Below are 72,089 nucleotides of genomic sequence, written 5' to 3' on the forward strand. Positions count from 1 at the left end.
AGCTGGGTCGTTGTTGCTCCTAGACGTTTCCACTTCACAATAACAGCACTTACAGTTGACCGGGGTAGCTCTAGCAGAGCAGAAATTTGACTTGTTGGGAAGGTGGTATCCTATGACAGTTTCACGTTGAAAGTCTGAGCTCTTCAGTAAGGCCATTCTACTGTCAATGTTTGTCTATGGAAATTGCATGGTTGTATTCTCAATTTTATAAACGCCAGCAACAGGTGTGTCTGAAATAGCTGAATCCACTCATTTGAAGGGGTGTCCACATACTTTTGTATACATATATCTTATCTGACTTGCCATAACTGAAGTTCCTTCTGGAAAAAAAAGTAACTCTATTCTATGCACACAATTCAACCAGATTCAAGCATCAAGCGAGTGGAGAGGTAATTATTGTAGAATCGAGGCTTGTCATGGATATGCACATTTACATCTAACAAGAGTTCAACTGTCCTTGACCTCTCTCTTGTCACAGGATGAACCATGTGTAATGTATTGATGTTTAATTCTGCTTTCAGGAATTCAAGCAGTGCCATCTACATACTGGCCGCATCACCGATACAACCCCTTGTTTTGCATGACCCGGAAGATGTATAGTATCTTTGAATCTTTATTACCTTTCCTGTTACAATGTTAATGGATAAATGTGATATGATGACATGATTACTTTTAGAGTAGTATGTGTATGAATCCTATTTTTCAGTTGTAATGGTATCTCCCTCTAAAGTGTATGTACATTTATATTAAGAGGTATTGTGAGCATATGGACACAAGGCGAGACCCAAATGCAGGCACAGGAAGCAGATGGTTGAGCTCCAGTATTTATTAATCCAAAACAGTCCAAAACAGTACCAGGCGAAGGACAGTCTTGAGGTCAGGTCAGACAGGGGGTTCAGTAACCAGATTGGAGTCCAAACAGTATAAGGGGATAGGCAGGCTTAAAGACAGAACAGGCAGAGTGGTCAGGCAGGCAGGTTCAGAGTCCAAACAGGCAAGGGTCAAAACCAGGAGGACTAGAACCAAAAGAGACTGGGAAAAAATAGGAGCAAGAAAAACCGCTGGTTGACTTGGCAAACAAGGCAAGCTGGCACAGAGAGACAGGAAACACAGATATATACACCGGGGATAATAAGCAACACCTGGAGGGGGTGGAGACGATCACAAAGACAAGTGAAACAGAACAGGGTGTGACAGTGAGAGAATGAATCTGATTGAAGGGTTATCGCGAGATCACCTTGGAATTAGAATACTAGAATGGACATGAACTTTCTTATGGTAGAGTAAAAGGTCAGCCATTTTGGTAAAGGACTTGCTCAACCACAATGGTCAGCGAGTGCTGTGAGAAGATGTTATTTAAAACAATGAATTTAAAACAATGACTTTGAAAATTATATGCACAGTAATGTTTATTAGCTAGCTAGTCTGCCAGTTTTAGTAGAATGATTCCATCATTTTTTTTCGAAATGACTGCCAATATGTCCGACATTCCAAACAAACAATGTAGTCAATACACAGGCTGAAATCAGTTGGTGATATGACTTAGACAAAATGTAAATGCAACAAGTAACTGATATTGTATTATATTATAAGATTCACAACTTTCCAAGAAAACAAACATTGAAAACATTTTTGAGGCAATTTATACAGAACATTTCTAGAAAACCTGTATTTACAGGTCAAAAGTTTGGACACCTACTCATTCCAGGATTGTTATTTAATGTTACTATTTTCTAACACATGGAATAATGTAGTAACCAACAAAGCGTTAAACAAATTAAAATATGTTTTACATTTTAGATTATTCAAAGTAGCCACCCTTTGCCTTGATGACAGCTTTGCACACTCTTGGCATTCTCTCAACCAGCTTTATGAGGTAGTCATCTGGAATACATTTCAATTAACAGGTGTACCTTGTTAAAAGTTAATACGTGGAATTTCTTTCCTTAATGCTTTTGAGACAATCGGTTGTGTTGTGACAAGGTAGTGGTGGTATAGACAAAATACCAAGTCCATATTATGGCAAGAACAGCTCAAATAAGCAAAGAGAAACGACAGTCCATCATTACTTTAAGAAATTAAGGTCAGTCAATCCGGAAAATTTCAAAAACGTTGAAAGTTTCTTCGAAGTGCAGTTGCAAAAACCGTCAAGCGCTTTGATGAAACTGGCTCTCATGAGGACCCCCACAGGAAAGGAAGACCCAGAGTTACCTCTGCTGCAGAGATTAAGTTCATTAGAGTTACCAACCTCAGAAATTGCAGCCCAAATAAATTATTCACGGAGTTCAAGTAACAGACACATCTCAACATCATCTGTTCAGAGGAGACTGTGTGAATCAGGCCTTCATGGTCAAATTGCTGCAAAGTAACCACCACTAAAGAACACCAATAATAAGAAGAGACTTGCTTGGGCCAAGAAACACGAGCAATGGATATTAGACCGGTGGAAATCTGTCATTTGGTGTGATCACCAATAATAAGAAGAGACTTGCTTGGGCCAAGAAACACGAGCAATGGATATTAGACCGGTGGAAATCTGTCCTTTGGTCTGATGAGTCCAAATTTGAGATTTTTGGTTCATTGTAAGACGCAGAGTAGGTGAATGGATGGTCTTTGCATGTGTGGTTCCCACCATAAAGCATGGAGGAGGACTGTGATGGTGTGGGGGTGCTTTGCTGGTGACAGTGATGTATGTAGAATTCAAGGCACACTAGACCAGCATGGCTACCACAGCATTCTGCAGCAATATGCCATCCCATCTGGTTTGCGCTTGGTGGGACTTTCATTTGTTTTTCAACAGGACAATGACCCAACACACCTAAAGGTTGTGTAGGGGTTATTTGACCAAGAAGGAAATTGATGGAGTGCTGCATAAGATGACCTGGTCTCCATAATCACCAGACCTCAAACCAATTGAGGTTGTTTGGGATGAGTTCGACCACAGAGTGAAGGAAAAGCAGCCAACAAGTGCCCAGGTGAAGCTGGGTAAGAGAATGCCAAGGGTGTGCAAAGCTGTCATCAATGCAAAAGGTGGCTACTTTGAAGAATATCAAATATATTTTGATTTGATTAACACTTTTTGGGTTACTACATGATAACATATGTGTTATTTCCTAGTTTATGTCTTCACTATTATTCTACAATGTAGAAAATAGTACAAATAAAGAAAAACCCTTGAATGAGTAGATGTGTCAACTTTTGACTGGTACTTTTTAATTATGATCATATTTAGGTTGACAATAATTCTATTACACAATTTCTGATATATCACCTGCCTTACTTTTATTTTCCTGCATAAGTAAAAGCAGGAAATGCATCACCTATGCCTCTACTGCCATTCATTCCAATTTTATTTTACTATAATGACTGCCATTATCATCCCATTCTTGAACTTTGAGGGTTTATTACATACCCGCTCAAGAAATGTCATAGGACCTCTATGTATTAATAAATCCATCCACTCCACCTGTTGTATGTCTTCTAGATAATGCACAATCATCACGAAATGTACTAAACTTCAAAAGGTATTTATAATAGAATGTGATTGATTGTGATAGACTGTCTACAATGTACAGTGTTGTGATGATAAATCAAAAAATAAACCTCATTGAAGTGAAGATTGATCTTACCAGTTTTTATATTGAACTTTGAATTGTCTCACAAGAACTCACAAGAACGCGCAAACATTTAAAGCTAACTGCATCAGCAAAAGACCCATTCATTTAAGTATAACCTTTCCTGCGAACAGTACATGCAAATCTCACCAAATTCATAATAGATGTTGATAACTTCTCAAACCCCAACTTTACTTACATAGCCTTTCTCCTATACAGTTGGCACAAGTAATGTAGTGGAGGTTAAACACATGTAAATGCCTATCAATTGGAGTAAAATGCAAAATATTGGGAGCGTTACGTTACTCACTACAAACGACAATCACCGTTTACCCCCTCAAATATTTGTTTTGCCACTACTGCAGCTGGTACACACAGTCAGTATTGGGGTACTGAGGTGGGTTGAGCTGGTACTCAGGAAACGTCCCTAGATACTGGTGGCGTCCATGGATGTATGTTGCTGACTTCTCAGGGTGATTAGCATACCTGGCTGGAGTCCGTCTGTACTACCCTGCTCCACGTCCCAACCTGAAGAGGACATGTACAGTATATCCGGAAAGTATTTACACCCCTTGATTTTTCCACATTTTGTTACGTTACAGCCTTGGTTTAAAATGGATTATATTGTTTTTTTTTCTCTTCAATCTACACACAATACCCCATGATGACAAAGCGAAAATAGGTTTAGAAAATTAGGCACGTTTATTGAAAATAAAAAACAAATATCACATTTACCTTTGGCAGTGATTACAGCCTCGTGTCCTCTTGGCACACCTGTATTTGGGGAGTTTCTCCCATTCTCTGCAGATCCTCTCAAGCTCTGTCAGGTTGGATGGGGGAGCGTCGCTGCACAGCTATTTTCAGAACTCTCCAGAGATGTTCGATCGGGTTCAAGTCTGTGCTCTGGCTGGGCCACTCAAGGACATTCAGAGACTTGTCCCGAAACCACACCTGCGTTATGGTTGTGTGCTTAGGGTCATTGTCCTGTTGGAAGGAGAACCTTCTCCGCTCTGGAGCAGGTTTTCATCAAGGATCTCTGTACTTTGCTCCGTTCATCTTTCCCTTGATTCTGACTAGTCTCCCAGTCCCTGAAAAACATCCCCACAGCATGATGCTGCCACCACCATGCTTCACCGTAGGGATGGTGCCAGGTTTCCTCCAGATGTGACGCTTGGCATTTAGGCCAAAGAGTTCAATCTTGGTTTAATCAGATCAGAGAATCTTGTTTCTCAGTGTCTGAGAGTCTTTATGTGCCTTTCGGCAAACTCCAAGCGGACTGTCATGTGCCTTTCACTGAGGAGTTGTTTCCATATGGCCACTCTACCATAAAGGCCTGATTGGTGGAGTCCTGCAGAGATGGTTGTCCTTGTGGATGGTGTTCCCATCTCCACAGAGGAACCAGAGTGACCCATCAGGATCTTGGTCACCTCCCTGACCAAGGCCCTTCCCCAGATCTGTGCTTCGACACAATCCTGTCTCGGCACTCTTTGGACAATTCCTTTTACCTCATGGCTTGGTCAGGGAGGGGCCCACCTATGTGAGGGGATGTCGATTCTAGCATTTAAATTGAACCTTTATTTAACTAGGCAAGTCAGTTAAGAACACATTTTTATTTGCAATGACGAACTCCCGGGGAACTGTGGGTTAACTACGTTGTTCAGGGGCAGAACGACAGATTTTTACCTTGTCAGCTCAGGGATTCAATCCAGTAACTGGCCCAATGCTCTAACCACGAGGCTACCTGCCGCCCCTATGGGTACAGTGGTCTTCTTCAGCAGGTCCAGGATGGAGCCAAAAGGCACAAGAAAGAGGACTTTGACACTTACCATCTCAGATGGTTATTAAATTGTTTCTGTAGCTTGAAACAGATAAGATTAGCCTCCCTGCAACATTATTTTGTTGAAATATAATTCGGTTTGGACTCAACTTTTTTCTAACAATGAGTTAGACATGAGGAATCCAAAGAAATGTTGAAATGCCATCCACGGATCCCCCACCCCAACAACATGTATATAGTATCAGTTCTCTGTGGGCCGGGTTGGGTGTGATGGCTGTGAAGAGTAAAGGGGTGGGTGTGTGCATGTTTGGTTGGTGGGGTAGCCTACTGCTAGATACCATAATGATCATAGGAACATACCCTATAAATCTAGACCAGTGACAAGTGAATGTACAAAAAGAATAAAACAAAAATGTGGTTGAAAAGTTAATTTATTATGTACTGCCTATCAAGGTGTCAGTACTATATGGCATACTGTACAGTATATAAGCATATGATATGACCATATGATATGACCATAAGCGTAATGCAGACCATGTGTTGTAATCATATGGATTACACCACTGGTAGCCTAAATAAGGACATCTACAGTGGCCTTCTTTGATACCATTGATGTGCCTGGGACTGCAGTATAGACATTCAGCCAGTGGAGGCCGCTGATTGGCTGAATACCCAGGGCGCGAGGTGGTTGGAGTTGTCAACAAAGCAGCATGACAGAAATATGATGCCAAGTTTTCAAACTACCGGTAGTTTCTTAGAGAAGATATAAAAAGCGATCTGCATTTGAACAACAATACTTACAATACTTTTGTATGTCAAAACTGAATGACCACTGCTAAACTGTTTTGAACAGATTAGATTATACTATTTAGAATGAGCAGATAGCTCACGAAAGAACGAGGGCACCACGGAGAAAGAATGCAAAAAGCATGCAGATGCAATAAGTGAAAGCACATTATCTAACTGGCGATAGCTAGCTAGCTAACATCAGTGGTGTAAAGCACTTACGTAAAAATACTTTAAAGTACTAAGTACTTAAGTCGTTTTTGGGGGTATCTGTACTTTATTAATTATATTTTTGACAACTTTGACTTTTACTTCACTACATTCTTCAAGAAAATGATACAATAATATATTTTTTTTACCCATTTTTTCTCCCCAATTGGTAGTAGTTACAGTCTTGTCTCATCGCTGCAACTCCTGTACAGACTCAGGAGAGGCGAAGGTCGAGAGCCATGTATCTTCCGAAATGCCACCCAACCAAGCCGCACTGCTTCTTGACACAATGCACATCGAACCCGGAAGCCAGCCGCACCAATGTGTTGGAGGAAACACCGTACACCTGGCGACCTGGTCAGCGTGCACTGCGCCTGGGCCACCACAGGCGTCGCTAGTGCGCAATGAGACAAGGATATCCCTGTCGGACAAACCCTCCCTAACCCGGACGACACTGGACCAATTGTGTGCCGCCCCATGGGCCTCCCGATCGCGACCGGCTGCGACAGAGCCTGGGCTGGAACCCAGAATCTCTGGTGGCACAGCTAGAACTACGATGCAGTGCCTTAGACCACTGCGCCACCCGGAAGGTCCTTTGTGCTGCTATTTTTATTGACTTGGCCAAAGCTGTTTATACGGTAGACCATTCCATTCTTGTGGGCCGGCTAAGGAGTATTGGTGTCTCTGCGGGGTCTTTGGCCTGATTTTCTAACAACCTCTCTCAAAGAGTGCAGTGTATAAAGTCGGAACATCTACTGTCTCAGCCACTGCCTGTCACCAAGGGTGTACCCCAAGGCTTGATCCTAGGCCCCACACTCTTTTCAATTTACATTGACAACATAGCTCAGGCAGTAGGTAGCTCTCTCATCGATTTATATGCAGATGATACAGTCTTATATTCAGCTGGCCCCTCCCCGGATTTTGTGTTAAAGCTTTCTAAGTGTCCAACAAGCTTTCTCTGACCTTAACCTTGTTCTGAACTCCTCCAAAACAAAGGTCATGATTTCCACCTGTCTAATGTCCATTGCTTGTGTTTCTTGGCCCAAGCAAGTCTCTTCTAATTTGTGTCCTTTAGTAGTGTTTTTTTGTAGCAATTCAACCATGAAGGCCTGATTCACAGTTTCCTCTGAACAGTTGAAGCATTTATTTGGGCTGCAATCTGAGGTGCAGTTAACTCTAATAAACTTTTCCTCTGCAACAGAGGTAACTGGGTCTTTCTTTCCTGTGGCGATCCTCATGAGAGCCAGTTTCATCATAGCGCTTAATGCTTTTTACGACTGCTCTTGAAGAAACGTTCAATGTTCTTGAATTTTTCCGGATTGACTGACCTTCATGTCTTAAAGTAATGATTGACTGTCGTTTCCCTTTGCTTATTTGAGCTGTTCTGACGTAATATGGACTTGGTCTTTTACCAAATAGGACGATCTTCTGTATACCCCCCTACCTTGTCACAACACAACGGATTAGCTCGATTGCATTAAGAAGGAAATAAATTCTACAAATGAACTTTTAACAAGGCACACCTGTTAATTGAAATGCATTCTAGGTGACTAACCCATGAAGCTGGTTGAGAGAATGCCAAGAGTGTGCTGTCATCAGGGAAAAGGGTGGCTACTTTGAAGAATCTCAAATAGAAAATATATTTTTGATTTGTTTAACACTTTTTTGGTTATTTCATAGTTTGATGTCTTCACTATTATTTTACAATGTAGAACATAGTAAAATAAAGAAAAGCACTTGAATGAGTAGGTCTGTCCAAACTTTTGACTGGTACTGCATATACACAAAGATCTTTAAAAGGGATTACAAAATAAAGTTGTGGATTTATTTCCATTGTGGGCCTTATTTTTTATTTTCTCTGGTAAATTACAGTTTTTGGGGGCATCTGTACTTTACCATTTATATTTTTTGGCTACTTTTACTTTTACTTCACTACATTCCTAAATAAAATAATGTACTTTTTACTCCATACATTTTCCCCAACAGCCAAAAGTACTCGGTAAATTGTTGAATGCTTAGCAGGACAGGAAAATGGTTCAATTCACGCACTTATAAATGGAACATCCCTGGTCATCTGTACTGCCTCTGATCTGGTGGACTCACTAAACACACATGCTTAGTTTGTAAATTATCTCTGAGTGTTGGTGAGCCCCTGGCTATCCTTAAATAAATACAAAATATTAATAAAATGGTGCCGTCTAGTTTTAATCATAGTATAAGGAATTTGAAATGATGTATACTTTTACATTTGATATTTTAGCAATAACATTTACTTTTGATGATTAAGTATATTTAAAACCAAATACTTTTAGACTTTAACTCAAGTAGTATTTTAATGGGGCACTTTTACTTGAGTCATTTTCTTTTAAAGTATCTTTACTTTTACTCAAGTATGACAATTGAGTCCTTTTTCCACAACTGAGAAACCGCCAGAAGCTTCTATTTGATTCTATCTGGTCTCCTCTACCTTTCCTGGCTATAATGTTTTCTCTGGTTTTGAATCTGAATTTAGAGAACAGAATTTCAAAACTGAATCTGAATCTGTATCTGAGGAAGTTGAATATATGACATTTTGATAAACTTGAAATGATAGTTTGTAAACTTGATACAAAGACTATGAATGCAATATTTACGATATTGAAACTGAATATATAAATATTGAACTTGAATATTCAATTAAATAGGAATATAATTTTAAAACAACAATGCAATATTCATTCAATTCAGTTTGAAATGATAAAACACATGTTCATTTTTTGAATTTAATGATTACATTTGTGCAATAATTCAAAATTATGGAATTCAAATACAATTTCTGTTGGTATTGAAATTGCTCCACAGTAGCACCCAGGCACACCGCTCCCAGTTTACCTCACTACTCATAATGGGGAGTTTTAGCATACCTATGTTGGGATTGTTCTTGTTGTGTGTGACTCTGTGCAGGAATAAGAACTGTTAAGCGAGATGAGACTGCCATGTGTTCTGCTATTGTTCCCTTTCCCCTGACAATTGGAAATACATTGAAAATGATTGCAACTGCTCCAGATCTCATTGGGATCTGCTACACTATATGCCAAGAGGTCTGAATCTTCATGGCACAGGTGACAGTGTGATCACCCTTAGCAGGGTTGTTGGTTCATGCCACACCATGGAGCTGTTACCAACAATATCGCTACATTGGTAGTATAATCCCTGTAGTCTCTCTCAGGGCTTTGTTGTCAGTAAACACATTTACTGCAGGTGGCAGTGTCTTTATACCTGTTCAAACAACACCCTCCAGGTGGCAATATGCACCCTTTCAGTTTGCTTGCCAACTCATAGAAGAAGCAGAAGGAGAAAATGGACTACTTCAAAATGGAGATGGCCTCAATGGCACTTCCCATGCTCTCAGAGATGCCATAATGGGATATGCAATAAAGCAATGTCTATCTAAGTATATGGGTGGAACTCAAAGCACACAGTGTGCTGGTCCCTTTACCACAAGGTCATTGCTGTAGTGGTAAAAACAATAAGTGGGTAAATGCTGATCGCTGGTTGCGGTGGAAAAAGTAATGCTCCCTATACTTTCAATGAATTTTTCTGCAAAGTGAACTGCTTATGGTAATGAAAAAAGGGACAAGAATGTAGCAGCCAACCTTTTTATAGGGATATTCTAATTGTAAAATCATGAATAAAGGTTAAGTAGTCTGCATTCTTTTAAATGAAAATCATCAAGTCACAAGTATTCTTGTCTTTTTATTATGTTCATTGTGATGATAGGCCTAAACTCCTAATAAATAGATTAATAAATAGATAATTCATCACTAAAAGTGCCACGGCTATAATGACCATGCCTCTAATGATTATCAGCCTCTGATAATGGATGGATAGTTCTAGGAATCGGGTATATTGACAATAAATAAAGAGGGGTAGATAGCTGCCCAAACCTACATTATTTTAGTTCTGCGCTACTGTAACGACATGAGTTAGCAATGGTTGGAACTTGGTACATGACGGGCAGTCGCAGACAAGCTCTACACTCCCACCCTACACCCACTTGACATGATGGAACTGTGTCGAGTTGAGTGTGCGTTACCAAACGAGAAGGACTGAGTGATTGAACAACGCTGCAAAGAATGTGCTTTAGCTGAAATCACTGGCATATGTTGAAGACTCGTTTCGCGTTTGGAGAACCTGATAAGAGGTAATTAGCTAACTGAAGCTAATAGAATTGCACACATTTTTGTTTCATGCTAACTTGGCTAGCCTAACTAGCTAGCCACTGACTACGAGTTGAGTGCACTGGGTTGAATGGACTAGATAAACAATTATTGGTCTTGCTAATGTTCACTGTTCCTGGCTATATTAGACTGACAATGCATTTGCGCACGGTTAGGGCTGCGAAGATTACGGTTGGGCCGTTCAACCCTTTCTGGTTGTAGCTAGCTAGCTAATGTAGCTAGATAATGTTAACAAGCTAGCTAGCCACACCACAGATAGAACCAAATGTTTCACCGGTTGTATAAATCTGAAGCATCCGGTTGGCGTTTCCATTCCACTCACCACCAGATGGTGATGAGAGCACGCCCAGCGGCCGACAGTGGGGGAAGATGGAGCGAAATGGTTCCCAGAACTCTGGGTCGTTTTAGGGGCCTGGCCCACCCTACCTTACCTCCTTGCCCGTCCAAATCAAATATTGAAATATTGTTCATTTGTTTGACCGAGACGCGCACCGACAGAAAGACGTATCCGGGCGAGCGAAACAGCGCCCCTCTGTCTCAATATTTGTAGACCATGTATCTGATGCTGTCTGGATCAAAAGAGTATGACATGACACTATTTCCGGCCATACAGCTTCAGATACATGGGCTACATATAGAGGGGCGTTGTTTCGCTCCCTCGGCGTCGATAATTACCAAGTCTCAAAGTGAAAGCGAAATATCGTGATCTGATGGTCCCATATATCCAGTGGAAACGTCCTAAAAAAACAGCTGTCTGTCCGGAGCTCACTGGCCCAGGAAACTGAGGGCACAGAATAGGTTAGTTGATACAATGTTGCAAGTGAAGCTGTAGCTAGCGAACTTGCAGTGAGGATTTGATAGTATGGTTACCTGCACACAAAAATGTGATGATTGTGGAGTCATATTAATTTAATATAGTTCGATAAAAATGTTTACATGCTTTGCAAGAACGATTCCCCTAAAAATCCCTTTTACATGGAAACATCTGAAATCAGGCTACCTGATGGCACTCTGATAAATGCAGAAAATTGCCAATCAAAATAAACATTCTACCACAGCAAACATGTTATTTTTGGGAAGCATGTTTGATTCTGAGTTCAGACATGTAAAGTTTGCATGTGAACACTACTTCTAATACACATTACAATCAGTTGTTTCAAATTCACGTCACTCACACTAAGAGGCGGGCTTCTCAGTGAGCAAAACCTGGTTGAAAATAATTCAATATGGCAACTTTTTATGCCTTATTCAGGTCGCAAACTGGTTGAAAAATTATGTTTTTTCAATGTTTTTTTACTGACCAGAATATGGTTTATTTTCTGACCGCCATAAGTAGCCTACTTTTAAAAATAATGTTTTACCTTTATTTAACTAGGCAAGTCAATTAAGAACGCATTCTTATTTTCAATGACTGCCTAGGAACAGTGGGTTAATTGCCTTGTTCAGGGGCAGAACGACAGATTTGTACCTTGCCAGCTCGGGGATTTGAACTTGCAACCTTTCGTTTACTAGTCCAACGCTCCCCAACGCTCTCAAGGTCATAGTTAAGACTTTGTCATAAACTGGTAATAACCCCCTGAGTACAGCTTATTACCTACACTCAACCTTTTGGTTTCCATGTTGAACCTTCTGTGGAAAGGGTCCTATATAGAACCCAAAAGAGTTCTCCTATGGGGACAGCTGAATAACCCTTTTAGGTTCTACCTTTTGTAAAAAAAGTATTGCAGAGGATAAAGTTGGATATTGCAGACATTGTTCATTACATTTCTATTTGTTTTCATAGTCCCCAATTAAAGTTAATCAGCAATATATTCTTACATTTAAAGTAGATCAAGCAATCACAATTTTCCGCACATCTGCATACAGTAATTGTTTCATAATGCATAGAAATACTGGGAGTATATAAAGACCCATTGTTTTATTTGATGAATGATCCATTAGAGTGGTGTGATGGGGTAGATCCTCATCAGGGAACTCTGACCACAGCTGGCCATCTAGAGCGCAGTGGCCCTCTTGAAGAGTCGTGTGATGGATCAGATCTGCTGCGGAGAAAATCAGCGCATTACAACTTCATCAATTAGAGATTTTATAAGCAAACTAGTAAGGAGATTCTTGAAGAAACTTTGTGGACTCAGCTGACTAAAAGTATTTCCATGGTACTAGTTGAGTTTTGTGGCAGCTTAGAAATGTCTTTAAAAAAGAGCAACTTGCTCCTATACATACTTTGCGTCCTTCTCCAACATGACTTAGGGGCACATTTCGGGAATTTCCAGAGGGCCCGCAACACATCAACCTCCTGAGTTTTTTGGCTTGTCATGACACTGTAAGCCTAAAAAATGTCAAATAAAAAGATGATTGGCATCATGTGGGCATGCAGGACATTAGACATAACGGTAACGCACAGTAAAATATCTTTAACAGTCAGAATCTACAGTACTAAGAGTGATAGCAACAGCATGTTTGCTCCCCTGTCCCTTCATATTGAAGTGGTACATTAATTCATTGGTCATCAATCTGAAACATTTTAAGAGGATATCAAAATTAGACAGTTGGATAATGGAAATGTTTTGCTTAATACATGTTGTAATTCAAACAACTTTTTATAAACACACCGCTCCATAATCCTGAGGACATTGTTCCTGTCAGAGGTTTCCCAATTGAGGACAGTTTGGCAGTCTTAAAAAAAGAAAGTTAAATGCAAAAATTCAAGTACGTACACAACCGTTCAAAGGTTTTTGGATCACTTAGAAATGTCCTTGTTTTTGAAAGAAAAGCACATTTTTTTGTCCATTAAAATAACATCAAATTGACCAGAAATATAGTGTAGACATTGTTAATGTTGTAAATGACTATTGTAGCAAGAAACGGCAGATTTTTTATGGAATATCAACATATGCGTGCAGAGGCCCGTTATCAGAAACCATCACTTCTGTGTTCCAATTGCACGTTGTATTAGCTATTTTATTTATATATTTTTTATTTAAACTTTATTTAACTAGTCAAGTCAGTTAAGAACACATTCTTATTTACAATGATGGCCTAGCAACAGTGGGTTAACTGCCTTGTTAACTGCCCAGATTTTTACCCTGACAGCTCAGGGATTTGATCTTGCAACCTTTCGGTGACTGGCCCGATGCTCTAACCATTAGGCTACCTGCCGTTCTGAGTTGATCATTTTAAAAGGCTAATTGATCATTAGAAAACCCTTTTGCAATTATGTTAGCACAGCTGAAAACTGTTCTTCTGGTTAAAGAAGGAATAAAACTGGACTTCTTTCGACTAGTTGAGTATCTGGATCATCAGCATTTGTGGGTTCCATTACAAGCTCAAAATGGCCAGAAACAAATAACTTTCTTCTGAAACTCGTCAGTCTATTCTTGTTCTGAGCAATTCCATGTGAGAAATTGAGAATTTGCCAAGAAACTGAAGATCTCGTACAACGCTGTGTACAACTCCTTTCACAGAACATCGCAAACTGACTCTAACCAGAATAGAAAGAGGAGTGGGAGGCCCCGGTGCACAACTGAGCAAGAGGACCAGTACATTAGAGTGTCTAGTTTGAGAAACAGACGCCTCACAAGTCCTCAACTGGAAGCTTCATTAAATAGTACCCGCAAAACACCAGTCTCAATGTCAACAGTGAAGAGGCGACTCCGGGATGCTGTTCCAATGTGCCATTGGAACACATGAGTGATGGTTGCTGATAATGGGCCTCTGTACGCCTATGTAGGTATTCCATTAAAATCCACCGTTTCCAGCTACAATAGTCATTTACAACATGTCTACAATGTCTACACTGTATTTCTGATCAATTTGCTGTTATTTTAATGAGCAAAAAATGTGCTTTTCTTTCAAAAACAAGGACATTTCTAAGTGACCCCAAACTTTTGAACAGTAGTGTGTAAAGAGACAATAAAATATGATATTGTTCAGAAGTTGTCCCGTCATACCATTGCTGCAACAAACAGTGCTAGAAATGGGTGTAATTGGCAAATCTCTTCCTCTTCTCTGCAACTGCACACGTGTTTGATTGAGCAACAGGGAGTATGAACAAGAGAGAATTTGAGAAACTTTACATGACTGTGGCAGAATGTGGAACGTGGCAGAATAGGACATTGGTAACTGCTGTAGAGGCATCATATCATTGACATATTTCAGGAAATGTAAAGACAGAGACTAATCATTATTAACAATTACCTAAGGTCTTCACTAAGTTAGACTTAGCCTAGCAAGTACATTGACTATGTTGCCCCTCAGCAATCTGGCAGTTAGGCAGACAGACAGAGAGAGAGAGCCCATTCTTCAAGGCAAAACTGCTCCATGCTCCTTCAAGTTGGATGGGTTCCACTGGTGTACAGCAATCTTTAATATTTGACTAGGCCATTCCAAGGCATTTAAATGTTTCCCCTTACAACACTCGAGTGTTGCTTTAGCAGTTTGTCCTGCTGGAAGTTGAACCTCCACCCCAGTCTCAAATCTCTGGAAGACTAAAACAGGTTTCCCTCAAGAATTTCCCTGTATTTAGTGCCATCATTCAATTCTGACCAGTTTCACAGTCCCTGCCGATGAAAAACATCCCCACAGCATGATGCTGCCACCACCATACTTTGCTGTGGGGATGGTATTCTCAGGGTGATGAGAGGTGTTGGGTTTGCGCCAGACAGTGTTTTCCTTGATGGCCAAAAAGCTTGATTTTAGTCTCATCTGACTAGAGTATGTTTGGGGAGTCTCCCACATGCCTTTTGGGGAACACCAAATGTGTTGGCTTATTTTTTCTTTAAGCAATGGCTTTTTTTGGCCACTCTTCCGTAAAGCCCAGCTCTGTGGGGTGTACATCTTAAAGTGGTCCTATGGACGGATACTCCAATCTCCGCTGTGGAGCTTTGTAGCTTAGCTTGACACTTAGATTGCACACAGGTGGACTTTATTTAACTAATTATGTGACTTCTGAGGGTAATTGGTTGCACAATATCTTATTTAGGGGCTTCATAGCAAAGGGGGTGAATACATATGCACGCACCAGTTTTCAGGTAATTTTGTTTTTGAATTTTTTTGAAATAAGTAGTTTTTTTTCATTTCACTTCACCAATTTGGAACATTTTGTGTATGTCCATTACATGACATCCAAATAAAAATCAATTTAAATTACAGGTTGTAATGCAACAAAATAGGAAAAACACCAAGGGTGATGAATACTTTTGCAAGGCACTGTTTGTCTACTGCCGTCACCTGCCGTCACCTTCTATGATGGCATTAAAAATATTTAATTGCTTTAGCTGGAACTGATATGCCTACCTCTTTATTTAGCTACTGAAATGAATATACAATTACTGCACACATTGTTATTTGCTTTAAACCTCTAAGGAAAAATATAATAGTCATATTTTCCGGGTCAATTTCAGGTGCAATCATTTTAGAATAATTATTGATGGAAATAAATTTGATAAAAATAGGGTTTTGTAAATCCTAGTGGATTGTATTCGGATATTGAAATAAAATACATGGGCGTACGTGTTGTTTGTTAAATAATATTTTTTCATTTCACTTCACCAATTTGGAATATTTTGTGTATGTCCATTACATGATAGAGGTCACCCCGGAGAGAGAGGTCTTGAGCAGATGAGCTCCCACATTTTTCAGCATGTTTTTAAAAATAGATAGATTTAGAGTTAGATTATCTTAGATTTTTTGGGATGGACATACACAGGATGCTACCCTAAACAACAACCTTCATTCCAAATCGAAACAGCAAACCTACAACCTGATTTTGGATGGAATTATTTGGAATGCTTCCTACACTCAATGCTCCCTACACTGTTGAAGCTTTTGAGCCCAATAAATGGCAGGCTACCCCACCCAGATCCAGAGGCTTTGAAGCCGCCTCCTGCTGTTCAAAGACCATCCACTGGCATTTTCTACAAGAAATCTGCCTTCAGAAATAAAAACTTCTCCCAAGTGGTTGATGCCTACTTGTGCATTTTGCTATTTGCCTCATGACTCTTGCATGCTTTGTTGACTAAGAGCTTTCTTAGTCACAGTTTTTCTGAGCTATTAGTCGGCGGACCAGAACATAAAATAATAGCAGCTCAATTTATAGACCTACAGTCGTGGCCAAAAGTTTTGAGAATGACACAAATATTAATTTCCACAAAGTCTGCTGCTTCAGTGTCTTTAGATATTTTTGTCAGATGTTACTATGGAATACTGAAGTATAATTACAAGCATTTCATAAGTGTCAAAGGCTTTTATTGACAATTACATGAAGTTGATGCAAAGAGTCAATATTTGCAGTGTTGACCCTTCTTTTTCAAGACCTCTGCAATCTGCCCTGGCATGCTGTCTATTAACTTCTGGGCCACATCCTGACTGATGGCAGCCCATTCTTGCATAATCAATGCTTGGAGTTTGTCAGAATTTGTGTGGTTTTGTTTGTCCACCCGCCTCTTGAGGATTGACCACAAGTTCTCAATGGGATTAAGGTCTGGGGGGTTTCCTGGCCATGGACCCAAAATATTGATGTTTTGTTCCCCGAGCCACTTAGTTATCACTTTTTCCTTATGGCAAGGTGCTCCATCATGCCGGAAAAGGCATTGTTTGTCACCAAACTGTTCCTGGATGGTTGAGAGGAGTAGTTCTCGGGGGATGTGTTGGTACCATTCTTTATTCATGGCTGTGTTTTTAGGCAAAATTGTGAGTGAGCCCACTCCCTTGGCTGAGATGCAACCCCACACATGAATGGTCTCAGGATGCTTTACTGTTGGCATGACACAGGACTGATGGTAGCGCTCACCTTGTCTTCTCCGGACAAGCTTTTTTCCGGATGCCCCAAACAATCGGAAAGGGGATTCATCAGAGAAAATGACTTTACCCCAGTCCTCAGCATCCAATCTCTGTACCTTTTGCAGAATATCAGTCTGTCCCTGATGTTTTTCCTGGAGAAGTGGCTTCTTTGCTGCCCTTCTTGACACCAGGCCATTCTCCAAAAGTCTTTGCCTCACTGTGCGTGCAGATGCACTCACATCTGCCTGCTGCCTTTCCTGAGCAAGCTCTGTACTGGTGGTGCCCTGATCCCGCAGCTGAATCAACTTTAGGAGACGGTCCTGGTCTTTCTTGGGCGCCCTGAAGCCTTCGTCACAACAGTTGAACCACTCTCCTTGAAGTTCTTGATTATCTGATAAATGGTGGATTTAGGTGCAATCTTACTGGCAGCAATATCTTTGCCTGTGAAGCCCTTTTTGTGCAAAGCAATGATGACGGCACGTGTTTCCTTGCAGGTAACCGCGGTTGACAGAGGAAGAACAATGATTCCAAACACCACCCTCCTTTTGAAGCTTCCTGTCTGTTATTCGAACTCAATCAGCATGACAGAGTGATCTCCAGCCTTGTCCTCGTCAACACTCACACCTGTGTTAAAGAGGGAATGGTCCTTTTGTGGCAGGGCTGAAATGCAGTGGAAATGTTTGGGGGGGGGTTTAGTTCATTGCATGGCAAAGAGGAACTTTGCAATTAATTGCAATTCATCTGATCACTCTTCGTAACATTCTGGAGTATATGCAAATTTCCATCATACAAACTGAGGCAGCAGACTGTGAAAATGTATATTTGTGTCATTCTCAAAACCTTTGGCCACGACTGTACTATGCCGTGCCTTGATTGTATTACTGTTGATGATATCTGGAAATGGCTCATCAACTGTTGCTCGCCCCAATTCTGACTTGTGCTCTGATATCTGCTTCACTGATTTCTGCTCCCGTAAAAGCCTGTGTTTTCTGAATGTTAACACTAGAAGCTTATTACCTAAAATGGATCAATTGAAAGTGTGGGTTTACAGCTCCAATCCAGGTGTGTTGGTCATTACTGAGACGTGGTTAAGGACGAGTGTTTTGAATACTGATGTTAACCTTTCTGGTCTTTTTGGCAAGACAGCTCTTCCAAAGGTGGGGGAGTGGCGATCTTTACCAAGGATCGCCTTCAGTGCTCGATTGTCTCCACCAAGTCTGTCCCCAAACAATTTGATTTGCCGGTTTTAAGTATTAAACTTTCAAATAGCTCTTTGGTGTCTGTTGCTGGGTACTATCGTCCTCCATCAGCACCAGCCTGTACCCTACCCTAAGCTCTCCCCTGGCCCCTTACACAAGTCTGAATTTGTCCTGCTAGGTAACCTAAACTGGGACATGCTTAAACCACCTGACCAAGTGCTAAAGCAATGGAACTCCCTAAATCTTTTTAATCTCAGATTATTACCAATCCCACAAGGTATGACTCCAAACACCCAGAAAAGGCTACTCTTCTCGATGTTATCCTCACAAATAATCCTGATATGTATCAGTCTGGTGTTTTCTGTAATGACCTTAGTGATCAATGTTTTACAGCCTGTGTTCGTAATGGCTGCTCAGGGAAATAACCTGTCCTGATTTGTCATAGACGCTTGCCAAAAAACTTTAATGAGGAAGCCTTCCTTCATGAACTGGTCTCTGAAAGATGGTATAGAATCAGCTTGATCCCCACCTTCTTTTTTGATATTTTGAGTGATATTGTCAACAAACACACCTCATAAAGAAAATGAGAATTAAAACAGGTTCTGCCCCTGGTTCGACCGTGATCTTGCAGAGTTACTCCACCTCAAGAATTGCATTTGGCGAAAGGCTCGGGCACACGCATACTCAGGCTGACTTGCTCTCGTTCAGGCAAATGAGACATAAGTGCACTCAGGCTATCCGGAAGGCCAAAGTTAGTTACTTTAAGGAGCAGTTCTCTCTCTGTGGGTCTAACCCCAAGAAGTTCTGGAAAAAGGTTAAAGACCTGGAGAATAAACCCTCCTTCTCATAGATGCCCATGTCCCTTAAAGTTGATGATGTGGTTGTTACTGACAAGAAGCACATGGCTGAGCTCTTTAATCACCACTTCATTAAGTCAGGATTCCTATTTGACTCAGCCATGCCTCATTGCCCATCCAACATTTCCTCATCTCCCACCCCTTTAATGTGATTATCCCCAATGCTTCTCCCTCTTTTTTCTCCTGCCCCGCTACAAAGTTTCTCCCTGCAGTCTGTCACTGAGTCCGAGGTCCTCGAGGAGCTCCTGAGACTTGACCCCCAAAAAACATCTGGATCAGATGGTTTAGACCCTTTCTTCTCTAAGGTTGCTGCCCCTATCATCGCCAAGCCTATCGCTGACCTTTTTAACCTGTCTCTCCTCTCTGGGGAGGTTCCCATTGCTTGGAAGGCAGCCACGGTTTGTCCTTTATTTAAAGGGGGAGATCAAGCGGATCCTATCCTAACTGTTATAGGCCTATTTTTATTTTGTCCTGTTTATCAAAAGTGTTGGGAAAAACTTGTCAATAATGAACTGACTGGCTTTCTTGATGTCTATAGTATTCTCTGTGGTATGCAATCTGGTTTCCTTTCAGGTTATGGATAAAACTGCAATCTTAAAGGTCCTCAATGATGTCACCATTGCACTTGATTCTAAGCAATGTTGCGCTGCTATTTTTACTGACTTGGCCAAAGCTTTTGATACGGTAGACCATTCCATCTTGTGGGCCCGCTAAAGAATATTGGTGTCTCTCAGGGGTCTTTGGCCGGGTTTGCTAACTACCTCTCTCAACGAGTGCAGTGTATAAAGTCAGAAAATCTGCTGTCTCAGCCACTGCCTGTCACCAAGGGAGTAACCCAAGGCTCAATCTTAGGCCCCACGCTCTTCTCAATTTACATCAACAACATAGCTCAGGCAGTAGGAAGCTCTCTCATCCATTTATATGCAGATGATACAGTCTTATACTCAGCCTGCCCCTCCCCGGATTTGTTTTAAATGCTCTACAACAAAGCTTTCTTAGTGTCCAACAAGCTTTCTCTATGCTTTACCTTGTTCTGAACACCTCCAAAACAAAGGTCATGTGGTTTGGTAAGAAGAATGCCCCTCTCCCAACAGGTGTGATTACTACCTCTGAGGGTTTAGAGCTTGAGGTAGTCACCTCATACAAGTATTTGGGAGTATGGCTAGACAGTACACTGTCCTTCTCTCAGCGCATATCAAAGCTGCAGGCTAAAGTTAAATCTAGACTTGGTTTCCTCTATCTAAATAGCTCCACTTTCACCCCAGCTGCCAAACCCTGATTCAGATGACCATCCTACCCATGCTAGATTACTGAGACATCATTTATAGATCAGCAGGTAAGGGTGCTCTTGAGCAGCTAGATGTTCTTTACCATTTGCCACCAATGGTCCTTATAGGATACATCACTGCACTCTATACTCCTCTGTGTACCTGTCGCAAGACCCACTGGTTGATGCTTATTCATAAAACCCTCTTAGGCCTCAATCCACCCTATCTGAGATATCTACTGCAGCCCTCATCCTCCACATACAACACCCGTTCTGCCAGTCACATTCTGTTAACTTCTTGGATATAGGGGGCACTCTTTTAATTTATGGATTAAAAAACGTGCCCGTTTTAAGCGCAATATTTTGTCACGAAAAGATGCTCGACTATGCATATAATTGGCAGCTTTGGAAAGAAAACACTCTAAGGTTTCCAAAACTGCAAAGATATTATCTGTGAGTGCCACAGAACTCATGCTACAGGCGAAACCAAGATGAAACTTCAACCAGGAAATGGGCAGAATTTTTGAAGCTCTGTTTTCCATTGTCTCCTTATATGGCTGTGAATGCGCCGGGAATGAGCCTGCCCTTTCTATCGTTTCTCCAAGGTGTCTGCAGCATTGTGACGTATTTGTAGGCATATCATTGGAAGATTGTCCATAAGAGACTACATTTACCAGGGGTCCGCCCGGTGTCCTTTGTCTAAATTGGTGCGTAATCTACAAACTGCACGCAGTCATCCAGTGATTGAGAGGAGAGAGGAGGCTTTCAACGAACGATATATCATGAAGAGATATGTGAAAAACACCTTGAGGATTGATTCTAAACAACGTTTACCATGTTTCAGTCGATATTATGGAGTTAATTTGGAAAAAAGTTAGGCGTTTTGAAGACTGAATTTTCGGGTTTTTTTGGTAGCCAAACGTGACGCACCAAACGGAGCAATTTCTCCTAAACAAATCATCTTTCAGGAACAACTGAGCATTTGCTATCTAACTGAGAGTCTCCTCATTGAAAACATCTGAAGTTCTTCAAAGGTAAATTATTTTATTTGAATGATTTTCTGGTTTTTGTGAAAATGTTGCCTGCTAATGCTAATGCTAAATGCTACGCTAGCTGCGCTAGCTGTTACACAAATGCTTGTTTTGCTATGGTTGAGAAGCATATTTTGAAAATCTGAGATGACAGTGTTGTTAACAAAAGGCTAAGCTTGAGAGCTAGCATATTAATTTCATTTCATTTGCGATTTTCATGAATAGTTAACGTTGCGTTATGGGAATGAGCTTGAGGCTGTATTCACGATCCCGGATCCGGGATGGCTCGACGCAAGAAATTAAAGGTTCCCAAAGCACACATCCCTGGGTCGCACGTCTTTTCAGTTCGCTGCAGCTAACAACTGGAACTTGCTGCAACAAACACTCAAACTGTACAGTTTCATCTCAATCTCTTCATTCAGACTCAATCATGGACACTTACTGGCAGTTGTGGCTGCTTTGCGTGATGTATTGTTGTCTCTAGCTTCTTGCCCTTTGTGCTGTTGTCTGTGCCCAATAATGTTTGTACCATGTATTGTGCTGCTACCATGTTGTTGTCATGTTGTGTTGCTACCATGCTGTGTTATGTGTTGCCGACTTGCTATGTTGTTGTCTTAGGTCTGTCTTTATGTAGTGTTTGTTTCTCTTGTGCCTATAAATTAGATCATCAACTAAGTAAAACATATAGGCCTAAAGCCGACAAGTAAAAACAGAAAATATCCTGAAGAAAATGTGGGTCTTAAAATTACATGAATCTCTCTACTCCACCTGTCTGCCTCCCTTTCTATCGGTTTTGACTTGAGCTATTGCTAGTGAAGTGCAACATTTAGTACGTTTACATGTACACTAATAATTCAATATTAAACGGATTATAGCAGTAAACAGATTATGCAATAGTCATGTAAACTACTTATTCTGCTTATCTTACTCAGCGTAAGGTCAAAATGGAAGGAATTAATTATACGCTGATTAAATCACCTGGTTTTCTGAGCTATCTTTCTAATTATTAGGACATGTAAACACCTTAATCGGTGTTCCAGCAGCGTTGTTCTGTGCATGTGCTAGCACCGGCCGAGCAGCACAGTTGTCATACGACGAGATAAATACGTCTTTTACTGGTTGAAATCTGGTCGGGACATCATATAACCAGATCACAACCAGATTAAGATGTCTTCTTTATAAAGTCTTTTTGGCGTCATTTAAAATACGTCTAATTTTGGTTGATATCTGGTTTTTGGTTGGAATCTGGTTAAATTACTGACCAGTTATCTAAATGCTTCTCAATTAATAGAAACCAATCTATATAAACATGTGCATAGTGTTTGTGGGCCATGCACCCATTGCATTATACAGTGGGGCAAAAAAGTATTTAGTCAGCCACCAATTGTGCAAGTTATCCCACTTAAAAAGATGAGAGAGGCCTGTAATTTTCATCGTAGGTACACTTCAACTATGACAGACAAAATAAGAAAAAAAATCCAGAAAAATCACATTGTAGGATTTTTAATTAATTTATTTGCAAATTATGGTGGAAAATAAGTATTTGGTCAATAACAAAAGTTTATCTCAATACTTTGTTATATACCCTTTGTTGGCAATGACAGATGTCAAATGTTTTCTGTGTCTTCACAAGGTTTTCATTCCTCCATGCAGATCTCCTCTAAAGCAGTGATGTTTTGGGGCTGTTGCTGGGCAACACGGACTTTCAACTCCCTCCAAAGATTTTCTATGGGGTTGAGCTCTGGAGACTGGCTAGGCCACTCCAGGACCTTGAAATGCTTCTTACGAAGCCACTCCTTCGTTGCCCGGGCGGTGTGTTTGGGATCATTGTCATGCTGAAAGACCCAGCCACGGTTCATCTCCAATGCCCTTGCTGATGGAATGAGGTTTTCACTCAAAATCTCACGATACATGGCATCATTCATTCTTTCCTTTACACGGATCAGTCGGCCTGGTCCCTTTGCAGAAAAACAGCCCCAAAGCATGATGTTTCCACCCCCATGCTTCACAGTAGGTATACTGTTCTTTGGATGCAACTCAGCATTCTTTGTCCTCCAAACATGACGAGTTAAGTTTTTACCAAAAACTTATATTTTGGTTTCATCTGACCATATGACATTCTCCCAATCTTCTTCTGGATCATCCAAACTTGGTAGTTAGCGAGCTCAGAGTGTCGCTCCCGCATGCTGTGTACCGCAGTTTTCCTAGGACTAGCTAGCTAGCACATAATGTCCTTTGCTCCCGCCAGCCGAACACCTGCCCTCGCCGTCGTTAACAAAACTGCAGGAAAACAATGCCCGACAGAAGGAGACGAAGGACACTGTCTACCGTTGTCACCCTCACCTCTTTTTCTTCTGTGGGGTTTATTGGCGGATGGCAACCAACGGGAACCTACTGTACTGGAGTGCCCCCACCTCTCGCCTGTCCTAGGTTAAAAATGGACCAATAGAAGTATAAAGAGGGGTTCCTGCAGATGCAGGAATGCCAACATGCAGGAACACCCCGAATTCCAGGCCGCAATTGCACCCTTCTCCATTGAAATTGAAATTTAAAATGGTGTTCGAACCTAATTTTCAGAGTAAATAACTCACGGACACTAAAGAAGCTTTACCAAGTTGAATTATTCCCAAAGAGTTGTTACAGCTGTAATTCAGACAAATGACATTTCACACAAGCACTGATATTTAACCCTTTCTCCTAGGTTGAGTCTCCAACTCCTCAACTGAACAGCCAATGCATCTCTGTTGCTCGACCTTAGTGATATCTGTTCTTCCTCACTTCATCTAACCTGACCTCTACCCCATAGTGCTTACTCCTCCCCAACTCAAGGCTGTCATGGTTATTGATACCAGACTGTGTGTCTTCTCCTCCCAGAGGATCCCTCCCATAAGATCCCTGAGGGTTAACAGTAACATATCCTGACATAATGTAAACGTTATACATGACCCTCTCTCCCTCAGTGACATTGTTAGTTTCTAAGATCTCCACCTGTCTCCCCTTATGAATGCCTGCCACATGTAATCGCTTCCCTGCACTCAACACATTCCAAGCTTAGTTGCACACACTTATATACCTTCCTCCTATAACCCTTCTGGTGTAGACCCTCTAAACCTTAGCATTCCATTAGTGACATGAATAAGTAGATTTCACATTCTCAAAACCCAACAAGGGTAGGGGTTCAGGTTATGGTTTAGGGACATCCCAAGGATCCACAGATAGCACTAACCGTAAATGCTAGCTAGCTAACAGGATTATATTCTTCTTTATTCTTGAGGCACAATGGATCAGGACTGCATTGTCTCTGGTGCTCCTGCTGGTCCGGTCGTCCAAGTATGCTTCCCCAGTGTGCGTGCAGCAGTTTTGGACAGCCTGAATGGACAGCGGGAGGAGGGCCGGCTCTGTGACCTCTCCATCCAGGTGCAGGGACAGGTGTTCAGGGCCCACCGCTGTGTGCTGGCTGCCTCCTCGCCATACTTTCACGATCAGGTCTGTCTGTGTTTATGAGCGTGTGTACTAGTAGTCTCTCTGTACGTTAACAGCATAGGCTAACTCCGCCTTTTCCTCTATGTGACTAGCCTATGTCTCTCTGAAGAGGACCCTCCCCTGAAATGTTTTCTTGGTACCCCTTTTGGTACCCCTTTTCGAAGGTACCAAGAGAGTCCGTTATTGATCCCAAAGATAGGCTAGTCACTGCAGTTGCCTAGGTCTGGGTTTCCGTGACTAGTGTATTAGAGAGAGACGTCTGTCTTTGCCTGTCTCTACACAATAGTAGTTTGTGTCTTTGCTCTGTCATGTGCATTGTTGTCTGGAAAAATAGCTTCGAAATCCTAGGTTTTTTTCATTACTTTCACCAGGTGTTGCTGAAGAATGTGACGACAGTGTCTCTGCCCTCTGTCATGGACCCTGTGGCCTTTGAGAGTGTCCTGAGTTCAGCCTACACCGGCCGACTGAGCATAGTGCGTGATGACATTGTCAACTATGTAACGGTAGCCAGCTTTCTCCAGATGTGGCATATTGTTGACAAATGCACAGAGATCCTGAAGAGACCCCGACCCCCAACAGAATGCAACCCTGTGGATGTTGCAGCTGCCACACGCCATGGTGCCTCCTCAAGGCAGCAGTCCCCAAGCAGCACCGAGTGCCTATACATGGAGAGAGAGGGGAAAGAGAAGGAGACGAGGACCTATGGCCAGGTGCAGAATGCTCTGCCGCCATTGGCCACGTGGAGGAGGCCCCATCAGTTCCCCAGGTGGGGCCACCCCAGGCCCTCACCCCAGCCAGCCATGTCCATGCCTGTCCAGCACCTAGCTGACTCACAGCTGGACTCCCACCCTGCTGGGGAGAGTGACTACTCCAGCTGTGAGGAGGTGTGGATGTCCAGCCACAGCAAAGCCAGCCCCCTAAGCCATCATGATGGGAGAGGACTGGACCATAACCACACCAGGCACGGGGGATTTCCTGGTGAGGCATTGAAACTGAGAGCTAGACAGAGACAGAGGGCAGCACCACCAAGTGCTGAGAAGCTGCATGGCAGGGATAGAGGAAGTGGCTATGGGGAAGATCCTCAGGAGAAGAAGGGGACTGAAAGAGTAATTGAAGCAAGTGAAGGAATGGGAAAAGAGTTGGAAGAGGAGAAGAGGGAGGGTCCTGAGCTGAGAGGACACTCTGGTAAGTAGTCCTAGAATGTGAAATGTAAACAGGACTTGGACATTGATGTGTTTATAAAGTGTTTATATTTGTATATATATATATATTTTAAAATATACAGTGTGTGTATGTGTGTGTAATATATATATATACTAGAAGTTGGAAGTTTACATACACCTTAGCCAAATACATTTAAACTCTTTTTTCACAATTCCTGACATTTAATCCCTGTACAAATTCCTTGTCTTAGGTCAGTTAGGATCACCACTTTATTTTAAGAATGTGAAATGTCAGAATAATAGTAGAGAGAATGTTTTATTTATTTCATCACATTCCCAGTGGGTCAGAAGTTTACATGCACTCAATCTTGGATTAGCTAACACAACGTGACATTGGAACACAGGAGTGATGGTTGCTGATAATGGGCCTCTGTACACCTATGTAGATATTCCATAAAAAAATCTGCCGTTTCCAGCTACAATAGTCATTTACAACATTAACCATGTCTAAACTGTAGTTCTGATCAAATTGATGTTATTTTAATGGGGAAAAAATGAGCTTTTCTTTCAAAAACAAGGACATTTCTAAGTGACCCCAAACTATTTAATGTTAGTGTATATATATATATATTCTTTATAAGTTATATTCTTCAATAATCATTGGGTAACATATCATTCTTTTATAAGTCATGCATTTATAAGACATACCCCATCAGAAGCCAAAATATAACCTTGTTTTACTGCAATGTTTGTACACAAAGTAATGTAAACAAAGACTATATAGCCTCAAAACATGGTTACAACTATATTTTTGATATCATGGATGGTCAGTCCTTGCATCCATAGCTCTGTATGTTTTTGAGAGTGGCTACATTTATCTAGCCCCATCCCTTAGCTTTTTACTGAAACCGGGGGTGGGGATTCGCATTGTTATTGTTTCTACTGCTGATTGTCTCTTTAAACATGTGTCTCATATTTACGAGAGGATAAGCACTTATCTGTGATAAGCACACCTCCCAGTGCCTTAAATACACTATCTTTATATATTTCTCTATGTCCATTGTACATCACTCTGTTTGTATTTCTCCAGTGGACTTCCACTCTAGTGTACACCAAGGTGAGGAGGGAGGACAGCCAGAGGGGAAAAAGACCTCAGGGGAGCTACAGAAGAAAGAGGAGAGACAGTTGGGGAGAAGTTCAGCCCTGACTTCTCCCCATGCGGAGGAACCAGATGAGGTGATTCCTGGACCCTCCTGCTTAGCTTCTACACCCTCTACCCAAAAGCAGTGGCAGGCGAGTCCCTGGTCTCAGCAAGTAGCTAGGCCGCAACCTGGAGAAGAAGACTACAGAAGAGAAGACGACGAGGGGGAAGTGGACTTTGACCGATTTGCAGATGATGCCTTTGGAAGGGAAACCTATGATGAGATTGAGGATGGCACCGGACAAGTTTCTCAGAGACCCTTAGTACCTACCTCTCCTGATGACAGTGACTTTATCCTGGGGGCCCCAGGGTTGAACTGGCCCAATGGGGCAAACATGACCCATGGTGGTGGTACCCCAACCTCCACCTCCAGCTGCCACCTGTCCCCATCTCCTGCTCCATTCCCCCCTTCCTCCTCACCCCCCATCCCATCTTCCTCCTCTTCCATCTCCCTTGCCGGGGCTCCTTACACAGGAAAAGTGCACTTCTGCCACTGTGGGAAGGCCTACACCCTGAAGAGTATGCGTGACCGCCACGTCAAGATGCAGCATCTCAACCTGCGGCCCTTTGCCTGCCCCGTGTGCGCCAAGAGCTTCAAGATGAAGCACCACCTGACCAAGCACCTGAAGACTCACGGCGGGCTGCGGCCCTATGAGTGTGGCCTGTGTGGGAAGAAGGTCATCTGGAGGGATAGTTTCCTGCGCCACCAGGCACGCTGTGAGAGACTGGCCGAAAGCTACGATGGAGCCGCTGCCAGTAGTAACACCACAGCGGCTGCTGACATGGACGATGGTTATGCCTATGGGTTCAAGGAGGGGGAGGTTTTTTTTTCACAGGGCGGTCAGGTGAAAGTGGAGCAGGCAGACTGTCAGGGGGAGGCGGAGTCTGGGATGAGTGCTTTGTTAACGGGTGGGGTTGGGGCTGAATTAGGCTCTCAGTCAAGGACTGTGGTTAGTCACAGCTTTAAGGAGGAAGCCAGCAACAGGTTTAGCTGAAGCTAAAAGGAAGGAGGATGGTGAAATATTGTGTAATATAGGGCCCGCAGCACTTGAAAGTGGTATTAGGTAAGGTGATAATTATGTTCATCATGGTCCATGTGTAAACCATTAACTCAGATCAATGTTGATACGCCTGTTTGAACAACTTGTATGAGGGAGATTTCTGCGTTATTTATTTAAAGGACTATCCCATCATGTCATTTGATATCTCGAGAGATAGGGAAGAAACATGTAATTTGCTCAATGTGAATCATGTGGTTTTAAAAGTTTGAAGTGTGATGTGAGCACCAGTGAGTGTGTATATTTTGCATATGATTTTGTATACGAGATCTTCAGTTTCTTGCCAATTTCTCTCATGGAATTGCCTTCATTTCTCAGAACAAGAATAGACTGACGAGTTTCAGTAGAAAGTGCTTTGTTTCTGGCCATTTTGAGCCTGTAGTCGAACCCACACATGCTGATGCTCCAGATTCTCAGTCCGAAGAAGGCCAGTTTTATTGCTTCTTTAATCAGATCAACAGTTTTCAGCTGTGCTAACATAATTGCAAAAGGGTTTTCTAATGATTAATTAGCCTTTTAAAATGATACACTTGGATTAGCTAACACAACGTGCCATTGAAACACTGGAGTGATGGTTGCTGATAATGGGCCTCTGTACGCCTATGTAGATATTCCATAAAAAATCTGCCATTTCCAGCTACAATAGTCATTTAAAACATTAACAATATCTACACTGTATTTCTGATCAATTTGATGTTGTGTTAATGGACAAAAATGTTGCTTTTCTTTCAAAAACAAGGACATTTCTAAGTGACCCCAAAGTTTTGATCGGTAGTGTATGTATACAGTACCAGGCAAGATTTTAGACAAACCTACTCAATCAAGGGTTTTTCTTTGTTTGTACTATTTTCTACATTGTAGAATAATAGTGAAGATATCACTATGAAATAACACATATGGAACCATGTAGTAACCAAAAAAGTGTTGAACTCTTCAAGAGTGTGTAAAGCTGTCATCAAGGCAAAGGGTGGCTACTTTGATTAATCTCAAATATAAAATATATTTTGATTAGTTTTTAGGTTAATATGTGATTTCTTGTGTGTTATTTCATAGTTTTGACGTCTTCACTATTCTACAATGTAGAAAATTGTAAAAAATAAATTGATACCCTTGAATGAGTAGGTGTGTCTAAAATCTTGCCTGGAACTGTATTTTATATATATATATATATATATATATATATATGTGTGTTTTTTATCTAGTTGGATAAACACTCCAAACAGCCTACCTGACCGCTTGGAGGTGTCCGCATGGTCCTAATGTTGCCTATTTTTGTATCACATTCCAATGATAAAACTGGGGGGGACAAAAATGCAATTTCCCCAATGAAAGTCCCTGATATTTTGTATATTTAAATGAGCTAAATGATCTTATCATGAGCCTTCTGTGAATGTAATTGAGACAATAAAATCTTGTTTGCACAGATATGGTTTGAACAATAAGTTATCAGGTTCATTCATGTCAAATTGGGTAACTTACGGAATGCCGCAAGTATGGTCCTTTGCTTCCCAGGAATTTTTAAGAAATGACATTGAAAGTCTATGCGGTGGTGGAAAAAGTACCCAATTGTCATACTTGAGTAAAATTATAGATATCTTAATAGAAAGTTTCTCAAGTAAAAGTGAAATTCACCCAGTAAAATAGTACTTGAGTATAAGTAAAAAAGTATTTGGTTTTAAATATACCTAAGTATCAAAATTAACTGTAATTTCTAAAATATACTATCAAAAGTAGAAGTAAAAATATAAGTCATTTAAATTTCCTTATATTAAGCAATGCAGACAGCACCATTTTATTGTTTTTAAAATGTACAGATAGCCAGGGGCACACTCCAACGCATTATTGTTTAGTGAGTCCGCCAGATCAGAGGCAGTAGAGATTACCAGGGATGTTCTCTTGATAAGTGTGTGAATTGGACCATTTTCCTGTCCTGCTAAGCATACAAAATGTAACGAGTACTTTGGGTTGTCAGGGGAAATGTATGGAGTAAAAAGTACAATATTTTCTTTAGGAATGTAGTAAAGTAAAAGTTGTCAAAAATATAAATAGTGGCACAGTGGTCTAAGGCACTGCATCGCAGTGCTAGCTGTGCCGCTAGAGATCCTGGTTCGAGTCCAGGCTCTGTCGCAGCTGACCCGTCCGGGTTAGGGGAGGGTTTGGCTCTTGACCTTCACCTCTCCATACGGGAGTTGCAGTGATGAGACAAGACTGTAACTACCAATTGGATACCTACCATGAAATTGGGGTGAAAAATAGGGGGGAAAAAAGAAGAGTCATATAAATAGCAAAGTACAAATACCCCAAAAATATTTTTATTTAAGTACTTTAGACCATTGAGTATATGCCGGCTAAATGCAGTTCTACAATAATTATGAGTAGTAGTAGAAATCAGGGAACACAGCGAGTGTCTCTTGCTAAACGCAGCAAGGGTGATGTCTTGTGATCCTCATAGTTTGCTGCTAAAATTGTTTTCATGATCAAACACACAGGCTTCATCCCAAATGTCACCCTATTCATTATATAGTGCAGGTTGTGCACCATCTGGTCAAAAGTAGTACACTATTATAGGGGAAAAGGTGCCATTTGGGATGCATGCATAGTATATACAGAGTTGATCAAAGCCTGTACAAGGACACTATGCCAAGAAAGCCTTGAGCTTAAATACTAGACATTGAGCCAGTAAGAGATGGAGATTATGGACTGATAGGGTTTTGACGTGTTCAGGTGCACAGTTTATACCAGGGGGTATAGAGATTTCCACTCCAAAGGGACATGCAATATTGGGAAAAAGAAGACCCCTACACGATCCTACAATGACTTTCTGAGTTAGTATTAGCTGATGCATATACAGCACCTTCAGAAAGCATTCACACCCCTTGACTTTTTCCACATGTTGTTGTGTTACAGCCTGAATTCAAAATGGATTCAATTGGGATGTTGTCACTGGCCTACACACAGTACCATATAATGTCAAAGTGGAATTATGTTTTTAGAATATTTTACAAATTAAGAACAAATGGAAAGCTGAAATGTCTTGAGTCAATAAATATTCAACCCCTTTGTTATGGCAAGCCTAAATAAGTTCAGGAGTAAAAATGTGCTTAACAAGTTACATAATAAGTTGCATGCACACTCTGTGTGCAATAATAGTGTTGAACATGATTTTTGAATGACTACTCCACAGATACAATTATCTGTAAGGTCCCTCAGTTGGCCAGTGAATTTCAACCACAAAGACCAGGGAGCTTTTCCAATGCCTCGAAAATAAGGGCACCTATTGGTAGATGGGTAAAAAAAAACTCACACTGTGCAATAAATCAAATCAAATTTTATTGGTCACATTTACATTTTTAGCAGATGTTATTGCAGGTGTAGCGAAATGCTTGTGTTCCTAGCTCCAACAGTGCAGTAATATCTAACAATTCACAACAACACACACACAAATCTAAAAGTAAAAGAATGGAATTTAGAAATATATAAATATTAGAAGGAGCAATGTCAGAGTGGCATTGACTAATCTACAGCAGAATAGAATACAGTATATACATACAAGATGAGTAAAGCAGAATGTAAACATTATTAAAGTGCCTAGTGTTCCATTATTAAAGTACCTAGTGTTCCATTTTTAAAGTGACCAGTGATTCCATGTCTATGTATATAGGGCAGCAGCCTCTAAGGGGCTGGATTGATTAACCGGGTGGAAGTTGGCAATTGATGGCTATTTAACAGTCTGATGGCCTTGAGATAGAAGCTGTTTTTCAGTCTCTCGGTCCCAGCTTTGATGCACCTGTACTGACCTCGCCTTCTGCATGATGGCGGAGTGAACAGGCCGTTGCTTGGGTGGTTGATGGCTTTGATGATCTTTTTGGTCTTCCTGTGTCATCGGGTGCTGTATGTGTTCTGGAGGGCAGGCAGTGTACCCCCGGTGATGCGTTGGGCAGACTGCACCACCCTCTGGAGAGCCCTGCGGATGCGGGCGGTGCACTTGCCATACCAGGCGGTGATACAGCCCGACAGGATGCTCTCAATTGTGCATCTGTAAAAGTTTGTGAGGGTCTTAGGGACCAAGCCAAATTTCTTCAGCCTCCTGAGGTTCTTCTACTTCACCACACTGTCTGTGTGGGTGGAGCATTTCATATTGTCAGTGATGTGTACGCCAAGGAACTTGAAGCTTTCCACCTTCTCCACTGTGGTCCCGTCAATGTGGATGGGGGTGCTCCCTCTGCTGTTTCCTGAAGTCCATGATCAGGTCCTTTGTTTTGTTGACGTTGAGTGAGAGGTTATTTTCCTGGCACCACTACACCAGTGCACTCACCCCCTCCCTGTAAGCTGTCTCGTCATTGTTGGTAATCAGGCCTACGACTGTTGTGTTGTCTGCAAACTTGATTATTGAATTGGAGGCGTGCGTGGCCACGCAGTCATGGGTGAACAGGGAATACAGGAGGGGAATGAACACGCACCCTTGTGGGAACCCTGTCTTGAGGATCAGCGAAGAGGAGGTGTTGTTTCCTACCTTTACCACCTGGGGACGGCCAGTCAGGAAGTCCAGGACCCAGTTGCACAGGGTGGGTTTCAGACCCAGGGCCCCGAGCTTAATGATGAGCTTGGAGGGTACTATGGTGTTGAATGCTGAGCTATAGTCAATGAACAGCATTCTTACTTATATATTCCTCTTATCCAGATGGGATAGGGCAGTGTGCAGTTGATGGCGATTGCATCATCTGTGGATCTATTGGGGCGGTAAGCAAATTGAAGTGGGTCTAAGATGTCAAGTAAGGTGATGTGATCCTTAACTAGCCTCTTAAAGCACTGATGACAGAAGTGAGTGCCTCGTGGCGATAGTAATTTAGTTCATATACCTTGCTTTCTTCAGTACAAGAGCAATGGTGGACATCTTGAAGAAAGTGGGGACTGCAGACTGGGATAGGGAGTGATTGAATATGTCCGTATACACTCCAGCCAGCCGGTCTGCTCATGCTCTGAGGACGCGGCTAGGGATGCCGTCTGGGCAGGCAGACTTGCGAGGGTTAACACGTTTAAATGTCTTACTCATGTCGGCCACGGAGAAGGAGAGCACACAGTCCTTGGGAAGGGTCACGTCGGTGGCACTGTGTTATCCTCAAAGCTGGCGAAGAAGGTGTTTAGCCTGTCCATGAGCAAGACGTTGGTCTCTGCGACGTGGCTGGTTTTCCCTTTGTAATCCGTGATTGTTTGTAGAAATAACTACACTGTTTGTATTCAACCATATTACCAGTCACCTTGCCATGGTTAAATGCGATGATTTGCGCTTTCAGTTTTGCTCGAATGCTGCCATCTATCCACGGTTTCTGGTTTGGTTAGGTTTTAATAGTCACAGTGGGAACAACATCCCCTATACACTTCCTGATTAACTCAGTTACCGTGTCCGTGTGTATATCAATGTTATTCTCAGAGGCTACCGGAACATATCCCAGTCTGCGTGATCAAAACAATCTTAAAGCATGGATTCAGATTTGTCAGACCAGAGTTGACCTTAGCACGTGTACTTTCTGTTTGAGTTTCTGCCTGTAGGAATGGAGGAGCAAAATGGAGTCGTGATAGGAATTGCCAAAGGGAGGGTGGGGGATGGCCTTGTAGGCATTTCAAAAGGGGGAGTAGTAGTGGTCGGGTGTTTTATCAGAGCGAGTACTACAGTCAATGTGTTGATAGAACTTTGGTAGCGTTTTCCTCAAATTTGCTTTGTTAAAATCCCCAGCTACAATAAATGAAGCCTCAGGATATGTAGTTTCCAGTTTGCACAAAGTCCAGGTTAGTACCTTGAGGGCCATCGTGGTATCGGCATGAGGGGGAAAATGCACAGTTGTGACTATAACTATAAGAGAATTATCTTGGGAGGTAATACAGTCGGCATTTGATTGTGAGATATTCCAGGTCAGATGAACAGAAGGACTTGAGTTTCTGTATGTAATTACAATCACACCATGAGTAGTTAATCATGAAAGATACACCACCGCCCTTCTTCTTCCCGGAGAGTTCTTTATTCCTGTCTATGTACTGCAAACCCAGCTGGCTGTATGGACAGGGACAGTATATCCCGAGAGAGACATGATTACGTGAAACAGAGTAGGCTACAGTCCCTGATGTCTCTCTGTAAGGAGATCCTCGCCCTGAGCTCGTCTACTTTATTCAGAGACTGTACTTTATTTAGCGAGTAATGTACTCGGAAGCGGTGGATGGTGTGCCTTCTGAGTCAGACTTCAAGTCCACACCGAATACCTTTTCTTCGCCGGCGGCATCTTGGAGCAGCATCTGGAATAAGTTCAATTGCCCTGGGGAGTTCGAACAAAGTTACTGCCGCTATGATATCCAAAAGTTCATTAAGGCTGTATGTAATAAAACAAAAAACGTTCTGGGCTAATAATGTAAGAAATAACACACAAAAAATATAATACTGCAAAGTTACTTAGGAGCTAGAAGCAGAGCTGTCTGTCGGCGCCCAAGTATTCAGACCACTTGACTTTTTTCACATTCTGTTACGTCAATAGTTTTTTTCCCCTCATCAATGTACATACAATACCCCATAATCACAAGGCGAAAACAGGTTTTTAGAAATGTTTTCAAATTTATACAAAATAAAAACAGAAATACTTGTAACTCAGACCCTTTGCTATGAGACTCGAAATTGAGCTCAGGTGCATCCTGTTGCCATTGATCATCCTTGAGATGTTTCTACAATTTGATTGGAGTCCACCTGGTAAATTCAATTGATTGGACATGATTTGGAAAGGCACACGCCTGTCTACATAAGGTCCCACCATTGACAGTGCAGAGCAAAAACCAAGCCATGAGGTCGAAGGAATTGTGCATAGAGCTCCGAGACAGGTTTGTGTGAAGGCACTAATCTGGAGAAGTGTACCAAAAAATGTCTGCAGCATTGACGGTCCACAAGAACACATTGGCCTCCATCATTCTTAAATGGAAGAAGTTTGGAACCACCAAGACTCTTCCTAGAGCTGGCAGCCTGGCCAAACTGAGCAATCAGAGGAGAAGAGCCTTGGTCAGGGAGGTGACCAAGAACCCGATGGTCCCTCTGACAGAGCTCCAGAGTTCCTCTGTGGAGATGGAGGAACCTTCCAGAAGGACATCCATCTCTGCAGCACTCCACCAATCAGGCCTTGTATAGTAGCGTATCCAGACTGAAACCACTCGTCAGTAAAAGGCACATGACAGCTCGCTTGGAGTTTTCCAAAAGGCACCTAAAGACTCTCAGACCATGAGAAACAAGATTTTCTGGTCTGCTGAAACCAAGTTTGGCCTGAATGTCAAGCGTCACGTCTGGAGGAAACCTGGCACCATCTTTACGGTGAAGCATGCTAGTGGCAGCATCATGCTGTGGCAATGTTTTTCAGCGGTATGAACTGCGAGACTAGTCAGGATCGAGGGAAAGATGAACGAAGCAAAATACAGAGAGATCCTTGATGAAAACCTGCTCCAGAGAGCTCAGGACCTCAGACAGGGGCGAAGGTTCACCTTCCAACAAGACAACGACCCTAAGCACACAGCCAAGACAACACAGGAGTGGCTTCGAGACAAGTCTCTGAATGTTCTTGAGTAGCCCAGCCAGAGCCCGGACTTGAACCCAGTCGAACATCTCTGGAGAGACCTGAAAATAGATGTACAGCAACACTCCCCATGCAACCTGACAGAGCTTGTTAGGATCTGCAGAGAATAATGCGTGAAACTCCCCAAATAAATGTGTGTCAAGCTTGTAGCGTCATATCCAATAAGACTCAAGGCTGGAATCACTGCCAAAGGTGCTTCAACAAAGTACTGAGTAAAGGGTCTGAATGCTTATTTCAATGTGATATTTTCGTTTTTGCTTTGTCATTATCGGGTATCGTGTGTAGGTTATTAAGGGGGAAAAAATATTTTATCCATTTTAGGATAAGGCTGTAACGTAACAAATGTGGAAAAAGCCAAGGGGTCTGACACCCTTATCTCTGTACCCCCCATATACAATGATCTGTAAGGTTCTTCAGTCGAGCAGTGAATTTCAAACACAGATTCAACCAGAAATACCAGTAAGGTTTTCAAATGCCTTGTAAAAAAGGGAACTTATTGGTATATGTGTATAAAAAGAACCCAACATTGAAAATCCCTAGGGACATGGTGAAGTTGTTATATAGTTACACTTTGGGTGGTGTATCAACACACCCAGTCGCTACAAAGACACAGGCATCCTATCTAACTCAGTCGCTGGAGAGGAAGGAAACTGTTCAGGGATTTCACCATGAGGCCAATGGTGACTTTAAAACAGTTACAGAGTTTAATGGCTGTGATAAGAGAAAACTGAGGATGGATCAACAACATTGTAGTTACTCCACAATATTAACCTAAATGACAGAGTGAAAAGAAGGAAGCCTGTACAGAATAAAAATATTCCAAAACATGGATCCTGTTTGAAATAAGGCACTAAAGTAAAGCTGAACATTTTTTGCCAAAGATATTAACTTTATGTCCTGAATTCAAAGCGTTTGGGGCAAGTCCAACACAACACATCACTAAGTACCACTTCATATTTTCAAGCATGGTGGTGGCTGCATCATGCTATGGGTATACCTCTCATCGGCAAGGAATAGGGAGTTTTTTTGTTGATTAAAATAAACAAATTAGAGCTAATCACAGGCAAAATCCTCGAGGGATACCTGGTTGTCTTCTTTCCAACAGACACTACGATACAAATGTATCTTTAAGAAGGACAATAACCTAAAACACAATGCCAAATCAACATTGGAGTTGCTTACCAAGACAACATTGAATGTTCCTTAGTGGCCCAGTTACAGTTTTGACTTAAATCGGATTTGTTTACATCCCTGTTAGTGAGCATTTCACCTTTGCCAAGATAATCCATCTTCCTGACAGGTGGATTTTGGACTTCAATTTCAGTTATTTGAATGTATGATTCTGAGAACTTGTTGGCAATTTAAAAATCTTTATTTCAAAGAGCATTTTACAAGAAACACATTATTCTGGTCTTCAATCCATTTCTCCACCTTTAGCACCAAGTCTATGTTATTGAGCACCCTCAGAAAAATGTATGATTTTATAAAGTTTTAATCATATTTTTTATTGAACACTCACAGTGAACAGACAGATATGTGCACACAAGGGATGTGACAAATTAATCAAACACATAATACAATTGTTTGAGAGAGAATTTGCAAAACTACATGCTCTCGCCCACGTTTTTACATTGGAGATTTATTAGACCTCTTAACAACTTTCCATTTCACCATCTCTTTTACTCAAAAAGCTAACTTCAAATTAACCAAAGCATTGAAACTACAAATTTAAAGATTAGTCAGAAAATATGTTAAATGCTCTTAAACAGTTTTGAAATATATATTTGCAAAGTTTAACAGTGCAGTTTGGAAGGGCGTTTGTTTTAATTAGTTGTTTTAATAGGCTTGGACACCATAACACTATACAACATTGATGATTTAAGTGCCTAAATAAAACACGACTTTTGTAATATGGCTAAACGAATCAAATGCAATTTTTATACTACATAATGTTAGTTTATAAATTTTGCAGGTTTTCCCATTACATTTTCAAATACGCAAGTACTGCATTCATAACATACTTTCACAAGACAATTTTGACAATTGCATGCATAACAAGACCCACAAACACTTTCTTAGACTAGATTTCAAATAACTGGCGACATACAAAACGAAACACAGTTGTGTGTTTGAGCTCCTAAAAGAAACAAGGGGGAATATAAAGCCTATTTCTATGCGTAGAATAGATCATCCACGTACATTATGCAGACAAATAGAAAAACACAACAACCCATTAATAGTAGACTCTAGCGTCATCAGAACAGGTTGCTAGATGAGGCGAATAGCCCATTGAGCCAGATGTTAGAGTAGAATCATTTTGTTGCATTTCCAAAACTCTAAAGGAGAACTTTCCCTTAAAACTCAGATTATGAGGCTATTGACAAACTCAACAGCTCCCACCCTCAATGACTGCACACTTTCATCCCAGCATGCTAAATATTAGGTGCCAAGATTGTGTCACTATCTACAAACAAAGGAGACATGCTGGTGTTAGTGTGTTAACGTTGTCAAGGGTTGTTGTGAGTCTGTCAAATGGAGAACTTTCTCCTCTTCATCCTTTTCCATGGTTTTCTCATCTAAGGAGAGCTCAGAAGATGGTGCTCCAGCGTTTGGGGGGAAGGCGGGACTTGGTCTCCTGTAAACAGAGGGAAGCAATATATTAGACTGATATCTGAAATATTAAATTATTATACGACCAAAAGAGGAAATATAGAGCTTTAAAATTGCTTGTCATGGTTGTACGAGTGTATATTCGATGGAAAGAAGGATTTGTATTTTCTATGAGAAGATTAGGGTTAAATTTGTTATTTGTATTTACATGATTGTCAAAAGTCACATTTACAGGGATTCAAAGTTAGTATATACTCTCAGGAAAGAGGGTTGAGGTAGGTATAAAGACATCAATAAAGACATCAATGAGTTGTGCAATAGAGATTAAACTGAAAAAGTGTTGATAACAAAAGACACCATCCACTTTACCATTAATTTCTCTAAAAACCTGTGCATTTACATGAAAATGACATAGCCAGGTACAGTGTAATTACAGTCTACTTATATACCTGTTTGCTTACAGTAATACCTGTTTATATCAATGTGTACCTACAGGAGCATACTGTATATCATAAAGTGTAGCCCAACCAGTCAAGTTAAAAGTATATAATTGTGTCCATTTAATTAATGCACATGTTAGTTTAGTATGATGTCAAATAAATCACAATGTAATTAGTTGTTTTTTTTGTGATTTATGTCTAAATGAATGAAGATTCAGGATGGATATGGCTAGGTTACATCTCTAATGTACTCACTCTGATAATATCACCACTGTTGTTTTGGGAGGTAAACACAAATAAGAAACAATGTTTATCAGGTGCACTCTTTAGACAGTGTAACTGTGTAGCGACAAGATAAACCTGGGACACAAACATCAGGATGTCTCACCAGGTTGAAGATTTTGGACAGTGTCCCTTGGTCTCTGCGGCATCTGTAAGATGACTTTGTGGCATCAGCATGTGGTGGCGAGGCCTAGAACAAGATGCTTTATAAACACATGGAACGTGGCTGGACCTGGGTATAAAATCAGTGCTCAGCTCTCATTGGATGAAGTAGGGAGAGGACACCAAAATCGTGTTGTACTAGTAGTTATATTGAGTTTGAATATATTTTGGTAAACACAATAGGTATAAATGTTACATTACTACAATGCTCTTTTGCATTAAACCCAGAAATGTAATGTTTCTATCATAATCAGTTTACTTCATTCAGTGGTCTGTTACTGTAAAAGAATGGTATGAATGAGACAGGAAGAGAAATAAATGAGGAATGACCAACATTACAGCAACCTTTAGGGGGAAAGAAGATGGAAGACAAAGGCATGCATTACTTCAGAGCACACATAACACAGAGAACTGGTGAGGAGCACATTTCAATTCTTACACCCTGGACAGCTCACTCTGTGGACACAGAGGAGTTGAATGAAGAAACACACTAATGCAGGAAGATTAGTGAGTCACCATGAACAGAGAATGGGGCAGCGATGAAAGAGTCTCACAGACTGGTATAAGGAAAGGAAAGGTGGAAAGGAAGGCGGAAACTGACGTATATAGGGGTCCCTGAGAGTGTCTTTACCGGTTGCGGTTCAGAAATAGTTGAGCAGTGTCAAAGTCATCCAGAAGCAGTGACTCTAAATTAAAATGTCAGAAAAACAAAAATCATGAGATGTAATGTCACCACAGTATAAGCTGTATTTGAGCTTTTCATCAGCCACTACGTTCCATGAATAATTCCAATGTGAGGAAAACTGTGTTCGACGTTGATTCATGCATCTGACATTTTCCATTAGAGTAAGAAGAGTAAGGTAAACAATGTTATTTAGGCTTTCTAAGAAATATATATACATTCTTTTGGATGTTAACTGTCTTGAAGAATCACACAAGGGAAGGAAGATGCGGAGTTGAGAGAGTAAAAGTTAAATAAGAGGGAAGAACACAATCAAAACACTCACAGAAGGACATTAGAGAAAGTCTTCAGACAGAGGGAAACAGTTAAGATGTCATTATCAAACACAGGGCTGTGAGGTCAACACTGTTTTGGGGGTTTAGGGTTGAGTTTGAATGACCTACCAAGCCCAAGACCTCCCTCCACTAGACATGAAAGAAAATGAGATAAATCAGGAAGATTCATGAAGGCCTACTGGAGCAGCGCCTGTTACTATAATGACAAAAAATGTAAACCTACTATACTAGCTAGCCAATTTGCACAGGCCCATGAAGTCATGCGCTGTAAAAAGCAAGGAACAGTTTAAAACTAATTACCTGACAGAGGCCTAAAGAAACAGTAACCACAGTAAAGTAAAATGTTTTTTAAAGGAGGTAATGGAACTCACCCTGGACTTGGGACGGGGAGAGGCTGTCACCTGAGGATACAGAACCCAACAAATGATAAGGTCCTATTCCATGAGTTCAAAGATGGAAACATAAGGACATTGGCTAATGGGGAAAACCCTTTGCAACAGCAGATTTAAAAAACAGTACTTTGGAAAGTTTGAAGCAGTGGTGCAGGCCTAGAGAAACTGCTAGATAACTACTCTACCCAATATCTTGTGGATATGTCTCCACTTGAGGACCAGAGCTCGGCAAAACATCTGGCCTGTCCAGATTATGAATAATGAAACCAAAGGTTGCTGGAGAACTTCAATAGGTGAAAAATAACTTTGTCCAAGTTTACATGTATCTTGATGAGAGAACATACTGCTACATTATTCTATGAGCAGTATGTTCTCTCATCAATATAAATAGGAACATGAATGGGTGAAGATGAATACTGTATGCACAACAAACCGCTTATTTACAGCTACAAGTAAATCTTGTTCCAATTGTATGGCAAGTTTGATCATGCCCTTCTTATACTGTATCAAACAATCACCATTGACCAAAGCGGATGTAACATCAGGTAATACATTTTCTCCAAGGTCTCTACAATGCTTCAGGTTAGATAAATACCATTGAGAATTAAACTAGTTTATAATTCTTCGACCACAAAACATCTTGTGTAAGAGTAAGTTCAATATATTTATTTTACAAACTTTTCAACTTTACAATTACAATTTGTTTAAATAAAACAAATATAATACAAGTTATAATATATAACATTGCACAGAGGTAGTCAATCTAAGATACTCACGCTCAAACTCCTGAAGAAATGCATTACTGCATTCTCATTAGCCCGACGTCGAGGGGCTGGCTTTGGGGAGGTGGCGTGACCCCGGAAGGACCCCTAAAGGTATAAACAGTAGTCAAAAACTCACAGAAGTCTCTTTGCTAACGTTGGACAATCAGGCTCAATTAAATGGCTATGAGTACATGAACCTCTACGGGATCGGTGTCCCTATACCTGGACGGTTGTGCTAACGTGCGCTAATGTGATTAGTATGAGGATGTAAGTAACAATAACTTTTCCCAGGACATAGACATGTCTTATATGGGCAGAAAGCTGATTAACTTCTTGTTAATCTAACGACACTGTCCAATTTACAGTAGCTAATACAGTGAAAAAATACTATGCTATTGTTTGAGGAGAGTGCACAACAACAAAAAACTTTTATCACGGCAACTGGTTTGATACATTCATCTCTGAAGGTAAATAATGTACTTACTGTCACACCCTGATCGGTTTCACCTGTCTTTGTGCTTGTCTCCACCCCTCTCCAGGTGTCGCAAATCTTCCCCATTATCCCCTGTGCATTTCAACCTGCGTTCTCTGTTTGTCTATTGCCGGTTTGTATTGTCTTTTCAGGTCTTATCAGCTTGTTTTCCCATCTTCCTGCTTTCTCACGTTTCTGTTTCCTAGTTCCCCCGGTTCTGACCATTTCTGCCTGCCCTGACCCCGAGCCTGCCTGCCGTGCTGTCCCTGCCTGACTTTGACCTGGATTACAGACCTCTGCCTTCCTTTGACCTGTCTTTTACCTGCCCCCTGTTTGGGTCAATAAACATCTTTGATTCTAGCTGTCTGCATCTGGGTCATATCCTGAGTTCTGATAGTAGGAACTGGCCATGACTGACCCTGCAGACTCAGACCAGCTCCACAATGCTGTCTCCCAGCAAGAAGCCATTGGAAGACACAAGGAGTTACTGCAATGCCTTCTGGAGGGATTCCATACCCTGGCGGAATGCCATGACCAGGCGTTCAATACATTACTGGAGCAATTCCGCATATTCCCTACAACGCAGCAAGCCACACCAGTTAGTCCCCAGACTCTCAGTAATCCCACCACCAGTGACATTTATTCCCAGCCTACACCAGTGTACCGAGAACCCTGCTTACCTCCTCCCAAGTGTTACGCTGGAGATTCTGGAACCTACCAGGCCTTTCTCTCCCAGTGCTCCCTCGTCTTCGAGCTGCAGCCTTCTTCGTTCCCCTCGGACCGCTCGAGGATAGCGTACATCATAACGCTGATATCCAGGAGGGCACTCGCCTGGGCTACGGCTGTGTCTGCCGTCTGCCTCAGTCTGGAGGAGTTTGTGGTGGAAGTACGGAAGTTCGAGTCTCCGTTGTCCGGGAGAGAGGCTGCTCGTAAATTGCTCTAGCTATGTCAAGATGCCCTCAGTGTGGCAGGCTATGTAGTGGATTTTCGCATGTTGGTGGCTGAGAATGCCTGGAACCCGGAAGCATTGTTCGACATGTTCCTTCATGGATTATCGGTGATCAAAGATGAGCTCGCAGCCCGGGAGTTGCCCATGGACCTCGACTCCCTCATAGCCTCCACCATCTGAATCGATGGACGGCTACAAGAATGTAGGAGGGAGAGGGAATCTTTCCCCTGTCGCCTCGACTCTGAGGAACCCTGGAAACCCCCGAAGGCATTTCTGAGAGACTCTGACATCACCCGAGTGCTCACAGGAATCGTAGAGAGTGGTCGACTCGCTTCCTCCAGAGAACCAAGCTACTGGGAAGGGCTCGATTGTCTCAGGATGAACGTTAATGCAGACTGAACACCAGGAGCTGTCTGTATTGCGAGACTACAGGACATTATATTTCCACCTGTCCATTTAAAAGACCAGGTTCATCAGTAGGCACAAATACACTGGTGAGCCGTACAGACATTTTCCAATCATTACTCGCACCCTCTCCATGCCACCCTGTTATGGGGTGACCAGGACATATCACTCCGGGTGCTCCATGACTCTGGGGCCCATGAAAGCTTTATTGGTGCTACCTTGGTGTCAGAGCTTGGTATCACCACTCAGCCCCTCTCCATTCCAATGGATGTCAGAGACCTGCAATATGATTCCTATCGACCTACGAGTTTCAAAGTGTATGCAGTTCCTGCTCATCAAATCTCCCCATGTACCTGTGGTTTTGGGATATTCATGGCTCCAGAAGCACAATCCCCTGATCGACTGGGCTACTGGTGCTATTGTGGGTTGGAACCCGTTCTGCCATGCTCATTGTCTCAAGTCAGCCCAGCCTGCTCCGGGATGTCTCCCTGCAGGCTTGAGAGAAGCCTCGGACCTCCCCGCCATGCCCGCGGAGTATCAGGACATCTGGGTGGTCTTCAACAAGGCCAGTGCTACTTCTCCCCCTCCGCATCGACCCTTATGTCTGCGCCATTGAAGTTCTCCCGGGCACCACACCCCCTCGGCGGCGGCTTTACTCCCTGTCAGGTCTGGAGACCAAGGCTATTGAGGAGTACATTGAGAATTCACTCGTTGCAGGGAGGTTTCGCCCATTGCCCCCCCACACCAGCGCAGGGTTCTTCTTTGAGGAGAAGAAGAACCAAACCCTGCGCCTGTGTATCGACTACACAGAAACTCTTCAGGGAGTGACCATTTTCTCCAAGTTGGACCTTCGGGAACGCTTACCATCTGGCTCGGATATGGGAAGAAGATGAGTGGAAGACTGCCTTTTACACAGCTAGCGGGCACTGTGAGTAATTAGTTATGCCATTAGGGCTGACCAACGCTCTCGCTGTGTTCCAGGTGTTTCAGGATGTGCTGAACTGGTTTGTGTTTGTGTACCTCGACGACATCCTGGTCTTTTCCTGGTCAGCTCAAGAACACGTCCTCCCCCACCAACAAGTCCTTCAGCGTCTCCTGGGGAACCAGGTTTTCATTAAAGCGGAGAAGTGTGAGTTCCATCGCTCCACTATCTCCTTCCTTGGATACGTCATATAGGACATATACAGATGGATCCAGACAAGGTGGTGGATTGGCCTAAACCAACATCCAGAGTGCAGCTGCAACATTTCCTGGGGTTTGCTAACTTCTACTGCGGCTTCATCCGTTTTTACAGCATCCTGGCTTCCCCCTTCTCAGCACTCACCTCTCCCAAGGTTCCCTTCACATGGTCGCGAGCAGGTGACCAGGCATTCTCGGGCCTCAAACTTCAATTCACTACAGCCACCATCCAGACCCGTTCTGCCAGTTTGTGGTGGAGGTCGATGCCTCGGATGTCGGAGTGGGGGCCGTCCTGTCCCAGGGTTCTGCCCAGGACCAAAAGCTGCACCCCTGTGCTTTCCTCTCCCATCGTCTTACCCCTGCTGAAAGGAACTATGATGTGGGAGAACTCCTCGCCATCAAGATGACACTGGAGGAGTGGAGGCACTGGTTGGAAGGGGCAGAACACCCATTCTTGGTGTGGACTAACCATAAGAACCAGGAATATCTCTGCACCGCCAAGCGCCTCAACTCTAGGCAGGCTCGTTGCTCCCTGTTATTCGCCTGGTTCAATTTCACTATTTTCTACCGCCCAGGGTCCAAGAACGTGAAGCCAGTCGCCCTCTCATGGTTGTATTGCCCCGCTGCTACTCCATCTGACCCCGAAATCTGGGGAATAGACAGCCTGGCCTGTAAGGCGCAGCGTTCCCAGCTGGAATCCGGGGTACCGTGGAATTGGCAGAGTGTCCCGGAGTCTGCCTGTTCCCCGGTCCTGGAATGGGAGCATTCCTCCAGACTGACCTGTCATCCAGGCTCCCATCGGATGCTTTTGGTGGCCTTCCATGGTTTCTGCATTTGTCGCTGCCTGCATGGTGTGTGCACAAAATAAGACTCCTCTGCAATCTCCAGCTGGCCTTCTACAACCACTACCTGTTCCTCCCAGCCCCTGGTCTCATATTTCCATGTACTTTGTTACTGGGCTTCCCCCGTCAGACGGCAACACTACTATCCTGACGGTGGTGGATAGGTTTTCTAAAGCCGCCAATTTTATTCCCCTTCTAAAGTTACCCTCAGCCAAGGAGACGTCTCCGCTCATGGTGCAGCACGTCTTCCGGATCCATGGACTTTCGGTCGACATGGTCTCTGATTGGGGTACCCAGTTCTTGTCCCAGTTCTGGAAGGCGTTCTGCAATCTCATTGGGTCATCGGCTAGCCTGTCGTCTGGTTTCCATCCCCAATCTAATGGCCAGTCGGAGCGAGCTAATCAGGACCTGGAGACGGCCCTTCGTTGCCTTGTCTCTGCCAACCACACCACCTGGAGCCAGCAACTCGTGTGGGTGGGATATGCCCACAACACCCTTCCCTGCTCGGCCACTGGTCTCTTGCCCTTTGAGTGTTCCTTGGGATATCAGCCCCCGCACTTCCCTGAGCAAGAGGAAGAAGTCAGCATACCATACCCCTCCAGGTGGAGTCCCGTAAACTTTCCCCCAGTTTCATTGGCCCGTTCCCCATCTCTAAAATACTTAGCCCCTCTACTGTTCGCCTTCTGTTGCCCCACACCCTCTGTATCCATCCTACGTTTCATGTGTCCAAGATAAAAACCTGTGTCTCACTGTCCTTTGTCTTCTGTTTCCAGAACAGACTGCCTGCTGTTCTGTACCTTATTGACTCTGCCCTGTATTATAGACCTCTGCCTGCCCTTGACCTGTCTTTTCCCTGCCTCCTGTTTGGGTCAATAAACATCTGTGATTCTAGCTGTCTGCATCTGGGTCTTATCCTGAGTTCTGATACTTACATTCAGTAATCTTGCTCTGATTTGTCATCCTGAGGGTCCCAGAGATAAAATGTAGCATAGTTTTGTTTGATAAAATCTATTGTTATAGTCAAATGTAGGAACTGGGTTCTACAGTTTGAACCCCTGCTGTCTCTTGCTCCACACCCACCCCACCCGGCCATCTAGATGTGTGAAAGTTAGTGTATGAGCTAATGATCCATCATGTATGACATTCCTGGTAGTGTGTAAACTTACATTTTGTATTACCATATCATTTTTGCATGTTCTCTATAGTTATGTACTTGTAAATGTATTAATTGACCAATTCGGCACATTTGGGCAGACTTGATACAAAATACTGTCCAGTATTGCAATTCTTCACCGGATCAATCTGAAACTTTGCACACACACTGCTGCTCTAAATTGTGCCTAAACTGCAATATTATATGATGGCCTTTCTCTTGCATTCAATGATGATGAAAAAAATGAATAATAGAAAATGCATGTTTTTTTGTTTGTATTATCTTTTACCGGATCTAATGTGTTATATTCTCCTACATTCATTTCATATTTCCCTAAACTTCAAAGTGTTTCTTTCAAATGGTGTCAAGAATATTTTACCTTTATTTAACTAGGCAAGTCATTTAAGAACAAATTCTTATTTTCAATGACAGCCTAGGAACAGGTGGGTTAATTGCCTGTTCAGGGGCAGAACGACAGATTTGTACCTTGTCAGCTTGGGGATTTGAACATGAAACCTTTTGGCTACTAGTCCAAAGCTCTAACCACTAGGCTACCCTGCCGCCCCAATATGCATATCCTTGCTTCAGGTCCTGAGCTACAGGCAGTCAGATTTGGGTATGACATTTTAGGTGAAAATGGGTCCATAAACTACTTTGTACAAGTATGTACTGTATGTATTTTAATAAATTTTTCAACTTGAGGTGACTTTCTGAACAGACACTCTGCTCTGTATTTCTTTGCAATGTTATGCACCCTAGTTCACAGAGTTAGTTTTTTTTACATGGGAATTTTATTTTAAATTTTATTAAATGCACACAGATGAGTTTAAAAAAAGGTTGTATAACCAAATGCTCCCTTACATGAAAGTGATTGGGAGTTGTTTTTACAAGCCGTCTGCCTGGAGGATTGCACTTCAATGGAAGATGTTCAAAATGTGTATAAATAACCTATTCTAGAAAGTAAAGTATAACTGTGCAGAAATCAATTCTGATATCCAAGAGCTTTACTACAGCAAGAAAATTCAGCCTGAATTCAAGCCTTTTCAAGGCCCCTCCCTCCAGATATAGGTTTTAATTGGATAATTATTTTGTTGCTAAGAATTTTCCTGCACTGCAGGAAATGTGGATGAGCTTCGTGATTTACACAAATTTACTGAAAATCCGCACTAAGACACGATTATATTAACAGTATTGCACTTTGTAGCCTACTTTTGTCCAGCCCATAACCACAGATCAAGCAACATTATGGGCTAAACGTTCAAATCCTGTTGCAGCAGGATTATTTTGCTATGATAAATACTGGTCAAAATAAGATCCTAGGTCTGGAACCCAACCTACAGCATTATGTTAATTTCCATGATCATAGCTGACAGTGATTAATACAAGCACTGAGTGGAGAAGACTGGATATTATTTTAGAATGTCTGCAATGGGAAAATGATGCAATGTTTCAGGTTCAAATGCATATATATTGACAAAATATATTTTTTAAATTCATAACATCAGAGATAGGCAGTTGTTAACCTGCCATCACTCAGCAATGTGCCCCCCTTCCCTAGTTTTGGTTGCAATAAACTCTAGAGAAAATACGCTGAAGACGAAGTTCAGAATCATTTGGGGGTGTTTGATCGACTTGCTTAGCTTTAGGAAAAAACATGAGACCTTCTAAGAGGAACAACTGGTGCATGATGCAGACAGATTACATTGGATATTCTGTTTGCTATCAAGTCTGTACAGCTAAATAAATGGTGGTCAAAGTTTTATGAATTCAAGCTATGCAGTAGTTGTATATTAGACACCTGATTTCAAACTGTGATCATACGAAACACACCTGTCTACTTATCACAGCAAACACCCAGTCAAACACACAGCTATCCAGGTTGGGGTCAGTAAAATAAATTCAGTGGTCAATTAAGATTCAAGCCTAAAAAGAAGTTTAGAACTAAAATGGAAATTAGATGAACCCTTTGGAATGTATTCGACTTGATTCTGACTATTGCAATAATTTGAGGAACTATATTTTAACAATATTTTAAGAGGTAAGGTATTGATTTTTCAATGTTGGTCATAAACATTAAAGACATGCCTCGGAACTTTGACAACTAGTAAATATGTAGTTCATACATGCATAATCTATGAGCAGAATGACGTTTTTAGCACAATTAGCCACAAAATTCCTAGTTTGAAAGCGACTGTTTACTGGAAGCTGTGCGGCACCATTTCCCCTCCATTTTCCCACTTGTGGGCCAGCCGCATGCAATTCAAGTTCCAGCCAATGAGCTTTAGCCCCTCGCCATTTGAGTGACAGCTAGCAGGATGCATACACAGCAGAGCAAGAGAGACATCGATGACATGGTGCACATGTCTGCCGTAGTACGCAATTTTCATGGACCACTTTTGGCTCATGAGCGCTACTTTAAGAACTACAGGCCAAAAAGTATACAAATGTACTGGAAAATCTCTAAGAGATTGTCAGCAAATAAATGGTGTATTCCTGTTAATCAACGAGAATCCCTGTTATCTTTAGCGGTTCTATAGCTATTCATTTTCCCCAAAACAAATCCTCAACATGGAGAAACAATGCCAAACAATCTGTACAGCAAGTAGTCCATTTAATATTTTGGGTAGACCTAGAATAAAAATTAAATGACAAATTATCTAAGATTATTACATCAGATATTCTACAAGTATTTTAGCTCTGCACAATAAATAAATCACATTTTTTCAAAGAATCTCTCTCGACCGCACACAAAAACTGGACAGATCTATCCTTACCATCGTCATATTAGAACTCTATAGACTGGAAGAGTATTGGTGAGGCCATTGATCATAACAGTTGGTAACCCCAGATGCTCACCTTGCCCCTTTTATTTTTGTCACCTCCAAAGAACGTGCTAATCTGATCCATCAGGCCAGGGGCCTTCTTCCTCCTGCTCAGTCCAAATGAGCTTTGCCCTGAGGTACTCGCTGTGGCCATGCTGGATAGTGGTTAGGTAGGGTTGGACGACCGCTCTGTATCTTGGATTAAGACCTTTCAAACCAACTCTGTAAACACTCTGCTGTTGCTCCTTGGATACTTTTCTATCTGTCTGACGTTGAATGGGCAGTCTTTGAAGGCGCCGTCCCTGTGCCCAAATGTATCATGGGAGATGAGGCAGGTCAGGTGGGGGTAGGCGGGCACAGTGGCGTACATGGTGCTGGCCTGACTCCAGGCGTTCTTTGGCCTCACAGTGCCTGTGGAGTCAGTCACTACCGCCCTCTGCGCGGGCCAGCCATTGTACCCCCACCCCCCACCCCACCCCACCCTCCCCCGGCCTGAACTAGGGCCCTGATGCAAAACAGTCTCCAGCACTGTGAAGCCATTGTTTAAATGGACAGCATATATCTTTTTGATTGATTATATTCAAATAAGATTTTTCCATACAGTTGACTAGAAAAGGAAACACGTAAATGCTAACTAATGTTGAAACCTACGGAAATAATTTCTCCATGAAATAAGTTGTTAATCACAACTACACAAAAGTTTTGGTCAGTTACGGAAACAGACATAGAAACCATTACCTACTTATTTATCTCATAATTCATCCGAAATTCAATGCATTTATTAAGAAATAGTTATTATAGCTGATATTTACTCATGCTGTTTTGCCAATGCAATATACACGTTTACCAATTTTTTTTTATCAAACTCGATTGTGTTGTTTTAATCCATAGAAGCCGCAGCAGCTGTGAAACAAAGCGGATTCTGTTCGAAAACACCCTAACATTAGCATATTCATATTTTGGAACAGATGCCTTTTGTTTTTTAGGTGTTTTTTTTTTTACAAAGAAAGCTATGTCAAGAAGGTAAATTTAAGAGCAAAAGAACCAACTCTTCTAAACTCTAGTTTTCCCGTGATAATTTGGGGTGAATTCCAAATATTTAATACCATTTTAAAGTTAAACAGTTCACAATGCAAAATATTGACCTAGTAGGATTAACCTGCAATAGCCTTAAAGACATTCCAAATACTACTTTCACAGATCTCACTCTGTTTTCCGATAAACTTAGAGACCTCTGCTCTGCACACCAAATGAGAGCACAGATAATAACTTCCACAAAGTCAGATTAGACTGCTGTGAAACATCAGGAGAACAGATAAGCGGCTAAAATAAAATCGTAGTGTTTAAAAGGAGCGTAAAATAGAATGTTTCTTTAGAAAATGTGAACTACACATTGTATGCCATGCAACAAAAAAAAAGCAATTATCCTTTAGGCCTATAAATTTAGTGTGTCAAACTAAATCTGCACAATGCTAATTTTTCACTGCATGCTGGTCATTAGTCAAAACTCCATGAGAACAGACTGTGGCTTGCCCAACAGTTACAGTTAATTCTATAAAGGACCAAACTCACTGACATGGAACAAACCACATAGGAACCATGAAGGAATGTGAGGAAGAGTTTGAGAATTTGAGTTATGCCATTCCATTGAGTTATGTTGTCCATGGGTAGACACATTGCTTCGTGTACTGCACATGTGCCTCCTTACTATATATAGTATGTGGCCTAGATGGTGCCTAAATAGTAGCACGGTTTTAATGGCTTTTGGCCACTCTATAAATGGAGTACACTTGGAGGGAGACATGTTTGTCCATTATGTCATGTCTACAGTAGTCCACCTGTTTTGTCAGGGAGGGTCTCTGAACAGCGCCCACTGGCCTGATAGAGAGAAGGAATGCACAGAGTGGGTCGACTGCACTGCATGTGCCCTCGTGTCTAAAAGACTCTTGGCTTTGTCCCACCAGTTTGGAGGGTCGAGAGAGACCGCAGGGAAAACAATACGGACCATGGAGGAAAACTGTGGGACACAAACACGGGAGATATCCTTGAACCACGAGAAGAATGTAGATCTAGAAACCAGGACACCCACCTAGGGTAGCAGATGAGATTCTACTACTTAACAAGGCATTGTGTTGCCAATGTGCCTTAGGAGCCCACCAGTCAGGGAGACAAATCTCCTCTGTTTCATCACATCTGGCTGGGGATAGACAATACAGGAGGTTGTTTGGTAGGCCTCTTATCACAACAGCAGTTATACTGCTTCTTGAACATACTGTATCACTACATAAACAAATAACTTCAGCAAGGCTGCGAATGGTACTGTGACATATTTGAGGGCTCGTCTATTGTAACAGGTTGGTTGTTGGAAATGATTAAGTTGTCTCTCCAAGATCATACACTGAAACAGTATAATTTGATATTCAAAGTCTTGACTGACCGTTAGGTCTGTAATGAAAACTGGGATTTCAAATGATAAACTTGATAACAGATAACTGTCCTCTGTTATCATGAGTATGCTATCGCATGTTACACATGTCAGAAGAGCTTAGGAGCTCGTTTATTCTTCTTCTATCAGCATTGTTTTTTATCAAAACATCTTGTAGCAGCAGCACAATATATGATTTGGCTTCTGGGTCGAAACAAAAGAGCATGACATTGTTGTGACAAAAAAACAAATGGCCGCATTGTGCTCGGGCCTGGGCAGTGGCCTCTGCCAAGTGTTGATGGAATCGCTGGCTTTCTAGAGTTGAGACATTTGCATTGTTTCAACCAGCCAAAAGGATCTGAGGACACTCAGTGGGAAAAGCTAAAGTCTTACAGCTGATCTGATGAGTTCAGAGGTCTTAAGAGTTCACAGCCAAACAATGGGCTTTTTCCAGAAACCAAGCCGACCCTTTACATCAAAGTCATTGATCACTCTGTACGACAGAACTATGCTTTAAAGGTACTACATAAATACTGTTCTATTTGAGTGCCATGTATCACATCCTAATGATCCAACAGACAATAACCACAGACGGACAATGTTTTATAAGACACAGGAAACAGTCAAAAGCCCCATTCCTGGCCTGTGTCAATTGAATGGTGAAAGATTATGGCCATGCCCATGTCCTCATCTACAGGCTGCCTAAAACGTGGGAAGGTCATGTAGGGCTAGGACACCAATATCACACGTATTAAGGCCTTATAGAAGAAGGTCATGGGACAAGCGTGTCATCCAGGTCATATTGAGTGGCATCAGCGAGACACCTCAATCAGCATAGATGTATAGCAGAGCCTCATAGTGATCCTTTAGTGTGTCTCATAAACAATACATATTAGTGTTGTTCACCTGTATTTATCAGGACTGACAGTAGCAATGGTTGGATTGTAACCTCAGAAACCCTCTGAAAGAGAGTATAAGCAGGAAAGCAAGCATTATCAAGCAGCTGTTGAACATATTATTTATTCAAACTCTTACACCATGGCTATTACTCAATAGCTTAATATCAGACAATCTATTTGGCTCGTTTACACAATCATTTGATATGCCTCCTCCACCAGTCATAAGATTGTACCTCCACAGGGCTGTTTTTATAACAATGCTCATTGTAATATGCTTTCCTAATATTGAGTTGCACCCCCTTGGCCCTCAGAACAGCCTCAATTCGTCACGGCATGGACCCTACAAGGAGTTAAGTGTTCCACAGGGATGCTGGCTCATGTTGTCTCCAATGCTTCCCACAGTTGTCAAATTGTCTGGATGTCCTTTGGGTGGTGGACCTTTCTTGATACACACGGGAAACTGTTGAGCATGAAAAACTCTGCAGCGGTGCAGTTCTTGACACACCTAGACCAGTGCGCCTGGCACCTACTACCATACCCTGTTCAAAGGTACTTAAATGTTTTGTCTTGCCTATTCACCCTCTGAATGGCACACATACACAATCCATGTCTCAAGGCTTAAAAATTATTCTTTACCAGTGTCCTCCCGTTCATCTACACTGATTGAAGTGGATTTAACAAGTGACATCAATAAGGGATCAAGGCTTTTACCTGGATTCACCTGGTCAGTCTACGTCATGGAAAGGGCAGGTGTTTCTAATGTTTTGTGCACTCAGAGGTATGTGTAATATATACGCTACCTAGAACCAAAAATGGTTCTTCTATGGGGACAGCCGAAGAACCCCTTTTTTTAAAACTTTTTTTTAAGAGTGTAACCACACAAAAAAAGAACAAAAAATGTACTTATTCAGTCAGAGTCGTATTCCAATGGCAAAGCAATAGCATTGTTAAAAGAGAGTGAGTAGGAAAGAGCACAGGGTGTTACTTAAATGTCATAGGTGGTCCTAACCTACTATATTATGCATACAAAAATGAAATATTAGTCATAAACATAATTATATTTGGAACTGGAGAGTCCTTACCACCATGGTAAATTAGTAGTCATATATAGGATCCTGAGTTTTTCTGGGCCCAGAATTTCATTTAGTCATGACTCATTAGTTGGCTTAGCTGTCAGGCGAAAGTGCAGAATTTTTTGCCCTCTTCAGAAAACTTTAGTGGTTCAGCTGAATATGTAAATGTACACGTTGAAAGATATGGTTGACCATATTAGCTGTAAAACTTGTTTCAGCATTTCTATTGCTTATTCTAACATTTTATATGACATAAAAATGTATGAAAGTCAGGCCCAATTCAAAACCGTAAATAACCACAAAAGTAATGTTATTTTGCCTCTGAAGCAAATCATATGGTCATTCAGTCCTACGCCACTGAGTATCACTGATATGATTCCAAGAGAAATGTAAGTAGCTAGATTTCCATCCAACTTGTGACATATTTTCATGCAAGCGGCAGGTAGCCTAGCAGAGTGTTGGGCCAGTAACCGAAAGGTGCAGTTTCGAATCCCCAAGCAGACTAGGTAAAACAATGTATCCGTCTGTGCCATTGACCTAACCCTAATTGCTCCTGTAAATCCCTCTGGATAAGAGCATTTGCTAAATGGATGAAATGTCTATGCAAATGTTATAAAATATGTATATTTTCACACTAGGTTTGTTCCCATCAAAACGGACTTGATGTGTAGAAAAGGCTGTGCGTTATGACATAGTGCACATACACTTTTGCGCTAAATTTCTCATGTACTGAATAAAATAAAATAAAGTTCAATGTGTATCCATTGCATTTTCCCCTCTATCAATGGTTTTGTCACACAAATTGTTGAAATAAATAGCAAAGTTACTCAATTTGGTTTTCGTGCATGCTCTCTAGACAACAGTTCACTGATAAGGGACTGTATGTTTTAATAATGAGGGACACCTATTATCTGACCTCTCTGAAATTAAAATAAATGTCTGTCACGGCGGTTGCTGGAAGAAGACCAAGGTGCAGCGTGGTGAGCGTACATTTTCCTTTTTATTTCAAAATGTCGCCAACAAAACAACAAATGAAAAAACAACCGTGAAGCTTACAGGGCATTAGTGCCACAAACAAAGTTAACTTCCCACAAAGAAACAAGGGAAAAGGGCTACCTAAGTATGGTTCCCAATCAGAGACAACGATAGACAGCTGTCCCTGATTGAGAACCATACCCGGCCAAAACCTAGAAATACAAAATCATAGAAAACCAAACATATAATGCCCACCCCACATCACACCCTGACCTAACCAAATAGAGAAATAAAATGTCTCTCTAAGGTCAGGGCATGACAGTACCCCCCCCCCTCGCAAAACCTGAACCTATAGGGGAGGGCGTATATCCGCGGTGGCGGCTCTGGTGCAGGACATAGACCCTGCTCCACCTCTGGCTCACCCCACTTTGGTGGCGCCTCTGGTGTGGAGACCCTCTCTGCGGGCCCCGGACTGGGCACCCTCGCTGCGGGCCCCGGACTGGGCGCCCTCGTTGCGGGCCCCGGACTGGAGGCCGTCGCTGGGGGCTCCGGACTGAAGGAGGTCGCTGGCTGCTCTGGACTGAAGGACGTCGCTGGGGGCTCCGGACTGGAGACCGTCTCTGGAGGCTCCGGACTGGAGACCGTCGCTGGAAGCTCCGGACTGGAGGCCTTCGTTGGAGGCTTCGAGCCATGACTCCTCACTGGAGGCTTCGCGCCATGACTCTTCACTGGAGGCTTCGTGCCATGGATCACCACTGGAGGCTTTGTGCCATGGATCATCACTGGTGGCTTCATGCCATGGATCATCACTGGAGGCTTCTTGCCATGGATCATCACTGGAGGCTCCGTGCCATGGATCATCACTGGAGGCTTCTTGCCATGGATCATCACTGGAGGCTTCTTGCCATGGATCATCACTGGAGGCTTTGTGCCATTGATCATCACTGGAGTGGAAAGACACACAGGAGGCCTGGCTCTGGGAGCAGGCACAGGACTCACCAGGCTGGGGAGCCATACAGGAAGCTTAGTTCTGGGCGCAGGCATAGGACTCACCAGGCTGGGGAGACATACAGGAGGCTTTGTCCTTGGCTGAGGCACCGGATACACTGGTTCGTGGAGGCGCACTCGAGGTCTCAAGCTTAGAGCCTGCACAACCCGTCCTGGCTGGGTGGTTCTCTTCGCCCTGCAAATGCGGGGCGCTGGCATAGGATGCACTGGGCTGTGCAGACGTACCGGAGACACAGTGCGCAGAGCCAGCGCAGGATATCCTGGGCCGAAGAGACACACTGGAGACCAGGCGCGCTGAGCTGGCATCCCCCGACCTGGCTCCCTGTCAGGCTGTATTACTGCCTGGTATGGCAACTGCAGGGCTCTCCAGAGGGTGGTCTGCACAATGCATCACCGGGAGCAAACTATGATACCAACTGCACCCGATGTCACAGGAAGGCCAAAAAGATAATCAACGACAACAACCACCCGAGTCACTGCCTGTTCACCCTGCTACCATCCAGATGGCGAGGTCAGTACAGGTGCATCACAGCTGGGACCGAAAGACTGAAAACAGCTTCTATCTCAAGTTCATCAGACTGTTAAACAGCCATCATTAATACAGAGAGGCTGCTGCCAACATACAGACTTGATATAATTGGCCACTTTAATAATGCCACTTTAATAATGTTTACATATCTTGCATTACTCATCTCATATGTAAACACTGTATTCTATACTATCTATTGCATCTTGCCGCTCTGACGTTGCTCATCCTTATATTTATATTTATATATTCTTATTCCATTCCTTACTTAGACTTGTGTGTATTAGGTATTTGTTGTGGAATTGTTAGATATTACTTGTTAGATATTGCTTCACTGACGGATCTAGAAGCACAAGCATTTCGCTACCCTCGCAATATTTTCTGCTAACCATGTGTATGTGACCAATCAAATTTTATTTTATTTTATTTTATTTGGGGTTGTGGATTCACAGAGCATCGTGGGCAGGGTAGTAGGTAGGGGTGAAAAGATCTCGATTAAATTAAAAACACTGCATGAATCTATCATCCTATTTGTGGTTCTAAAAATAATCATTTTACGTGACTGGAGACGAGCAGAATCTTTAATTCCACAAAGAGCAGATGCTGCAGCCCTGGAGACATTTAGATTTCTCTAAAAGCTAAAGAAAGTAGAAGTTTGGAACTTGGCTCAAGTTGTTTATCAACTGTAAACAGCACAACAGAACCAGTTACAACTGAAGTATCCAATTCCAGTTCCAATTCCAATTTCATCCTAAAAGGTGTTTGTCGGAGTTCAGGGCTCTGTGCAGGCCAGTGAAGTTCTTTCACACCAATTTCGACAAACCATTTCTGTATGGACCTTGCTTTGTGCACAGGGGCATTGTCATGCTAAAACAGGAAAGGGTTTTCCCCAAACTACTGCCACAAAGTTGGAAGCACAGAATCGTAAAGAATGTAAATGTATGCTGTAGTGTTAAGATTTCACTTCACTGGTACTAAGGGGCCCGAACCACGAAAAATAGCCCCAGACAATTATTCCTCCTCCATCAAACTTTACAGTTGGCACTATGCATTCAGGCAGGTAATGTTCTCCTGGCTTCCGCCAAACCCAGATTTGTCTGTCGGACTGCCAGCACTCCGTGCTTCACGGTTGGGATGGTGTTCTTCGGCTTGCAAGCCTCCCCCTTTTTCCTCCAAACATAATGATGGTCATTATGGCCAAACAGTTCTATTTTTGTTTCATCAGACCAGAGGACATTTCTCCAAAACGTACGATCTTTGTCCTCATGTGCAGCTGCAAACCGTAGTCTGGCTTTTTTTATGGCGGTTTTGGAGCAGTGGTTTCTTCCTTGCTGAGTGGCCTTTCAGGTTATGTTGATATAGGGCTTGTTTTACTGTGGAGATACTTTTGTACCTGTTTCCTCCAGCATCTTCACAAGGTCCTTTGCTGTTGTTCTGGGATTGATTTGCACTTTTCACACCAAAGTACGTTCATCTCTTGGAGACAGAACGCGTCTCCTTACTGAGCGGTATGACAGCTGCGTGGTCCCATGGTGTTTATACTTGTGTACTATTGTTTGTACAGATGAACATGGTACCTTCAGGCATTTGGAAATTGCTCCCAAGGATGAAACAGACTTGTTGAGCCCGACAATTATTTTTCTGAGGTCTTGGCTGATTTCTTTTGATTTTCCCATGATGTCAAGCAAATAGCCATTGAGTTTAAAGGTAGGCCTTGAAATACATCCACAGGTACACCTCCAATTGACTCAAATTATGTAAATTAGCAGTTTCTAAAGCCATGACATCATTTGCTGGAATTTTCAAAGCTGTCAACCAATCAGCATTCAGGACTCGATCCACCCAGTTTATAATTACAAATAATTTGTAGACTGAAAATCGACTGTAAAAAGCCCAAACAGATATAATATTTGACTAAAACACAATCATTTCAAACCTTGCTAACATTTGTATATGATCACTTGTCTCTCTATTATGTCTGTGAATACTTGGAAACATTTCCTGATGTTTTTACAGTCTTTTATGTCCAACAAGAATAATATTTTTTTGCTCAGAAAACTTGGGGGGGCAAATAAAACTGCCTGCGGGGCAACCACTTGGGGACCCCTGACCTACACTTTTAGAAAAAAAGGTGCTATTTAGAACCTTAAATGGTTATTTGGTTGTCCCCATAGGAGAACCCTTTGAAGAACCCTTTTGGGTTTTATGAAGAACCCTTTCTACAGAAACCCAAAAGGGTTGAACTTGGAATCAAAAAGGGGTCTGCCTGGAACCAAAAAGGGTTATCCTATGGGGACAGCTGAAGAACCCTTTTGGAACCTGTTTTTCTAAGTGTGCAACTAGCTAGCTAGCTACCTAATGGTATTTTTATTATATTTTTATAATCTTTATAGAGAACACAAATACACTACTTCCAAAGTTTGGGGCCACTTAGAAATGTCCTTGTTTTTGAAAGAAAAGCACAGTTTTTGTCCATTAAAATATCATCAAATTGATCAGAAATACAGTTCCAACAATGTTAATATTGTAAATGACAATCGTAGCAGGAATGGCAGATTTTTTAAGGAATATCTACATAGGTGTACAGAGGCCCATTATCAGCAACCATCGTTCCTGCGGTCCAATGGCACATTGTGTTAGCTAATCCAAGTTTATAATTTTTTAGGGCAGCTGAAATCTGTTAAGATAATTAAACAAGCAGTAAAACTGGCCTTCTTTCGAATAGTTGAGTATCTGGAGCATCAGCATTTGAGGGTTTGATTACAGGCTCAAAATGGCCAGAAACAAATAACTTTCTTCTGAAATTCGTCAGTTCATTCTTGTTTGGCGAAATTCTCGTACAACACTGTGTAATCCTCCCTTCACAGAACAGCGTAAACTGGCTCTAACCAGAATAGAAAGAGGAGTGGGAGCCCCCGGTGCACAACTGAGCAAGAGGACAAGTACATTAGAGTGTCTAGTTTGAGAAACAGACACCTCACAAGTCCTCAACTGGCAGCTTCATTAAATAGCACACAATAAACACCAGTCTCAACATCAACAGTGAGGAGGTGATGCAGGGATCCTGGCCTTTTAGGCCTTCTACGCCTGGAGGTGTGTTGGGTCATTGTCCTGTTGAAAAACAAATTATAGTCTCACCTAGCGCAAACCAGATGGGATTGCATATCGCTGCAGAATGCTGTGTTAGCCATGCTGTTTAAGTGTGCCTTGAATTCTAAATAAATCACAGACAGTGTCACAAGCAAAGCAAAACATTCAAAGTTGTTGAAACTTTACTGATTGACTGACCTTCTTGTCTTAAAGTTATGATAGACTGTTGTTTCTCTTCGCTTATTTGAGCTGTTAATATTGATATCTTGCCATAATATGGACAAAATATGGCTATCTTCTGTTTACCACCCCTACGTTGTCACAACACAACTGATTGGCTCAAAGGCATTAAGACGGAAAGAAATTCCACAAATTAACTTTTAACAAGGTACACCTATTAAATTAAATGTATTCCAGTTGACTACCTCATGAACCTGGTTGAGAGAATGCTCAGAGTGTGCAAAGCTGTCATCAACGCAAAGGTTGGCTGCTTTGAAGAATCTCAAATTTAAAATATATTTAGATTTGTTTAACACTTTTTTGGTTAGTACATGATTCCATATGTGTTACTTCATTGTTTTGATGTCTTCACTAGTATTCTACAATGTAGAAAATGGTCAAAATAAATAAAAACCCTTGAACGAGTAGGTTTGTCCAAACCTTTGACTGGTACTGTAAATTAAACTACTGATAAAACATTAATGTCAGGAGTAAAGTACATAAATAATGCAGTATCTACACTGTATGATTGTCACAAAGGTGAAAAGAATCCTGCATAGAAGACTCATCTTCTTTCCTCTATCCACCTGTCCTAGACTCGCTGCCTGTCCCCATCTACAGCATGTGGAGAGGTGGTGGTGGTGGTGCAGGCAGGCCTCTGGGCTGCAAATGGGAAAGGGTTGGCTGTCACCTCGTCTGATTAATGACCCTGTTGAAACATGTCCAGCCACATTAGTAGCTCATGTATCTCCCAGAGTCCACACAGGCCTGCCTGCTTTGTTCTGATGGGAAATGGTGTCAGCGAATCCACTGCTGCTTCGCCCATAAAGAGATAAAGATTTACTGTCATCAGAGGCCAAGATTAAATCGCACAGACGCAGACATTGATTTCAGAGAGAGGGAGAGAGAGAGGGGGGAAAAATCCACATTTTGGGGAGGAAACTCATTCCAGGGCCGGCGGAGATATGATCAGCTTATTTGGGAGGAGGATAATATGGAGCCCTCTCCCAGAATGAACTTTGAAAGAAGTAAATTGTAAATATTGATTTTGAAATGAACTGTCAGTCTCGCTCTTAGAGATTATTCCTATCATCGTGTCGAGTGGGGGCCGATTAATTCCAAACTGCTGACAAAGTGGGGGTGTATGGTATTTCTGTTAAGGAGCAGTCAAGAGTGCTTTATTCGCCTGTGCTTAGTAATAATGGTTGTTAAATTTAATCCAGGGCTATCACAGCCTATGAGAAGTATGTGGGAAGGTAGCCTAAAACCTGTGTTAACCTGCAGTACACTTTCTATTGTCCATTACTTCCCCATGTGGACAAATACATTTCATCTGTTTGCTGGATAATTATCTGGTGGAAAATTGATGCCATTTTCTCTCCTTTCCGAAAATGTCTCAAAGCTGAAGCAAATTGGATGAGGCCTCTAACAAGGAGTGTCACGGAAGCACAGTGATTTCACAAACCTGTATGAATTTATACCCCACCCCTTCTTTTCAGCCCCCCCCTCCTCTCTCTCACTCTCTTTCTCTCTCTCTTTTTCTCTTTCTTGCTCAACAAGTAGTCTTGGTCCAAGGCAGTATGTTCCTGTCATAACCGCTGAAATGATTTAATGCTGACACCTAGCGTTGTGATGAACAGCTTGTCAGAGGTAAGGAACACACTGAGGGTACGTCTCAAATAGCATCCCATTCCCTACATAGTGCACTACATTTGACCAGAGCCGTATTGGCAATGGTCAAAAGTAGTGCACTAGCACTATAGGGAATAGGGTGCTATTTGGGATGTAGATATGGGGGCTGAGATATTTATCTCCCACCAAAAAGGGACTGTGAGAAGAAGAAGAATGATGATGTTTCCGGGAAGAGAACTCCATAAAGATCATGTTTCACCTTTAAGAAATACTTAATAGCATGAATTATGAGTTTGACTAAATGATGGTCTACATTTAGTGTATTAATTGTGTTAGGTTCTAATCTTGAGTAAATAACTCACGGACACTAGAGAAGCTGAACCAAGTTTAATTATTCCCAAAGGGTCGATACAGCTGTAATTCAGACTGACATGGCTTCCCCCGTGGTGGTATTCATACCCCACTTTGAGTGGAGTCTCCTCCTTATCTCTAAACATTGCATCATTACTGCTAAGCAGGGAACTAAGTGATATGAGCCTTCAGTGGTTTCTCCCCTTATCAGTAGTGTCACATGCGATCGTGTTCCCTGCATTCAACACCTTCCAAGCATAGTTGCACACACTATATACCTTCCTCCTATAACCCTTAACCTCTGGTCTAGACCCTCTAAACCGTAGCATTCCATTAGTGACATGAATAAGTATATTTTCATATTCTCAGAACCCAACCATTTTTATTGATTGTCGTACTGTAAATGTTGTTTACAGTACAGCCCTTTATCTGGCAGCTGGATGATACCAAAGTACGTTTTAAGTTTTAATGTTATTGGATTAAATATTTAGCATTAGACCTATACAACTGTATCAATGCAAACATTTATTGTGAAAAAAGTGAATTCATTGAGTATTTTTCAATCAAATTAACCATGCCGCACCATACTATAGGTACCTGATCAAATTCACACAGAGTAGACATTCTCACTAGATGGCAGCACTCTCCTATGATGCAAATCAGGTGCAAATTAACTCGCTCTACTATGGAGAGATGCTATTTAGATTTGTGTTAGTTTAATTACAAAAAAATGGCAGTTTTTTCCACATTAAAGATGAGGTTATGATGTATAAAATGCATGCTAAATTACAATAAAACTGTTTGAGTTATGTATGAAAATTGCTGTAAATTGTTTTACCCCTAGCCCCTTCTAAGGATGTTAAACTAATATGAATTATCAAATCAAATCAAATCAAATGTATTTATATAGCCCTTCGTACATCAGCTGATATCTCAAAGTGCTGTACAGAAACCCAGCCTAAAACCCCAAACAGCAAACAATGCAGGACCTGATCAAATTCACATTTGCACATTTTCCACTGTATGCCACAGCATTCTTTTGACTACTGCCTGTATTTGTCATTGTTATATTCTAACTAGGCTCAAAAGTGTGTGTGTGTGGGTGTAACAGTTAAGTAACAATTAAGTACCTCACTGTGATTGTTTTCAATTAAAATAATCAAAAGAAACGAAAATAGCTTCTTAGCAAAGAGCAATAATTTTCACACTTTGACAGTATTATTCCAAATTTCAAAAGGCACTCGCACATCTGAGCAATCTTTTTTGCAGGTGCATGGCAACAGTTGAACAAGATGAAGGAAAAAGGAAACCGCACTCTGCTCTTGACAGTATCACTGATCTTTAATAAGCTCTACGTATTGTCCTCATGGCCTTCGTCAGAGCTTTTGTGAGTTTTTTAAAATTAGCACCCTTATGTAGACCTAGCCCCACCCACATCCGTCCCACGCATCGAATGTGTTTGGAGGCGAAGGAAAAACAAATAAGTGCTACCAAATATAACAACATGCATTTCATAAATATTAAAATAAAGTGTGTAAATAAGACGTATTAAACACGTCTGTAAAACCACAATGAGGACATATACTTACCGAGCAAGTTTTCATTAATCATTGGGTACATCGTACGAAAAACAACAATAAGTAATCTTAAATAGGGGCATAATTCATGTTCAAATTCACAACATAACATACATAGGCATTTCATCATTAAGAGCTTTAGGAAATAATGTCTGGAGGGTGAAAATCACAAAACATTCCCTTCTACTCAGAGTATTATTAATATCACCTCCCGTGTCTGATATCTTAACTTTCTCTATGCCACAAAATCTAAAGGTAGAAATCTCATGCTTCAGGTCATTGAAATGTACTGCGACTGGATAATCCCTGTCATTTCTCCTGATTGAACTTTTATGTTCTCTGATTCTCTGTTTGAGAGAAGGAGAGGTTTTACTGACATAGCACAGCCCACATGGACATTTAATAATGTAAATAACATGGGTGGTGGAACACGTAATAATGTCATTTATTTGGAACCATTTTCCTGTATGTGGGTGGCAGAAATATTCACACTTCATCATATTGTTGCACTGTGCGCATCCTCTGCATTTATAGCTACCATTTGGTAGGGAGCGTAAAAGGGGCTGGCTGATTGTCTTTTGTGGCTGGCAGTTGGCATGAACCAATTTATCCCGTAAATTGCGACCTCTCCTATACACAATACGTGGTGGAGTTTTAAATTCAGCAGGCAAAACTGGGTCCGATGATAAAATATGCCAGTGTTTCTTGACCACACCTTCCACTTTTCGCGAGTTCAAAGTATATGTGGTTGTGAACATTACGGAGTGTTTATCTTAAGCGGGTCTTTTTTGTAACAGTTCATCTCGTGTTTTCCCCAATGCCAAATTAAGATCTTCATCCACACATTGTGGCGAATAGCCTCTTCTTAGAAACACAATGCGCATCTCCGCTGCTTTTTCTAGATAATCATCTGTGGAGTGGCATTTACTGCACAGTCTGAAAAACTGGCTTATTGGAAGTCCTCTTTTTAATGGCTCAGGATGGAAGCTGTCCCCCTGTAATATAGTATTTCTGTCCGTTTCTTTTCTATACAGAGTTGTAAACAGGGTTCCATTTGATTTCTCAATCTACATATCAAGGTAATGAACACGTTGAGTCTCACATTCAATAGTGAATTTGAGATTGGGGTCAATGTCATCGAGTAGTGCAATAAAATCTGACAGCTCTTTTTCCGTTCCTTCCCATATGCAAAAAATGTTGTCAATATATCCATACCACTTCAGGACTTTATTCAAAAATGGATTTTCGTTTTCATTATTAACAAAACGTTCTTCAAAAATACCCACATAGAGGTTAACATAGCTCGGAGCGAATATGAAGCCCGTTTGGAGGTAGTATTCATCATCAAACCTGAAATAGTTATAAGTCAAAACATATTCAGCTCTAGAATAAAGTTTGTTGTTGGATATTCGTTAGTATCTCTGTCTCCCAAATAGTGAGCTAGGGCTAGGGTTCCTATTGAAACTAATGACAAAAAGTAAGGACAATGCCTGCAGCACGATATGTCCTTTAATTTATATTTACATACGAGGCTAATCATAAATGTTCTTAATGTATGTCCCTGATTATCCACTATCCTCACTTTCCATGGTAACATCAATGTCACTCTACAATGACACAGATCTGGTCTCGACTAAATGTATCTCAACAAGCTGCTCAACAAGGTTTTCCATGTACCTATATCCAGTGCTGGCATATTTATTTGGCACAACTCATGTTGTCAAATTCCAATGTGTTTCTTTGTAACAGTATTTCCCTGACACTTAGGTAAAAGTAGGTGTAAAGGAAGATCCATGTGTGTCTGCAAAATGGATCCAATAAATCAAATCAAATTGTATTGGTCACATACACATGGTTAGCAGGTGTTATTGGTCACATACACATGGTTAGCAGGTGTTAATGGTCACATACACATGGTTAGCAGATGTTAGTGGTCACATACACATGGTTAGCAGGTGTTATTGGTCACATACACATGGTTAGCAGATGTTAATGGTCACATACACATGGTTAGCAGGTGTTATTGGTCACATACACATGGTTAGCAGGTGTTATCGGTCACATACACATGGTTAGCCAGTGTTAACGGTCACATACACATGGTTAGCAGGTGTTAATGGTCACATACACATGGTTAGCAGGTGTTAATGGTCACGTACACATGGTTAGCAGGTGTTAATGGTCACGTACACATGGTTAGCAGGTGTTAATGGTCACGTACACATGGTTAGCAGGTGTTAATGGTCACATACACATGGTTAGCAGGTGTTAATGGTCACGTACACATGGTTAGCAGGTGTTAATGGTCACGTACACATGGTTAGCAGGTGTTAATGGTCACGTACACATGGTTAGCAGGTGTTAATGGTCACGTCACACATGGTTAGCAGGTGTTATTGGTCACAGGTGTTATTGGTCACGTACACATGGTTAGCAGGTGTTATTGGTCACGTACACATGGTTAGCAGGTGTTATTGGTCACGTACACATGGTTAGCAGGTGTTAATGCGAGTGTAGCGAAATGCTTGTGCTTCTAATTCCGACAGTGCAGTAATATCTAACAAGTAACCTAACAATTCCCCAACACCTACCTGAGAATGTGTACATATAATGAGAATGTGTACATATAAATATATGGATGAGCGATGGCCGAGCGGCATAGGCAAGGTGCAATAGATGGTATAAAATACAGTATATACACATGTGTAATCTCCCAGCAATTTAATGGGTATTTAATAGGCACCCTGAGGAAGGCACCCTGAGGAAGGTACCGTGATGCTGAAACGTTGGTAAATACCCATTAAATGGGGCGGCAGCGTAGCCTAGTGGTTAGAGCGTTGGACTAGTAACTGGAAGGTTGCGAGTTCAAATCCCAGAGCTGACAAGGTACAAATCTGTCGTTCTGCCCCTGAACAGGCAGTTAACCCACTGTTCCTAGGCCGTCATTGAAAATAAGAATTTGTTCTTAACTGACTTTTTTCACGGTCGCTGCACTCAGAGCGAGCTACGGTCAAGCGGATCATCTTGTTGAACTCGGCACGGCCTAGAGAATATGTGTGTGTGTGAGAGCTTTTCTTTGACATCTGTTGGGAGAAATGACTGACTTACAGTTCATGAGGGTTGCCTAATCACACATATGAGGTTTTGAAAAGATCTGACCTTTTTAACCCTTCGAAACAGCACCTATGACACCATTTTAAGGCAATTTCAGTTTACACCGGAAGCTGAAAGTGAACACATATCCTCCTTGGGGTAGGCAATTATAGAATTTTATTATAGAGTTTTAAGTCTTTACTTTAAAGACTGACTTATTTAAGGAGGGTTTAGTGAGTGTGTTATTTCAGAAAATCACAGAATCACAAATCTCGCAGAGCTCCGAAGCACTCTTTACAAAGATTCGTATGAACACGCTGCAACTGGATCTGTAACTGTTTTCTTTAACTATTTTTGAACAACACCAATTTGACATTGTATGATTTCTCTTAAATGACGATAGATGGCTGGTTGTTGGATGGATGGCTGCACTGTAGGTTCCTTTACCTTGACGTGAAGTGGAAAAATTATTGCTTTATTTTAATTTTGGACCTTTAATCCCAGAAAAATGGCCATAACTCAAACAGTTGAGGCCTAGACGCCATCTTGTTCGGGGCCAACTGCCCATTTTGCCAAACCTATGCTCACCAAATTTCGGCTTCGAAATATTTTCTGTTTAGGAGATAAGGCCACGTTGTGATTCGTGATGTTTTGTACATTTGCAATATGATTCCATTCACCCTCTTGTGGGATTTACCGTGCCAGCAGAAAAATGACCAAAATTTGATTATTGTATAAAACGTAAACGAATGTCCGAGAGATCGTTTGACTTCCTGGAAGATCCGGCCCTGCCGCACGGCCCGACACCGTCTGCGAATTTTAGAAATGTTTTCGGATGTCTAGTAAGGGACCGTACATTCGCAATGTAGACTTTCTCACTAACCATATGGCAAATGTCAATGTTCCCTTATGTATGGAAGTGCATTGGAGATGCTGTACCCACTGTGACGATTAAAACCTACCCTAAACCATGGATGGAAGGCGGCATTCGTGTAGAACTGAAAGCGCGAACGACTGCATTTAATCAAACAAGTGAAATGCCGATACAGGGGCAAAGTGGAGTCACAATTCAATGGCTCAGACACGAGACATATATGGCAGGGTCTACAGGAAATCAACTAAATGAAAACCAGCCACGTCACGGACACCGACGTCACGCTTCCAGACAAACTAAATGCCTTCTTTGACCGCTTTGATTTTAATACAGTGCCACCGTTGCAGCATGCTAACAATGAGTGCGCCTCCCCCTCCTTCTCCATGGCTGATGGAGTAAAACACTGCACCTGTACTTAGCCTATCTGTAAACAGCCCATCTACTGTATCTACCTACCTCATCCCCATACTGGTATTTATTTATTTATTTTGCTCCTTTGCACCCCAGTATCTCTACCTGCACATTCATCTTCTGCCGATCTACCATTCCAGTGTTTAATTGCTATATTGTAATTACTTCGCCACCATGGCCTATTTATTTCCTTAACTTAACTAATTTGCACTCAGTGTATATAGACTTTTTCTTTTCTACTGTATTATTGACTGTATGTTTTGTTTATTCCATGTGTAACTCTGTTGTGTGTGTCAAATTGCTACGCTTTATCTTGGCCAGGTTGCAGTTGCAAATGAGAACTTGTTCTCAACTAGCCTACCTGGTTAAATAAAGGTCAAATAATAATAAAAAGAAAATCACAGGCACACTTCAACTATGACAGACAAAATGTGAAAAAAATCCCAAAAATCACATTGTAGGATTTTTAATGAATTTATTTGCAAATTATGGTGTAAAATATACTTTTGTTCTTGACCAAATACTTATCTCAATACTTTGTTATATACCCTTTGTTGGCAATGACAGAGGTCAAACGTTTTCTGTAAGTCTTCACAAGGTTTTCACACACTGTTGCTGGTCTTTTGGCCCATTCCTCCATGCAGATCTCCTCTAGAGCAGTGATGTTTTGGGGCTGTTGCTGGGCAACACGGACTTTCAACTCTCTCCAAAGATTTTCTATGGGGTTGAGATCTGGAGACTGGCTAGGCCATCCAGGACCTTGAAATACTTCTTACGAAGCCACTCCTTCGTTGCCCGGGCGGTGTGTTTGGGATCATTGTCATGCTGAAAGACCCAGCCACGTTTCATCTTCAATGCCCTTGCTGATGGAAGGAGGTTTTCACTCAATCTCACGATACATGGCCTCATTAATTCTTTCCTTTACATGATCAGTCGTCCTGGTCCCTTTGCAGAAAAACAGCCCCAAAGCATGATGTTCCAACCCCATGCTTCACAGTAGGTATGGTGTTCTTTGGATGCAACTCAGCATTCTTTGTCCTCCAAACACGACGAGTTGAGTTATAACCAAAAAGTTATATTTTGGTTTGATCTGACCATATGACATTCTCCCAATCTTCTCCTGGATCATCCAAGGGCAAAAATGATTTTGGGGCTAGCATTTGATGACAATTGAACTAGCTTCCCAGGCTTACATAATTAGAGGAGATTCTCATGATTAAAATGGAGTCCGACTTGAAAAAAATCTAAATATACACATTGCAAGATATTTGGCGAAATAGACACATGCCTTTATGTATTGTAGACTGCACAGTAGCCTAAATAAATACATTTCGTTAATAAAATAATGATAAAAATACTCTTTCAACATGCAGATGATGATTTAGTTATAGATCCATAACGAATTACTATGGGAATAAATATCACTGATTTACATAAATATTGGAACAAAATACACCGTAGACTACTGTAGCCTACTCCCGACAATCACGTTACACAGGGCCGTATTTTACATTCCATCCTAACGGAAACACTGAGGGTGTTTTTGTTTTTCTCTGAATGGAAACACCATAATATTAAACAAATTAATTAAGCAAAATTTCTTAATCAATCCCATGTACTATGCTATTACAAAAAAGTAAGTTAAATTCTTTAATGCCAATACAGAATATCAAATGCTTCTCAAAGATGCCCTCTGGTGGTCAAACTAGCAATAACTTGCAGTAACAGAAGAAATGGCTGAGAATTAAATGACGTGCCACAGAATGCTGCAGCAGCACGCAGGGTATGCCGCAGTATGACAACTTTTAAAGGAGGAACCACTGTACAGCCTATGTGCTGCGTCCATCTGGTCTGGATAAACAAATTGGTGACAGTATGTATTTATCATCCATTTGTGTGTCAGGAGATAATGTAAATTATTAACTGGAATGAATGAATCAACATAATAGTGAGTACAGATTACAGTTAATGTTTTATTAGGCCGACAGGTGCATAGGCCTGCATGATGAAACATGCATAAAGCAGGCTCAGCCCTGTGAGTGCTATTGCTTATCAGTTGTTGTCTCTGTGAAGAGGAAATCCCCCTCTTAATCTATTCTAAATAGAATGAATATGAACAAGTATAAGGTAGCAGCCTTATACTTATACCTCCCCCCCAGAGCCAGAAGTTTTTTTCAGGAGGTTCTTTAAAACCATGTGACGTGATTTGGAAAAACTGGTCCCATCATACTCCATTTGAAACCGTTTCACAACTGATCAATCACTGTCATACCTTACAGGGTCCAGAGTTTTCTTGGTGAGGTTAACAGATAGGAAAAACTCCAGGCCCCAGGGGGGGGGGAGAATTGCCACAGCTACGATAGCGTGCCTGTAATGGAATGTATCTGCTGTTTGTACACAACTATGTCCCTTCCTATTCCCTGTTTAAGAGTTGGTGACCACTCCACTACCACTGTCAACTCTCTCCTGACAGTGAAGCCACGTCTCATGTGCCCACTCATCCACTGGCACCATGAATGTTTCTTCTCCAAGCTCTGTGAGTAGCCATATCAATTTTCTCTCATTACTGTATGTAGAATCAATCACACACACAATCACAATCACATTATTTCACATCAAGGATTTTACTCCTCGCTTGAACTCATGAATTCTTAGCTCTTGTCTAACTGCGTAATGTATTGTGTTATTGTTTTTTGTCTTCCCAGTCAAATCTTGTCCTGCCCTCAGTGGAAGAGTTGAGCTCTTCTCCATCCCTATCCATCAATGATGCGCCTGTCCTGCACTCAAGCATCTGAACACCTCAACTCATGCTGCATACCCTCATTCAATCACTGTTGTGATCCCTTCCCAACAATGTGTAAGTAGCCCTTTCATTCCCATTCCCCATAATATTGTACAGTCTTTATTAAATGCTTTAGGTTAAAATAATAATATAAGTCTTTGACACATTTTTAAACAAGCTTTGTCGTCTCCGTGCGTTTCACGCCTATACCCTGGGTCTCCCATCCTCTTCATTTTCACCAGCCTCCACTGGATTCAGATATATTTACTGCTGAACATAGCTATATAATTGTGTGATCTCGCTCTCCGTAGCCAATGTGAGTAAAACCTTTTAACAGGATAACATTCACAAAGCTGCAGGGCCAGACGGATTACCAGGATGCCCACTCAGAGCATGCGCTGACCAGTTCGCAAGTGTCTTCACTGACATTTTCAACCTCTCCCTGAGACAGTCTGTAATACCTACATCAGGGCTGCCCAACCCTCTTCCTGGTGATCTACTGTCCTGTAGGTTTTCAGTGCAACCCTAATCTGATTCAGCTAGTTAAGGTCTTGTTGAGCAGCTAATTAGTAGAATCAGGTGTATAAAATTAGGGTTGGACTGAAATCCCACAGGACGGTAGATCTCCAGGAAGAGTGTTGGGCAGCCCTGACCTACATGTTTCAAGCAGACCACCTTAGTCCTTGTGCCCAAGAACGCCAAGGTAACCTGTCTAAATGACTATCGCCCCAAAGCACTCACATCTGTAGCCATGCAATGCTTTGAAAGGCTGGTCACATCAATACCATCATCTCAGACCTTGTGTTTTAGGTTATTTTCCCATTAAAAAAGTTAATTAATCTCTGTCGTGGAAATTTCCTCTATTTACCAAATCATGGGAGCAAACCACACACACAAGTCAGAGTTAGTTATCAAAGTCCATCTTTAATTATATGAGCTCTATCACAATCCTGTGACTCTCAGGCAATTCAGTGTCTAACCCTGAATTCTCTGAGAGCCCCTTCCACATTTCAAATGAGGTCCTTTATAGCAAAGACACACAGGATAAGACAGCATCGGCATAATTCATCGTTCAGCTTTGTCTCCTTTCTCAAACCCCAGAACCATAAACCAACCCTCCACATCAACAGGCATATATCAAATCCATCCTATCTTGACAAGATCACAGAGACACACTGACTGGCACACAGACATTGTGGAGCCAAGAGATACACGCTTGATGATCCCTTGACCTCTCCCCTCTCTGCGGCCCATGCAACTTAGTCTTGACATAGAACAGATACTGCAAACCCTGCCACAGTATTATACAAAAATAACATTCTTGATGAGAAGTAATTTACACACATTTGATGAATATAAAACATCTTACATATGTTATCAACAAATTCTGATTCTTTCACGACATCTCCCAGTGTCTG

General features: G+C 41.8%; 3 protein-coding genes across 7 annotated transcripts in view; 2 read left to right on the top strand and 1 right to left on the bottom strand.

Annotated features, from left to right (window-relative positions):
• The window catches only part of LOC112264942 (sodium channel subunit beta-1), a 9,095-nt gene extending 7,261 nt beyond the window's left edge, over positions 1-1,834 (top strand). The window contains exon 7 of the mRNA XM_024441861.2: positions 522-1,834. The gene's annotated coding sequence lies outside the window, so the exon portion shown is untranslated. The remainder of the gene's footprint in view (positions 1-521) is intronic.
• An 8,438-nt stretch (positions 1,835-10,272) lies between these two features.
• Positions 10,273-28,987, top strand: LOC112264943 (hypermethylated in cancer 2 protein). 2 transcript variants are annotated; one of them, XM_024441862.2, is made up of 4 exons: positions 10,273-10,570; positions 25,016-25,227; positions 25,596-26,409; positions 27,478-28,986. In XM_024441862.2, exons 2-4 carry the CDS (start codon positions 25,021-25,023, stop codon positions 28,581-28,583), a joined length of 2,127 nt encoding a protein of 708 aa, XP_024297630.1. In that variant the 5' UTR covers positions 10,273-10,570; positions 25,016-25,020; the 3' UTR covers positions 28,584-28,986. The 2 variants fall into 2 exon arrangements, with proteins under 2 accessions (XP_024297630.1, XP_024297631.1); XM_024441863.2 differs by lacking the exon at positions 10,273-10,570 and adding an exon at positions 10,629-11,405 and having other exon boundaries at positions 27,478-28,987.
• Positions 28,988-37,600: 8,613 nt separating this feature from the next.
• Positions 37,601-50,030, bottom strand: mbpa (myelin basic protein a). Of its 4 annotated transcripts, XM_024441866.2 has the most exons (7): positions 49,771-50,029; positions 41,927-42,019; positions 41,130-41,159; positions 40,867-40,887; positions 39,686-39,769; positions 39,553-39,568; positions 37,601-38,882 (listed from the first exon to the last, which is right to left on the bottom strand). In XM_024441866.2, exons 1-6 carry the CDS (start codon positions 49,888-49,890, stop codon positions 39,563-39,565), a joined length of 354 nt encoding a protein of 117 aa, XP_024297634.1. In that variant the 5' UTR covers positions 49,891-50,029; the 3' UTR covers positions 37,601-38,882; positions 39,553-39,562. The 4 variants fall into 4 exon arrangements, with proteins under 4 accessions (XP_024297634.1, XP_024297632.1, XP_042151667.1 ...); XM_024441864.2 differs by lacking the exon at positions 39,553-39,568 and having other exon boundaries at positions 49,771-50,030; XM_042295733.1 differs by lacking the exon at positions 40,867-40,887 and having other exon boundaries at positions 49,771-50,027.
• Positions 50,031-72,089: the final 22,059 nt, after the last annotated feature.

The sequence above is a fragment of the Oncorhynchus tshawytscha genome, linkage group LG13 (assembly GCF_018296145.1).
Source record: "Oncorhynchus tshawytscha isolate Ot180627B linkage group LG13, Otsh_v2.0, whole genome shotgun sequence".
NCBI classification, from domain to species: Eukaryota; Metazoa; Chordata; class Actinopteri; order Salmoniformes; family Salmonidae; genus Oncorhynchus; species Oncorhynchus tshawytscha.

Coding starts and splice junctions, on each gene's coding strand:
- LOC112264943 (XM_024441862.2), top strand. CDS start 25,021: ATGGATCAGGACTGCATTGTCTCTGGTGCTCCTGCTGGTCCGGTCGTC. Junction 25,228..25,595: donor CGCCATACTTTCACGATCAG/GTCTGTCTGTGT, acceptor TACTTTCACCAG/GTGTTGCTGAAGAATGTGAC. Junction 26,410..27,477: donor TGAGCTGAGAGGACACTCTG/GTAAGTAGTCCT, acceptor GTATTTCTCCAG/TGGACTTCCACTCTAGTGTA.
- mbpa (XM_024441864.2), bottom strand. CDS start 49,890: ATGGCCACAGCGAGTACCTCAGGGCAAAGCTCATTTGGACTGAGCAGG. Junction 41,160..41,926: donor ATTTCTTCAGGAGTTTGAGC/GTGAGTATCTTA, acceptor CTGTATCCTCAG/GTGACAGCCTCTCCCCGTCC. Junction 38,883..39,685: donor TGTCCAAAATCTTCAACCTG/GTGAGACATCCT, acceptor CTCTGTTTACAG/GAGACCAAGTCCCGCCTTCC.